A 72089-nucleotide genomic window follows, 5' to 3' on the forward strand; every position below is an offset into this window, starting at 1 on the left:
GGACTTAGGACCGGAGGGTCTCATTGTTAGACATGGACAGCTCTAGAGAGAGAAAGTAGAGAGAGAGGCTCTGGTCCAGAGGGAAGCTGATGACACATTTGGGAAACTTATCAAGCCAGGATCAATCTTCACAACTAGAGTTTCAAGAGATTCAACCTTTAAAGCCTTGAAAAGTGAGATTGAAGTTTGAATTGGGAATTTGAGGGTTTTGTTCAAATCTTGCATTTCTGAAATTTATGAGGTAAGGGTAGTACTTATAAGACTTAATCTAGTATGTATGGAGTTGAAACATCACATTGATTCCATGTTTTACACATGATTGAGGTTGGATCGAGCTGAAGAGGGTTTGGTTAGGGTTCTTCATCATTTCTTCATGATTTCCATGGAATAATGGTTAATATACTAGTACAAAAGAGGTATACTACGTCGGATATTTTGAGCTTTTTACGTCAGAAAACATACCGACGTAAAAGCGAGAGACGTAAATTTTACGTCGGACCTGTATCACCGACGTAAATTTACGTCAGACATTACAAAATTTGACGTAAAAAAGTAGTAAAAAAAACAAAAAAAAAACATAAAAATGCAAGCAGAACAGGCCGTTTTGCTTCGTAGAAGCACCCAAAATAAAACGCCAACTACCTTGTAACAAAGGAGAGGGAGAGGGAGAGGGTTTATAGAGAAAAAAACGAAAAGTGATGAAGAGTGAATACGCGCGGTGTGCCTCGCGCTCTCTTATTCAAATTTGCGTCCTTTTTTACGTCGGACCTAGTAGGGTCCGACGTAAAATGTCAAATCTACGTCGGACACAACTACCTCCGACGTAGATTTGACTTTTTACGTCAGACCCTACCAAGTCCGACGTAAAAAAGTTCGCGAAAATTACAAAAATGCCACCGCATTTTTTTTACGTCGGATTTTCGTATTTTCGACGTAAAAGGGGTGACGTAATATGCTGATTTTCCACTAGTGATACTTGATTTTATTGCTTAAAATGTTATTTTTGGATATTTTTTATGCTTTATAATGGTTCGAAATCATGTAATTTGGATTGGATTCATGATTGGAAGGAATTTTCAAGGTTTTTTGATGGTTTTTGGTTGTAAATGCGTCGGGCGCAGTTCTTGGCGCCGGACGTGAATTCATCAGAGACCATCATTGCCAAATCACGCCGGACGCGAGTTTAGTCACGTCGAGCGCAATTTGGTTACTGAATATTGCGCCGAACGAAGCATAATTGCGCCGGGCGCAATGACCTCTGTAGGTCTCTATTTGAGTTTTGCGCCGAGCGTGATATTATTGCGCCGGGCGTGAGTATGTTTGTCTTGAAGTCTTCATGAAAGTTGTAGCCTTGGATGTTAGCTTTCCACTGGCTTGGAATCACCCAAAAAGGAGGTCTAGAACTCCAAATATGACTATTTTAGTAAACAGGGGTCAAGCAGCCAGCATTGGTTATAGCTATTGCGGTTTTTAGAAATTTTAACAAAGTAGATGATGGTATTAGGACTTGATGTCTTCATAAGAGTTGTAGGAAATCTTCTTATCTTTCATATGAGATAAGTATGAGCATGATAGGAGTAGTATAACTCTTAATATGCTATTTTATGTGAAGATTGTCATTTCACAAAGGATAATTTGTAAAGTTGATAGTTGTTTTGGGTGTTTAATTATTTATGTTGTTATATTTAGTAATTTGGCATGGTTATGGAAAATTTTGTATGTAATTATGGAATATGTTATGTGTGTTTGGTTTGGAAAGCTAATAGGACTTAGAGGAGTAAGGTTATGGTATGGATTAGGAGATCTCTTGGTGAGATCAGGATATAATCTTTGGAAAAATATGGAATTTGGGAATCCCATGGTGAGGATTCCAATATGGAACTTTTCCAAAGATTATATAATAAACCACTTCAGATGTTAGGTAGATTCTGAAGTACTCCTCTAAGTATTCTATTTGCTACTGGTATGGGAGCAAGGCCGAGTCATACCGATGGATGAAGTGGCCGCGATCACCAGGGTTACGTGACGACGTAACCCAACTGTATATTTTCCATGAGAGGTTAGGTGTGTGACATGGGCAGGTGACGTGTTCACAAATTCAACACTTGGTTTGGATGTGTTGAGACCAACATTTGGTTTGGATGTGTTGGCTACTTCATGGGATTATACAGTGGTGTGACTTTCGTTTGGATGTGGAATATGTATGCATTTGGTATGGATTGTATACATTGGTTATGGATTCTTTATTATCATAGAATATGTTTGCATTGGCATGGATGTGTATACATTGGACTTTGGATTGGTTTATATTTGGCATGGAAATGACTTGTTATAATGTTGTCATTCCCTTGGTATGGATACATAATGTTGATGAATATCTAGTTTAATGATATTTCATTATGTTGTACTATGGTTGGTTTTATACGTTCTAACCCTTATATTTTCATGATGTGGACTGTGATGATCTCATTATGTGGGGGAGTAGATCAGGTGTGAGGCTTTGGGATAGCAAGGAGTCTTTTGGTAGCTGCTTTGAGAAGTGGCTAGGCTTAGAGCTTGACCAGCACCTAGGGTGTCTTATTTTGATGTCTTCATGACGTTGTATATTCATTATCTTTTTAGATTACTGTATAACCTTGCTGAGGATGACTCTTTTATAAAATTGTTTTAGATGATGAAAATAATTTATACGTTATTGTACATTTACACTCTAGCGTAGCTGGCCTTTACTCTATTTTTTTTATTATATATTATTTTATTTTAGTTGTCATATTGGTTATTAATGTGATGGCCTACGACGGGTCGTTACATATGCGGGTTGGTTCACCGACCCGCCAACTCATCTTTAGGCAGGGTAAGCCAGCATATCCAACCCATTTTTTATTGGTAGGTCAGCTCGACCCGGTCTATTTTTGGCAGGCTATTGACAGGTCAGGCCAAAATGGATTGAGATAGATAAATCGATTCTAAATTTAAATTTGAATGTACGATTATATTAAAAAAATAATAAAAATAACTATCATTTCATTATTATAAGCATTGCTTATGATATTTCAAATTTTCTATGAAAAATTATTTGTATTTAATTGATGTAATTTAATTTATTAAATATTAATAAATTTATTTTACAATTAATAGAAAATATTTGAATTTAAAAAAAAATAAATCCAAACTATATAACTCGTAGCGGAGAAAAATTTAAGAAGAGTATTCTATGATATATAGATATAAATACCTCCAACTGTTTTTGGCTTTCTATTTAAATGTTAGTTTTGGGTTTAAATGCTTCGAAAGGACCTTTACTTGTATCACCTTAGTTTCAGTTGTATTCATAAATTGGGTCGAACGTGTTTTTGAAACACATCAAGATACACGTGTGTCCCTCACCGCGGGAAAATTAATGTACTACGTTTAGATTTGATAATTTTAAGATTATATTTTTTTTATCTTCTCTCTTTCTAAAATTGTCCCTAATTGTCTATCCTTCTCCGTCACCATTCGTGCCACATGAACCATCCCTAGTTGTCCATACTTTTTTTTTTTAAATCGCATATTCTCATTCACGTTGCAATCACATGAACCTTCTTTCTTCAAATATATTGGGAAAAATTCAAGTTTCACACCGACTAGAGATTAAGCAAATAAATAATATATAAGTAAAAAGCAACTCTTACCTTACAAGTCGATTTTGTAGAGTTGAGTTAGGCTTAATCCACTATTCTAAGATGATATCAGAGTTATTTAAACCCACTTTAAATGAGTCACCCACCATTGATACATATGCTATGGGCATGAGGACCATTTAGATCCACTTTAAATGGGCCACCCACCATTGATGCATATACCATGGGCATGAGGGGGTGTATTGAGAAAAACTCAAATCATGTCAATCCTAGATCATTAAAAAGGGTCACCTATCATTTATCCACGTACCAAACCCCCTACATCGACTAGAGATTAGGTAATTAAATAGTATATAAGTAGAAAACAACCCTTACCTTACAAGCCGGTTTCGTAAGATTGAGTTAGGCTTAATTCACTATTCCAAGAATATTTTTCTTTCCATCTCAACTATGATGTTAGGCATTTCTTCCCATCGTCGCAATTTCAATGTTTTTGACCGAAAGCTCTTGCCAAACAAAATACAAATCAAATCTCATCCGATGTTGTTGCTCCCCTTTATCTCCATTGCTGCTTCCACGCCAGAAAACCATTGCGGCGAAACATTGACATTTCTCAAGAGGTCCCAAGTGAGAAATCTCAACCATTTCAAGAGTTCCAAACTCGAACAAGAAAGAAAAATTTGCTTCCATTGTTGATATAGAGAACGAGACAGTGAAGGAGGAGAAGGTTGGTTGAGATTCGAGGAGTTCAAAGTGAGGATCTCCGAGGAGAATAATAAGACAGACATGGTGCTAGGAATGAAAACATAAAAATACTAAGACAGTATTTGCTATAGATTTTAAATAAATAATTAAATAAATACTGAGAGAATGCGGATTATAAAATATTCATACTTATGAGTATACGTAAATTAGAAATATTAAAAATATTTTTAATTATATATAAAATAATTTATTTTATTTTTATAATAAATATATGTATCATAATTATTTATTTTAATATAATATGTTATAAGATTATTTTTTAATATAAAATATGTTTTAAAATTATTTAATTTTAATTTTATTCTATTTCTTATTTTTTATTTAAAATTTTATATTTCCTCAAATATCTATAAATACTTATAGATATTTGAGAATATATAAAAATTTTATGAATACTCACTTAATAGATATTCATACTAAATAAGATAGGTGACACGAAGTTATTACCTATCCCTACCTCGTTGTCATCCCTACATGGGACATGTGAATTAAAAATGAAAAATGAAAAAATCAAGAAAGTAAGTAATGAGGGTAAATTGGGGAATGAGAAGAAAAAGTATACATAATAAAATGTAGTTACTGCTAATTGTTTATTTTCTCATGTGATTAATGGTGATTGTTTAATTCATTTATTACACTATTAATGACAATTGGATAAAGAAATGTATGGTTTTAACTTTACAAAGCATCAATGCATCATATATTGAAACATATTATCCAAATTAGTGTAATTGATGTAATGCTCTTCGAATTCGATGTCTCAATGGTTGTATTTCATGACATTTCATATCGTAACACTTTACTCAACTCTTTATTGGTTGTAACCTTTTGCTAGTTAGGGTTCAAAGTGAGCCAACTTGACTCACCACAGGTTGGTGCTTTAAACGGGTTAGCCTATCTCAACTCACTTTTTAGTGAGCTAGGAAAATCCCAACTTGGTTCAACCCATTACAAGTTGGCGGGTTAGGAAAACAAAAAAAAATTACATGTTCCTATTTTTAATAAGTATTACAACTTTTTCTATTAAATTTATCATTGATTCAAACGTAAATATAAAATAAAATATCAATTAAAATTTTAAATGGCAACTATATAAAACATAAACATAATTTTTTTTATTTTTTTAATTATAGTGAGTTAAACGGACTAATCCAACTCACTTAGACTTAAACTTTTTGCTTCACAGGTTAAGTGAGTTAGGTTAGAATTTAGCCAAAAATGATACATTTGTTTCCTAATATGGCCTGAACCCAACCTGTGGTGAGTCGGGTTGAATCATCAGGTTAGAGTTAATTTGACACCTCTAATCAAATTCCTTTGAGGGTAGTCTTTTTCAAGATGTCTTGCCACTTTTAGGATCATCGAACCAATACAATAATTTTCAATATGCTTTATCCCATTCACACATTCTATTTTCCAAAAAGTCACTCATCCTTAAATTGCTACAAGTTAAGCACACTTAACTGTGGAGTTTTTAAGTGATGAACTACTGGAGAATAAATGCATCTTTTTGATACGTGTTAATTAATTTATTTTAAGTCATCTATAACTACATAGTCTCACATATACAATCTCCAGATCTCTTTCATTATGATACGTCCAGGATGTTCAACATTATTTTGAATTTAACATGCGTTTTCCAGACCTATATTTAGATTTGTAAATGTATATAATGTTTTCTCATTGTATTCACACAAAAAAAAAGCTTTTTTAAAATTAAAAATGACTAAATGCCAAAGGAAATATCTTAATTTTTCATGTCATCACAATTCACATGTTTTGATCTTAGTCCTCTACGAAAATGAAGATGGATTTACCATGTGAAATCACTTTTCAAAATTTCAACATAACAATATAGTTCTTACTTGTTTATTCAAGATGAACCATGGCTCAAAGACAACAAGATATCCATATTACTTCTTAAAATAAAAGAATTTAATTCTATAAGCCTTAACACCATTTATGGAAAATATTACATTACTTTTGGTGATAGCTTATGATAGAAGAATAATCACCCATTTTACTCCCTCACATTACAAGTATAAGTGTCTTATATAACCTTTACTTCAATCCTTGACTTTACAAGAGCAATTACCAACCACACCTATGGAGTTGTACCTAAATTTTGTCCATACAACATTTCATAAAGAAGAGGAAATCCAAAAACATCAATACAAGTAAGGAATAATGCCTTTCCTCTCCTTCGAATAATCCTCTCCAAACTTCTCCAATTACCACCTCCTATTCGTACAAGCCCAGGGCCCAAAATTCACAAAAGTGTAGATGCAAAAGCCTAGCCCAAGCCATGACCAAGTCAGGACAATCCACCCAAGCCACTCCATAATATCTCCCCCAAAATAATTGGGACACACGACAAGCTCGAATAAGCTTCCCTTGCGCACCACATAGTGTAACACTCTACATTTTTGCAATAAAATTAATTATATATGTTTTATTATAAAATTTAAGGGGTTGGTTATATAGAACATTTTGATGATTAAATTTAAATGATTTGATATTTATTTAATTAATAATGTGATGATCAAAATATAATATAATATAATAATAATAATATTGTTTTTGTTTTTGTTGTTGTTGTTGTTGTTATTATGAGTATTTTGAGAGAAGGGAAAGTGTAACTTGAGTTGGTGTGAGTAACATTTGGTTAGGTTAAAGGGACATTGATTCAATTTTTAAAATTAAAAGGATACGTTAGTTTTCTTCTTACACTCTCATTTTTTCTTTTTACACTCTGAAGAATTAAGAAGAGAGGAGATATGAGGAAATCATCTCAGAGATCCACGTTCTTCTCCTTTTCTTGATCAATGTAGGGGGGAAGTGAGAATTTTCGCTCTAGGGTGTAAGATAATCGCTGGATAATGAGATTCGCTTCCAACCTCTATGTGTTTATGAAGGGGAAAACCCCAATTTTTTCTATTCTTGTTTGTTGTCTTCCTCGTGATTTTTATGCCCTTGAATTGTTATGAATTATGATTATCTATAGTTAATTTCATGCATTGATCCATTTTTGGTCTGAATTGGATTGCCTGTGGGTTTTTGTAGGAACCCCAAGAGTATGTGTGAGTAATTAATGAAAATGTGTTATTGCTTCTAATTCATATGTTATTCATGCTTATTAAGAGTATTTTGTAGGGTTTATCATTTGAAATAATGAATACATGTTTTGGGTTTGTTGCTCAGAAATCGTGATTTTGTAAGTTTTGAGTTTCTGAAATGGCACCAAGTGCCATGTGTGTCTCATCAAGCACTATGGTGTTTGAGAGTAGAATTCACTCTCTATTATGTTGTTGGGCATGAGATATGTCTCATCGAACGATTTTAAGGCCACAAGTCTCTGTGCCACTCACATTGGGCGTAGGTCGAGGCTCCTTGAGCATGGGAGCTCTAAGGGAGTCCTTATTGTTATCTCTTCAGGTGTGATAGGGGTCACACTGGGCGTGAACCATTCCGAGAGCTATGAGTGCTCTTTGGATGAGCGGTATTGGACATGGATTGACTTTTGTTGGGCACCACTTTGTGTAGTAGACTTGATCTTTTACCCGAACAGAAATGGATCATTGAGTGATTCTAATGTTTGATGAGTGTGAAATAAACATGAATGTTATTGATGTATGTGTGACAAATCATTAAGTATGTGTGTCAAATCATTGAGTATGTGTAGTGATTCATGGTATGATAGAGTTTGTGTGACATGCATCATATGCATGCAAATCGACAAATTGTTTAATATGCAATATGCATATCTTGTTATTGGTACCGCATGCATGTAAATCAAGTGTTCATGTTGATTGCATTTCATATTCGTATGTGACTAAATTATATCTAGAAATTTATGATTTAGTGTGTTGTGAATGAGTCATTGTTTCTAATAGTACTAATTATACGTTTAATACTAATTTTATTGTTATAAATAATGTATTGAGTGTGTTTGGCTATTCATCTCTTATTTAATACCATGAGCTAAAGTGAGAAATTTTTTCACTCCCCTTGTTCCATGTTGTAGGTGGGGTTCATCAAGATAATAATGATGTTGGCGACGAGACTTAAACCTTGTCTTGAGAGTGCTCTAATAGGACATATGAAATTTGAGATTAGACTAGGGATGGTCTTTATTAATTCTTATAATAGGATTTATGCTTAGCTTTATATTTTCGCTTAGTTTGGAGTTTGTTTAAGGGTTTGTTATGTGAGACTCTTTACCACATGTAGAAACTTCACTTTGATTAATTGTGCATGTATTTAGAGTTTTTTTATATCCCTTGTTATTGATTTTAAATCTATATACGCATACGGAGTAAAGGGTGTCAGACATAGCCCTTTCCGTCACTCTTAAGTTGCAATAGAGTTTTATCAGTCCAAATGTTGATACCCATTTCGTAAAAGAACACAAAAAGTCCAACGAAGAAACAAGGCCAAAAAAGGCCCACGATGTAGTTGATGTAGTGTGAGACAAATCGAGCTTGGAGGTAGGAGTTGAGGGAAATGACGAGAGGGAAATGGTGAGGTTTTTGGAAGGAAGGGTGAAGAGGAGTTAGAGAGGGTAGAAAATAGTGCAGTGGAGGTAGTGGAGAAGAAAGGGGGCGATGAGGGCTTTCAGGTCGGAGGCATGGAAGCCCAAAGGGAAGAGGATCAAGGTGAGCCAAAGGGTTGGCTCTCCATGAGGAACTAGGCTAAGGGAGGAGGGAGGATGGGCTCCCACCTAGGCTAGTGGTGCTTGTTATAGGGGGTCTGGAGGAAGGCAAGGGAGATGAAAGTGAGGGACACAATTAGGAAAAGGGTGATGAGAGAATAGTGGAGGAAAGATGAGTCATTGTCAATCATCATGGTTGTTGGCTTGGAATTAGATTAATTTCAAAGATAGAGAATAAGAGACCAAGTAAAGAAGAACAAGTAAATTAGGCTTTTTTTTTTACAGAAAACATAAATAATATGCATTTAACACTCTTCGTGATATTTTATTATTAGTTGAAAATTATAAATTTTGGCATATTAATAAAACATGGTTGAAATTTATAAATTTTGGTTATGAAAAAGTTGTGGATGAAAATTATAAATTTTGGTGTATAGAAAAAAACGTGGTTAGGAGGAGAGATGCTTCTAAAGATAACTAGATTCTCCAATAATAGTTATTCATGGATAAAATTAGTAAATACTTCGTATTAATAATTTCATTAAAAAATCATAATTTTTGATAAGTCCTACCATTAAATTAAGAGAGAGACTTGTTAAATAAAATACGAAATTTACAAGATTTGTTGATCAATAATTAAGAGAGAGCATTAACAAGTCAATGTTTAAGAAAATCCCACCACTCTTTGTAAAACATATTTTTTGATAAGAGATAAAATAGGCTAGACTTTGTCATGACTTACTAGATTTGTTCAAGCATTTAATAATTTAATTTAATGCTAATTTTTTTTGTATAAAAGTGTTAGAAGAATTTTGTTTTCGTTAAGATGTATTTTTAAGGTTAAATTATATTATTATTTATTTAATTTACTTTGGTTTCGGTATCTTTGAAATATTTAGTTTAGTCTCTTAATGTTTAAATATAATGTAGTATTCTTCTTTCTATCTAATTTACACTACATATGATAATTTATCATGCATGACTTAATAAAAACATGATGCATGGTTGTCATATGTATAAGAAAGTAATATCGTTAGTTTAAATTAGATAAAAGAGTATCATATATTTTTAAGAATAAAGGGAGAAAAATAAAGATTTAATAATAAATAGATTAAATTAAATATCTACCAAAAAAGATTAAATTAAATCAATTGAAAAAACTAAAAGAGAAATTTAATCTATTTTTTAATAAGTGTTCACTGTATTTTGAGCGGTAAAAATTAGAAATAAGATTAATATATATATATATATATAGATAGATAGATAAAAAATAAATGTTAAAAAGTGATATGATAATAAAAAGAATGAGTAAAAATGAAATAGCAAAAGAAAAATGCGTATGTATATAATTTGTGTTGCCTATTAATCATAAATCATATTTGCTGTTTTTTTTATAGCTGCTATTATACAATTTAACAAATTTATCATATATAATACATAGTAATTGAATGATAATTAATAATGTAAATAACTTTTTCGTGTATTATTAATTATTCTCCATTTATCTATTTATAATATAAGTCATATATAATATAATTATAAATGATATATAATTATAAATGAATGATCAGAATTTAATGTTATGTGACCATTTACAAGGTTGCGTATTTTTATAAAAGTCTCACATGACTTTCTATTTTTTTGAACATTCATAATAAGATCTGATGGTCAATATTTATTTTTCTCGGTCTAAATAGAAAAACTCTCATTACATATATATATTACTTTTGTCTTTATTTTTTTTTCGTCCTTGAAGTATCCACTTTTGATATGTTGGAGGTACCTCAAAGGGTGGGATAGCTAGTCCCAAGATTTAAGGCGGCTGCATACACAAAGCAGGATTCGAATCCCTGACCTTGCTTAAGCGTGGATCAATCCCTACCGCTAAACTTTTGTCTTTATTTATATATTTATTAATTTTTTTGTCCACTTTTATAAGACTCTTTTCAAAATTTTAATTATATTGATTATTTTTTCCAAAAATATCTTTATTTCATTAATAATTATTTTAGATAAAAAATAATAAATATTTGAAATTAATTGGATAAAATTTCTCTCTCTTAATATGATTGGAGAAAATCAAGAGATTATTTGGTTCAAAAAGGGGGAGGAAAGTATTTAAATGAAGGGAATGAGAGATAATAAAAATAAAGAGATGACAGAAATTTTAAAAACCTATTTACTTTTGTACCTTATAATTTTGAATTTAAAAGCACAAATAAGAGTATTTTAGATATTCTACAAAAAAAAATGTTTTAAAGACCCTCCTCTCGAAATTTCCCAATATTGGAAGAGAGTCCAAATTATATAAGAATGGATTTTACTAAAAGTTCAAAAGTGTCTTTATTAGAGGTGGAAAAGAAATTCACATACCTATCATTCATTCAATCTATTTACAAGTAAATTCATCTAATTAGTCTTTTAAAACAAATAGGAAAAGACTTTTGTTAAATACACATCCATTAATTAAAATACACTTTTGTTACCATTTTTCTTTATTTATTCTCTAAATATATTTTTTGGATGGGGATTTTAATTGAGTAATTCAATTTTTTGTTGTTGAAGAATTTCAAATGTTTTGTTTAGATGAAGAATTTACAAAGAATTTAAAATGCAAATATTTGTGTAGAATTTAAAATTTTTCTTAAAAAGTAAGAATTTGAAAATTTTCTTCCTTTTTTTTCTCTTATCTCCTTTCCATCTCTATCAAATTCGACATAAAAAATATTAATAATTTTTTAACTATTGAATATTGAAAATTATTAAATATTCTTATAATAATTTTGAAAGTTATTAGTTTCGTAAAATTAATATTTATAAAAATTTGCTAATATTTAGCTTTATAAAATTTAATCTTTAGAATTTAGTTTTATTAAATTAAACTATCCAAACTAAGAATTTAAATTTTAAAAAAATTGAATTGGCTTGTTCAAACAAAGTATTTAAAGAATGATAGAAATTGATATCAAAGTAATTCAAATTCTAAGAATCTCAAATCTCTTGAATTTCTAAAATTTTTCATCCAAAAAATAAGGAAAAAAATATATTCCTAGAAAAAACTTTTTGGAAGCCAAAAAAATATACTTTTGGAAAATATTTTTCAAAAAAGAAGTAAAATAACTATTTGTTAGAGCAACTCCGATGGGAGTTGCTTGTCCCATGAAGCAACTCAAGTCTCGGTTTCTTGCCATCGGAGGACTCTAACGTGGCAACATGAGTTGCTTAAAGAAGAGAGAGTTGTTTCCTGAAGCAACCGTTTCTTATCAGATCTTATTGAACATTTTTGGGAACGTTTTGAAAATAATAATGATGAAAATTAATTTCGTATAATGTTTATGTATTTACTATTACTTTATTTTATTTTTAATATCTGCTTATTGTGTATTTTTTCTAAAAGTTGAATTTCTTAAAGTTTCTTACCATTGGAGTAAATTTGTGTTTGAGTTGCTTAATGCTAACATGACACACTAGGGACCACTTTTTTCATTTTTCAATGCATGAAACAACTAAAATGAGTTGCTTCCATTGGAGATTCCTTAAAGTATTTTCCAGAAGTATATTTTTTGAAAGAGAAAAAATATACTGGCCAAAAGAACATTCCAAAAGGCAAAAATATACTTTTAGAAAGAAAAAAAAAACTTTCAATAAGGGAAATACTTTGACTCTTATGGGAAGTACTTTCTAGAAGTATAATTTTACTATTTCAAAAAGTATTTTCTAGAAGTATATTTTTACTCTTCCAGGAAGTACTTTTGAGAAGTATATTTTAAGAGTCAAAAAATACAATTTTATAAAAAAATATTATTTCTAATCAATAATTCATCATAAAATCAACTAGTCATAACTTTGTGTTAATTCTACTATTTTTTCGATTATATAAAAAAAAGTTTCCTTTAAGAGTATTTCAACTAAGTATGTGGGTTCACAGCTATAGCTGTGACAACTCCTTCAATCTTAAGAAACTTCCAACGCTCAAGCGGTGAAGCCACAGCTATGGCTGTGAGTCTCTGGAGCTTTTATTGGGTCCTGGGTGCTTCTACGGCTTTAGCTGTGAATCCACAGCTTTAGCTTCAACTCTCTGGAGCTTCAAAGTACATTTCAGATTTCCACAGCTATAGCTGCAGATCCACAGCTATAGCTCCAACTTTCTGAACCTTTATATTCTTCCCAGACTTCCACAGCTCGAGCTCCAGATCCACAGCTATGGCTGTGGATCTCTGCCTTCCTAAAAAAACTGCAAAAATTGAGAAAATTCCTTAAGATTTTGCTACTACTCCTCTACTCTTTTAGTATAACTTGATTCTTTAAATAAAGGGGGTAAAATAACATATATAATATCTATAATTACCAAAAAGAGTACCAAAAGTTGAGTGTAAATCATACATAAAAGACACTCAACAACTACCCCAACTTAATCTCTTGTTGGTCCCCAACAAGATACCAATCAAAACCAAAAAGGGTACTCCCTACCATAAGATTTCTTCTATATCAACAATAGGTAAACACTCAATCAATTCACCATCAAAAACCAATTTCTACTCACTGAGGTGCCCACAACAACAACCATGCCCAAACACAAAAATTGCAAGGCAAATCATAGCATGAACATTACAAACCAATATCTGAACATACTCTCTCAACAATGGCTCTCTAGGGTGAATGTTTCTCTCAAGTCCATTCATCATTTCTATGAACATAAGCATTGATATCATCTCTTCAGTACTACTCTTTGAGAGAAATTAAGGATCACAAGGACTTTTTTTTTTTTTTTTTTTTTTTGGAAAGTTGAGGGTTGACTGAAGCTTGGTTAACAAAGGAATGTGGTTTTTCAGATTAACAGGGTTTAAACTCAAGAGAGTAAAATGAACATGAACCAAACACTCCACTTTGCTCACTCTAAATATTCAACTCCAACCAGATCTCTCAGCCCAAAATCTTCCTCTAATTACACACCCTCTTTCCTTAAGGTTCTTTGCCTAGATTTCAAGAGGTCTCTCTCTCTTTTAAGACTTTTTGTACAGGTGCTTGCTTATTTTGCTTTTGATTTGATTTGATTTTATTTTATTTTTTATTTTTTATTTTTTTTTATTTTATTATTATTTTTTTTTTGATTTTTTGATTTTTTGATTTTTTTTTTTTGATTTTTTTTTTTGATTTTTTTTTTTTGATTTCAAAATAATGACAGAATGAAAATAACAAGCACACTTGAATGTGAACAGAGAAAAATGATGGAGGGGTGACTCTTCCCTTCAACTTGCATTGGCTTACTTTCCCCATTTTCTTTCCACTTGGCAATTCTTACCAACTACCCCAACTTAATCCCCAATTCATTTTCATTTACTCTCAAGAATTTGGTCAGAGTGATGAGTTGGTATTTGGGAAAGGTTTAAGGTGATTTGAAGGTTAAGGCTCAAACAGGTTTTGAAGAATAGATTCAATTCTGGCTGGCTGTTTGGTTCTAGGCTTAAAAAGATTTCAGTTATTTACAATGGAATGCCTTGATCCTGTCCAAAACTTCTCACAAGAGCAATCATTCAAGATTCAACCAATGCAAACACATATACCATGATGATGGCTCTCAAAAGTGGAAATATATATGACATATGCATTGTTTGGTCTCTCTCACTCACCAGCTTGGCTAAATGTTCATTTATTGATCTTTCATGCCATGCTAATCAAATAACTCACAATTTCATGATCAAACAAAGTTGGATGAGTGCAACCTCAAAACAAGTCTCAAAACAAACCATTTTAAGGTGAATCAAAAGATGTGTTTTCACTATTTGTTGATCTAAAAGTCATCTCATTTACTACCTTTCAAGAATGATTTTCAATTTTTCCCAAAACATTTTTTTTTTTTTTGAGTAAGTATATAAACTACCACATAGTTCAAACAATTAACAAAACAGAACCTAAAACAACTAGAATTTAAAATGACTGGAATTTAAAATGGCATAAAATTAAAGTGGAACTTCTCTTCCTCAAAACGAGGGTGACAGCGACCCTCCATCCTCTCCTTTTCATCAGCTCATGCTTTTGCTCCCCACCATGAAGTTGTTCACCTTGATCTCCTTGATCTCCACCCCCTCCAGAAAATATAGGACTGTCCCCAGGCCACTTCAGATGGTGGTGGTGAGGTTGGTGCATCTGGGATTTTATGAGTGGCGTTAGAGCTTCCGCTTGAACCGCCACCTCTTGAACAACTATCTGAAAATTTTACAACCAATTCTTGCAACCAAGTTAGTCTACAAGTTGATCAAACAAAACACAATTCTTCATGGGGCATAAGGAATGATCAATAAACATTCTAACATGTGAAACACTAAAGTTATTTCAAAGCCACCAATGAACAAGCAAATATTTCCTACTAGGAACCAATGATCAATCAAGCACAATGATTTTACACTTTAAATAAGAACACGTAGTCACTCAAGCATTTAACCAAACACGTGGTGGACATGAGAAAGAAAAGCCAAATGCTTGTCATGCAAGGTTCAAAATTCTTCACAAACTGGAACATTTCATTGATTACCTCTTTCAAAACTTGGATTGTGCTCAAATCACAAACTTTTCTCATTCAGGAAATTCTTCAAACACAAAATAGGCAGAAAATGAGAAGGATCATGCATGTGCAATATTGAAGAATCAAACATCCAAATTCAAGCATTGCATTCCACAAGTGAACTACATCACAACTGATGCCATCATCATGCTTTAAAGAACTCAAAAAGATAACAAAATCATGCTTAAGGTTCCAAAAAGTTGAAGTGAGCAAGCAAAGGTTTCATGCATTACACACGGAAGTTAGAAAGATGAAGATTGTACCTTGTAATGCTAATAAAAATGTATCCTTTCGTGTTTATGTGCAAAATGGATGATGAAGAACAAAGGATTTATGGAGATTATGAAGAGAAGAGATGAAACGTGAGGAGGTTAATGAGTTTCGTGAGTGGGAGAGGAAGAGAAACAAAGGAGTGGATAGAGGGGTTCAGTTTTAAAACTGACCCAAATTGTGGAGTTCCCTGGTCTTAAATTGGCGCCAGAAAATTGGCGCTAAGGCTGTGGTTTTAGCGCTTGAGCTGTGCAGTTTCAAAATCAAAGGGGAGCTCCAGAGACTTGGCGCTATGGCTGTGAAGCCTGGCGCTGGAGCGCTGAGTATTATGGCACTTACAGAGAGATGGCGCTATGGCCATGGATCTGGCGCTACAGCGCTGGGATTTTGAACAACCAAAGTAAACTCCAGAAAGTTGGCGCTAAGGCCATGAATCCAGCGCTGGAGCGGTGATAATTTGAAGTTCTAAAGAAATGGGCAGAGAGTTGACGCTATGGCTACAACTCTTGGCGCTACAGCGGTGAGATTTAGCATGTAAAACTGGACCAAACAGAAATTTGACGCCTTAGCTGTGACCTTGGGCGCTTCAGCTGTGAGGGTTCGTGAGTTCAAGAAGGAACTCCAGAGACTTAGCGCTATGGCTGTGAAGCCAGCGCTGGAGCGGTGGAACTTAAGTATGTCATTTGTGCCAAGACAGCGAGTTGGCGCTATGGCTGTGAGCCTGGCGCTCTAGCTGTGGAATTTGGCGCTTCTATATGACAGCATTTGGTCATGTGGTCTTCATGAAAGTTGTAGCTGTGGATGTTAGCTTTGCATTCGTTTTGGAATCACCCAAAAAGGAGGTCTATAACTCCATATATGACTGTTTTAGTGAACATGGGTCAGGCTGCCAGCGTGAGTTAAAACTGTTGCGGTTTTTAGAACATTTAACATGGTAGATGAAGGAATTTGAAAATGGCGTCTTCATAAAAGTTATAGTATTTTATCTTATCTTTCTATTGACATAAATTTTGTATCATTTGGATAACCACAGAAAGAGTTATGCCCCAAAAACCAAGGATTGCCAGTCAGCCCAATCTCAAAGCATCACAAAATTCCATACTAGATATTAAGTTTAACATGTACTTAGCCAAAACCCATTATAACACCACAATAAACATTGAACCAAACCTCTCTATGCACAAAGATCTTTCACTCCACACTTCAAATCATTAAACTACTTACAAACCCCACATAAACAAAGATGTGTAAAACATATAAACACACAACACATTAAACACATAAACAAAATGACATTCAAAATCTTAACACAACACATAAACAAAACTTAAACTAAACCAGAAATGTTAAACATATTCCACAACATGTAAATCATCAAGCACAATTATCCTAAAATTAAGTAACTTAATGAAATTAAAACAAAAACATGCTAATTTAATGTCTTTAGCTTGACAATCCTGTTTGTTCATGGCTCCTTCAAATATGTGCTGGTAGTGGATCTCTCCACCTCACCACCCAAATAATGCTTGAGCCTCTTACCATTAACTAGCCAATTCCTTCCAGAGGCAGGATCTTCAAGTTCAATGGCTCCATAGGATTTGACAGATTTAATTGAGAAAAGACCTGACCACTTAGATTTGATCTTCTCAGGAAAGAGTTTCAACCTGGAATTGAACAATAATACCTGCTGGCCAGGTTGGAAGTTCCTATTCAGAATCTTCTTGTCATGATATATCTTGGCTTTGTGCTTGTAGGACTTAAAAGACTCATAAGCTTTCAATCTCCTTTCTTCCCATTCATGCAATTGAAGCTTTCTTTTCTCCCCTGCTGCCTTCAAATCATAATTTAAGGCCTTCAAAGCCCAAAATGCTTTATGTTCCAATCCCACTGGAAGATGACAAGCTTTACCAATGATCTTTTCCAATTCTTTGTTAGAGATAGGCAAAGTCTTCTCTAGTGGCGATGAGCTCTTGAAATCATTTTGAGTTTCCAAGTACGCATCAGCTAATGCATCAATTCTAAAACATTCTTTGTTGCCTTTTGGAAACTTCGTTGTTTCAAATACATTGAAACTCACTTCCTCATCTTGGACTCTCACCTTCAGCTTTCCATCATCCATGTCTATGATAACTCTAGCTGTCTTCATGAAGGGTCTGCCCAGAATTAGTGGGACTTCCGAATCTTCTTCCATGTCCATGATCACAAAATCAACTGGAAACATGAACTTGTCGACCTTTACTATCATATCTTCCACTATGCCATATGGAAGCTTAATAGATCTGTCTGCCAACTGTAAGGTCATTCTTGTAGGTCTCACTTCTACTTCTCCTATCTTCTTCAGCATGGATAAAGGCATCAAATTAATACTGGCTCCAAGGTCTAAAAGTGCCTTACCCACTGATAGATTACCAATTGATACAGGGAGAGTGAAACTGCCTGGGTCTCTAGATTTTTGAGGTAGAGACTTTTGTATAATAGCACTACAACCTGCCTCAAGCTCCACAGTCTCTTCTTCAAGAATTCTTTTCTTCTTAGTTAACAATCCCTTCATGAACCTGGCATATGTAGGCATTTGTTCCATGGCTTCAGTGAAAGGAATATTAATTTGTAGCTTCTTGATGATGTCCAGAAACCTTGCAAATTGTCTTTCCTTCTCTTTCTTAGATGGGGCATGAGGGTAAGGTAAGTCTTTAATAGGAACAGTAGAACTAACTTCCTTGCCCTTCTTTTTATTCTTCTCCTTCTCAACTTCATTTTTCTCTCTTATTTTCTCATTATTTACACTCTCACTCTTATTTTTTTCTTCCTCATTCTTCTCACTTTCTTCATCAACCTCCCTCAATTCAACATTTTCTTTCTTTTCATTTTTCTCACTTTCATTTTTTTCACTCACTCCAATATCTGCACCAACTACCTTCCCACTTCTTGTTGTTATGGATTTACAATGCTCCTTGGGGTTGGTCATGGTGTTGGCTGAAAATGGGCCTTTAGACATATCAGCTAATTGTTTAGCTAGTTGACCCACCTGCACCTCCAAGTTCTTGATGGATGCCTCTGTATTCTTCTGGTTGTTCATAGACACCTGCATGAACTGGTTCAGAGTATCCTCCAATTTGCTGGTTCTTTCATGCACAGAAGGATAAACAGGCTGGTGTTGTTGTTGTTGTTGTGGTGGTGGCCTATTGGATGGTCCAGCTTCATTCCTCCATCCATAACCTTGGTTGTTATTGTTGCTTCTCCAACCTTGATTTCCCTGCATATAATTGTTAGTGTTATAATTACGGGAATTAAAATTACCTCCTTGTTGTTGGTTCCCCACATAGTTGACCTCTTCTTCATTTGGAATTTCTGAACAGTGACCATTGGGATGATCTCCTCCACAAAAATCACATTTTAAGGAAGGATTTTGTTGGGTTGAAGAAGAAGCAATAGCATGAAGCTGTTGTGGAATCTTGGCCATCTGTTTAGTTAATGCTTCGATCTGTTGGGACAGCAATTTATTCTGAGCAAGGATTGCATCATTAGTGCTAAGATCAAGAACTCCTCTTTTATGAGATTGGTGTCTCCCATGCTCTGCTTGGTGATCAGAAGATGCCAGAGATTCTATGATTTGAGTGGCTTCCTCTGGACTCACAGTCATCATAGTGCCACCAGCTGCAGCATCCAATAACATCTTCACCTCAGGCTTGATTCCATTCACAAAGAAATTGAGTTGAGCTATATCTTCAAACCCGTGGTTAGGACATTTCCTAAGCAATGACTTAAATCTTTCCCAGGCTTCACAAAATGGTTCATCCGCACCTTGCCTGAAAGTAGTAATTTCTGACTTGGCCTTAATATACTTGGATGATGGATAGAATCTGTTCACAAACTTGTTTTCCACATCACCCCAGCTTGTCAAACTCTGATTTGGGTGAGATTGTAACCAAACTTTAGCTTTTCCTGTTAAAGAGAAGGGAAACAACCTCAAATATACAGCTTCCTCATCGCCTTCAGGAATTCCCATAGTTCCACATAACTCATAGAAATTTGAAAGGTGTGAGTATGGGTCTTCATGATCAAGGCCAGCAAATTGTTGTGAGCTAACCAAGGTAAGGAAGGCAGGCTTCATCTCCATTGCCCTAGAAGTATTTGGAGCTGCAATACTAGAAAAATGCCTAGGACCGTGTTGTTGTGCATAATCACCTAGGGTTCTTCTTGGCTGCCTACCTGGTCCACCTGTTCCCTCTTCAGCCATTTCTGTTTCGAAGTGTGGTTGATTTGATGAAGTAGAAGAACTCAGAAGATCTTGCTGTTGTTTTTGGATTCTCTCTAACTGTCTCAGTCTTCTTGTTCTACTGTTGTTCCTCCTTGCCGTTCTTTCAATTTCGGGATCAAAATGCAATTCTTCGGCTGGAGTTTTTCCTCGCATACACTTTTAAAGAAGTCTGCACAGCAAGGTAAGTCCACAAAACACAACAAGACAAATATCTATATATTATAAATATTCACAAAATGAATTATCTACACAATTACAAAATCACAAGATTAAGAATTACTAAATAGCACCAAATCCCCGGCAACGGCGCCAGAAACTTGATGAAGATTTTCGCAAACCTATCACTTGGCAAGTGAACCAAGTTTCGAAGTAGTATTTAAAGATCGTCCTCAGGGATTTGCGTGTTTAGTAACTCTTGCTCAAATGATTTAAAAGAGAATGAGTTTAAAAATTCAATTGAGTGAAAACAGATTCAAACAACACAATAAGGCAAATGTAGTAAAGACAATGATTAAGAAACAAGGATTGGCTCAGATGCACTTGCTAACTCATAGATCTTCTTAGCATAAATGCAATTTCTAATTTCATTATTTCCACGTTCATTAAATAATCCAACAAGATTCCTCAAGATTGAATCCTAAAGTCATTAAGCTCAAAACATGATTCCTCAATGTTTTGAGTCTAACACTTCGCATTAAGAACAATAACTTGAACAATGTGACTAACCAAATCAAGTCTATTCCTAGAACAAGAGGTGATTAGGTGCAAGATTCAGTTCGGGTTTTCGAAAGCGTTTTCCAACTGGATTCAAAAGCCAAAAATCATACAACGGTTGATCAAGCCGATATAAGCGTTAAGCGAAGAATCATTACACAAATAACGAGATCAAAATGCATATATTTAAGAAGAAGAGGAGTTAGTAGTTACATCTAACCAATCCTTAAGAAGTTTAGCCACCCATGGCCATTACAAGATCAAAGAGTGAAAGGAAGAAATTACAAAGCAAAGGATGAAGAAATGGAGTTGATCTTCGTTCCCAAAGGATCCAGCTTCCAAGTCTCTGTTCTTCCTTCGTTCTTCCTTCTTCCCAAGCTTTTCCCCTGTTTTTCTCTGTTAAAATTCGTCGATGCCCTTTTGGTTCCCCATGTTCCCCTTTTATATCAGCTTTAAAACAAGGCCAAAAAGTAACTTTTATTTCCACGGCTACAGCTGCAGATCCACGGCTATAGCTGTGGAGAGTCCTTCAGGGTGAAGAAACCTCCAAGGCTGCAGCTGTGGGTTCACAGCTATAGCTGTGGAGAGTCCTTCAGGGTGAAGAAACCTCCAAGGCTGCAGCTGTGGGTTCACAGCTATAGCTGTGAAGAGTCCTTCAGGGTGAAGAAACCTCCAAGGCTGCAGCTGTGGGTTCACAGCTATAGCTGTGACAACTCCTTCAATCTTAAGAAACTTCCAACGCTCAAGCGGTGAAGCCACAGCTATGGCTGTGAGTCTCTGGAGCTTTTATTGGGTCCTGGGTGCTTCTACGGCTTTAGCTGTGAATCCACAGCTTTAGCTTCAACTCTCTGGAGCTTCAAAGTACATTTCAGATTTCCACAGCTATAGCTGCAGATCCACAGCTATAGCTCCAACTTTCTGAACCTTTATATTCTTCCCAGACTTCCACAGCTCGAGCTCCAGATCCACAGCTATGGCTGTGGATCTCTGCCTTCCTAAAAAAACTGCAAAAATTGAGAAAATTCCTTAAGATTTTGCTACTACTCCTCTACTCTTTTAGTATAACTTGATTCTTTAAATAAAGGGGGTAAAATAACATATATAATATCTATAATTACCAAAAAGAGTACCAAAAGTTGAGTGTAAATCATACATAAAAGACACTCAACAGTATCAGAATATTATCTTTCGACCAATCTTACTATGACAGGGCTATGATGGAAAATTCAAAGATTTAGAAAATTAAGACTATAGGCATCATCAATGATAAAGATCAAAGATAAAAGCTATCAACGGTTAAAATTGTTGGTAGTTATTAGCGGATATGAGTGGTTAAAAATTGTACTCTATAAATGCTAGTAAAATCACCTAACAAGTATTGAAACTTGTAAACATCTTCAATATCCTAAGTCTTAGCAACGTTCACGGATCAACGAGTTACTATATTATTCTTAACTACCATTTTAATTCAAGTATTTTACATTTGTTTGCAATCTCTTTTTCCTTATTTTTTCTTCTCCAAACTTAATCTTTTCACTTTTTAATCTCAATTGTTTTTCAAAACTCTTACTGTGTTATATTTCTACAAAATCTCTCTCTTGCTACTTTTTCTTCTCAAAACCCAAACTCTTTATTTGTTTTCACATTTCTTAAAAGTCTTGATCACATATAAATTGTGATTTTAATTTTTTCATACCCTCAAGTTGAAAGTTCGAATAAAAAAAATACACAATTTTAGAAGATTTCAAGTCCTACTAAAAAAATATTTGTATTTGATTCTCAAAATCAATTTCCACCAAAAACACTATGGAAACGAAGTCTTTAGAAAATTTACAACCTTGTATCCAATGCAATAATGAAGATAGCATAAAAATTAAGGTTTAAAAAATATTGAAGTTAAGAGTGCAAAAAACAAGGTTTAAAAAAATAATAAAGATGAGCCAATGAGTGTCTTCATTGTTAGAGAGAGAAAATCAAGATATAAAAAGTATTAAAAAAGAAGAAGAAGAAGAAGAAGAAGAAGAAGGGTGGTGTAGGATGAGTGGTTAGAAAAAGATATAGTAGTAGAAAAAAAAGATTGGAGGAAGATGACAAGAATGAAGAAACTAGTTTCTAAAAATAAATTTTATTTTAAAAAGATAATAAATTAAAAAGACATTTAAGAATTTTTTAAAAGGAAAAAGAGAAGAGAGCATATATCTATTAAAAAAAGGGAAGTGCATATAACATAATTAACATTTGCCTAAGGAAAATATATTGGATTAAAATTTTAAAAGATTATTTTAACATAATTTTTTTTTGAAGATTTCAACGTAGCAATGTTGACAATGGTGAACATGCATATCGACGATTGCCTCGTGCAAATGATGAGGAAGGAGTGACAACGAATGAATTTGTCAAAATTGAAGTTGCTAAATAAGTTTTCTATTGCAATATTTTCAACCTAAAAGAGGACATAAAGGAGAACTTGTTTTCGAAGATCTCAATTTTTTTGAAGCTCTTGTTGTTTGATATTGGTGAGTTTTTAATTTAGATGATGAAATTCCAATGGCTTGAGGCGCTATATCCAATAGATTTTCCTTTAAATCAACGAAATTTGTTGGAGGAAACTTGAATTCTCTAGTAGAGGAGTAGAAACTATAGATGTTTGTCCTATTTGTAGGGTTTTCAATGTCGCTACAATGACAATGGCAAACCCACACATTAATGATTACCTCGTGGAGGCTTTGAAGAACGCTTTGTGGCAAAGACTGACTTTGAAGCCAAAAGCGCCAAAGAAATGCTCTAAGTTGAAAACCTAAAAATAATTTATTTGAAATGTTATTTTATTTTAAAAATATTGTCACATCATTAAGTTTATCTATGCCATGTATGTCATTCAACACTTTGTTAGTATTTTGACAAGTAATTGACAAAAGGACACAAATTGTTAAAGTCTCAAAGTTTGGAGGCATAAATTGTGAGAGAAAAAAATTAGGAGTAAAATTTGTCAAAAGGTGAAACTTTTATAATTAAGATTTGATAGTTTAAATTTTACTGAATTTTATATCGTAAGAATTTATAAGATTTGAAAAGACTTTATGAATTTATAAGATTTGAAGAACTTCATAATTTTTTTTAGCAAACATTCAAAGTAACAAGTGAATAAAAAAGAAAAAAAAAACCATCCTAAACCTAATATAATTTTTTAATAACTTGTTAAATGAATATGAAATCTCACTTTCATTAAAGGATGAACAACTACCACAAAAAAAAACATGTCAAATTTGCTACAATCATAAATTGTGTGAGGAATATAATCACAAAGTTTGTTAAATTTAAGAATGTGAGTTTTTGTATATGACATCCAAAATATTCACATAAGAATGTGAGTTTTTGTATATGACATCCAAAATATTCACATAAAGTTGTATGAAATATTTTAATATTAGTCTATTTAATTGTATATGTAACGACTCGACATGTCATTCCACTTAACACAGTACACAATTATATAGTGGAAAATGTAAATGATTCAACTATACTAGAGTTATCATGCAACAATACATGTACATCCATGTAACAAATATATGTATAGGGTGAAAAAAAATATAAAATAGTTCTTGCCAATTTTGACTTAAAAACATAAAGTCCCTTATGAAGTTACAATAAAATCATGTACATATATATAAAAATATACATCTAGTATAAAATATTGATAACATAAAGACCATAGCGCAAGGTTATCAATAAGGTTATACGGCGGATGGCGGCAACGACCTTTAAGTGCCATATTGCCATGGCGGATGCCATGGCGGTCTATGGCAGACAAAAAAAAAAAAGAAATATATATATATATATATATATATAATATGATGCAAAAGCAGAAAAATAACAAACACAGCCACATTAAGAAACATAAACATAAACAAAAACAGCCATCAAAACAAAGCAACAATGTTAAAAAATAGCAAAACACAATTGTCATTCCTAAAACTATTTTGTTTAATCCCCTTCACTCTTCATCCTCATCAATGTCTGCATAATTAATTTCTACATGATGATGTTTTTCATTCAAAAATCGTTCAGCTTCTTCTCCATCTGAATGTATGAGATTAGCATTTGGTTCCTCCTCCTCACTGCTAGAGCTAGAATCCTCTGATGTCTCAACTTCTTCAACCCTTTTCCCCTTATTCTTTGAAGCTAATCCTTTGGCTCTTTTAGAAGGATTAGTAGATGTTCATACTTGCTCCTCCCCACTTGCTCCTCTCCTTTTGTGACGCCTAGTGTATTGTCTAGGCTCATCAAGTCCTGAAGCTTGATAAACTTGTCTCCAAGTAAGGTCATCATCTCCTTCATGAACCCTCTCATCTTCACCTTCTTCCTCATCCATCTCTCCAATTAGCCACTCATTGCAATCATCAATCCCATTGAGACTAATGGGATCGATTTCATCCTTAAGGTTATACCTTTGATGGAGTGCTTGATAATACTTGACAAATACCAAGTCATGTAGTCTTTTATGCTCGAGTCTATTCCTTCTCTTGGTATGAACCTAAAACAATTAAATAAATACTTATTACTTAAGGAATAATAAGCAAAACATTGATTATTAATTTTAAATTGGAATTAAGAAATTAATTACTTGCTCAAAGACGCTCCAATTACGTTCACAACCCGAAGCACTACATGTCAAGCTAAGGATCCTTATTGCAAGTTGTTGCAAATATGGAGTATCTGAACCATACATCCGCCACCATTGAGCTACAAATGCAAACAAAATATGTTAACACAAACACTTGAGCAAATGACTTTATGACTTAGAGAATAATAGTTCAAAAGTTGCAATGTTTTGTCTCTTACCCGGTGCAACTTCACCCCTCATTGCTATGGCAGTTGTGCACCCAAACATACCACTCGCAGCTTTATAGTGAGCCAACTCCTTATGAACAGTCTTTTCCATCTCCAAATCTCCCAGCAATTTATTGATACAATCATACAAACCCCTAATAATCTCACCATTAAACTCCATCTGTGGGTTGGCATAAAAGAACTCTGGGTTCAAAAAGTGACCAGCAGCATGTAAAGGGCGATGAAGCTGAATATCCCATCTTTTATCAATGATTTCAAACACATCCTTGTATTTGCTTTCATCTTTAAAAGATTTCATAATGGTTTCCTTTGCCTTGTCCATTGCCTCATATATGTAGCCCATGGCTGGTTTTTCTCACTATCCACCAGCCTAAGCACTTTTACAAGAGGAGCCATCACTTTCAGAATGAAAACTACATTCTTCCAGAAACTAGGCATCAAGACAGTTTTTGTGGCTTCCTTTCCCTTGGCCTCCTTTGCTAGCTTGTTTTGATTCCACTCTTCTGACACAAACATCTTTCGGAGATTAGTTTTCTCTTGATGAATCCTCTCCAAGGAAAGATAAGATGTGGCAAATCGAGTGATTGCATGCCTGACTAATTCCCTCCCCCCAGTAAAGAACCTCAACATGCTCAAAGTGCTTGAATGGCTATAAATGAAGCCAACAAGAGAGATAGCTCGCTGAATGGTCTTCTTTATATGGGGCAGCTTGCCAATGTCCTCTAACATCAAATCTATACAATGTGCAGCACAAGGAGTCCAATAATTTTTTTTTCTTTTCTCCTCTAGCAACCTACCAGCAAGAACATAATTACTTCCGTTGTCCGTTATAACTTGGACAACCTTTTCCTCTCCAATCTCCTCCACAATAGAATCCAGCAACTCAAATATCTTTTCACCGGTCTTTACATAATCAGATGCATCAACTGACTTTAAAAACATTGTCCCAGAAGAGGAGTTCACCAAAAAGTTGATTATGCTTCTTTGTTTCCTATCGGTCCAAGCATCTGACATTAAAGAACACCCAAAACTTGCCCATTGATCCTTTAATGGCTTCATTAATTCATTAGTGAACTCCACTTCTTTTTGAAGGAGTGGTACTCTAATGTCATGATAAGAAGGAGCTTTCAAATGCTTCCCAAAATGCCCAATTTCACGAATCATATCTTGAAAACTTTCCAACTTTATCAAGTTGAAAGATATGCCAGCTTGGTACCAAAAGCGTGCTATATATTGGTAAACCCTTTCTATAGCTTTTTTATCACAAAGCTCTCTTATGCCCGCTTGCACCACCTTGTCTTTCCTATTTTTTGCAGCTGTAGATTGAGGTTGAGTGTAAAGGTCCATAGGTCCTTTCCTAGTATCCTTCAATCTAAAATCACCAATTGGAGGTAATCGAGAATCAGAACCTCCAAATTCCATAAATCCTTCTTCACATTGTACCTCAATCTCTTGCATTGTCTTCTTGAATGCTTCATTTTGCCTCTGCTTCTTACCATCCATAGCTGCCCTTATCTCAACTTTGACAGCTTCAGGAGCCATCAAACAAGCTGTAACATTGCCCGCCTTTCCAACCAAATGTTGTTTCACCCTTGTGATACCTCCTTTCATGACCTTCTGGCAATAATTACATGTCAACTCATTTGTATCATTCTCTCTGACCGGTGTACAATGCTTCCAAGCAACGTCACTCCTCTTAGAATTAATGGAACTAGAAGATGACATTGTCGGTGGCTGGGAGTTTGAATCTGTCTCCCTTGACATTGTCGAATTGTCGGATGCGGTGGCAGTTGTGATGGCAAAACTCAAAGGAGGAGGAAGAAAATCTTTTCGGAGGTCACGGTGGTGCTGTTGGAGGTCACGGTGCCGTGCAGAGGTGACGGCGGAGGTGATGGTGGCTCGCGGGGAGGCTAGGGTGGCGTGCAGAGGTGATGGCGGAGGTGGTGGTGCCTCGCGGGAAGGCTAGGGTGGCGTGCGTCGGAGGCTGCGACGGTGGCAGCTGCGAGAAGAGACTTCTTAGTTCTTACGTGATGGTCGCGGCTGCGTCGGAGGCTGCGGTGGCGGTTGCGTCGTCGGCGTCGGTGGCGGCTGCGTCGTCGGCGACGGTGGCAGATGCGGCGTCGAAGTCAGAGCAGTTGCGCGGGGTGGGGGGGGGAGGTCTGCACGAAAGGGATTTAGGGCTTCTAATACCCTATTTCAGCTGTAAAGTGCCCAACCCGGAAAACAAACCCGGGTCCAAACCCAAAAAAAAAAAAAAAAAAAAGACCCAAAACGAAAAACAAAAAAAAAATGGCCCAATAACGGCGCTATGTCCGCCATCTCCGCCACGGACCGCCACGCCAAACCCGCCGTAACGGCCGCCATGTCCAAAATGGCGGAACCCCGCCATTTTAGCCCCAAACCGCCATAACGGATTGCGGACGCCGCCGCCACGCCGTTATGGCCCCGTTATGGTGCCACCATATCCGCCATTTGATAACACTGCCATAGCGTCGATCAAACGTATCTAAATACAACTATTGTATAAGAAAAACTCAACAAAATGAGGTCATCTCTAGCATGGTCATCCACTAAACATGCCCTCTACCTAATCTTGCTCTGCTTCCATAATAAGTATGATCATTGTAGCTTAATAACATGGAAAAGTAAGAGTAAGCTTGTGAAAGAAACAATCATAACATCAAATATAAAAGATAAACATCTTATAACAACATACACAACCTTAGCAATAAGTTAGCTTTTCAACTTAAAAGCATAACAACAATAGGAACAACATTCAAATAATCAATTGAAAACAACTAAGCAACTTCAAACATAATTGATTAACTACAAACACAGTTGAGCAATTGTAAACACAATTGAGCAATTGCAAACACAATTGAGCAATTGCAAACACAACTAAGAAACTTAAACAACTAATGTATCATCACACATAACAACTTATGGAGATGTCCTACAATTGGGGAAGCAATCTAAGTGGATTAATTCTACCAAACCACAACAACTGGTATAAAACTAGAAACAACGACTAGCATCGTGACCAAGAACAATGGCTACTATAAAACTAGAAACAATGGTTGACTTGGTGACCAAAATTATTTTTCAGGTTTCGTCATTTAAATTAGGAAAGTTCAGTATCATTGTAAAGGATAGAACAACTTAACCTACCACAACCTTAATATGCATAACTAAGCCTATATGAAATTAGCTTGTGAACTACCTTCCAAATACTACACACCTTTCCAGTACTTAATTAGAGATTTTGACCCTTAACCTTGTACCTTACTCAATGATCACTTATGAAAACTATGGTTCAGCCTACCCCATATTGTTTCAACTAAAAAACCTAAAAAAGAAAACTTAAACAACTTCTCAATCAGGAGGCAACTTACTCATTAAAGAGTTTTCAACTTTTGGCCTCTTGAGGCACTACAACGGATATACACACATTGAGATATTAAATTTTCAAGAATAAATTTTCTCTCCTCTAGTTTTTATGCAACTTCAACTTTAAAACATGCACACATGTCTATCATGACTTATTTTTATTTTTTCTCTTTAACAAATTTCAAGAGCTTCAACGTTTCTTTCTTGTTTGATCTTTAAGGAATAATACATTTAATGAAATTAAATGTTAGTCTCATTTGGAACCATTCATTTAATGCATAGAGAGAGACTGTATGTTTCATCTGATTTCCTTCATCTTACAGAAGATGTACATTTTTCACATTTTGTCTGATATAGCGTTTCTTGTAGATATTTGACTTTGTTTCAAAAGAAGATATTTTGTTTGTTAACATTAAAACTTAAGGGATCCAAGATTTTCTTTTAACTTAACACAAGATCGTCTTTTTGACTTAATAAAAACTTATTCTAAGCAAACACAATTCACTCTAAGCACTCAACTAAGCGCACAAACGAGCCAAGTCAGAGACCACCCCTGAAATGGTCGCATCATTTTGCTTGAGCAAATGAGTTCTCACTCTAAGTGATAAAATTAGCTTAGAGCGACTAAGTAAACGTTCCAAGTGACTCAAGTCATAGGCCACCTCTGAAAGGGATGCACCAACTCACTTGAGCATGCTGCATGGTGCTTTGAGCAAACAAGCCCAACAATCATGCATGATCCAAGAACAAGTTCATCAAACTCAACTGAAAAACCTAACAATTGAAAATCCTCTCATCCAATATTATAATTCATGCATGAAACTTGGAATCCACCATTTATTAGCATCATAGAACTCATAAATTAAAAGAAATGCAACATGCATCAACAACGTAATACAAGATCATTCATTTTTCTACATTCACCAAGAAACCTCACACTACAAGAAATTTTGAAATTACAGACGACCAAAATCCGTGGGTAATCCAAAAAATCCATGGGTAACACTTCATTTTCGACGAATTACAGATGGACAATAATCCGTTGAAAAATTGCTCATCTAAAACATTTACCGATGGATTATAATCCGTGGGTAACTTTCTGACAGAATTACCCACGGATTTTATCCGTGAGTATTGTTGATAATATTTTTAAAAAAATATTTTGAAATTATATTAAATAACATCCTTATATAGTGCAACCATCCCTCGTATCTGACATTTCAACAGCTTCACTCCATGACACTTCACGCAACTCCTTGTTGGTCAGAACCCTTCACCAATCAGAGCTCTCCATGGGTAACCCTTTTTGAGATATTCGTATGCTTTTAGGATCAAAGATTGATCCCACAAACCTCACAAATTAACACAAGACTTTTCAGTGTGTCTTGTCGTCACTTGCACATTTTTCTGGAAAACTTCCCAAAAGGTCACCCATCCCTAAAATACCCCATGTTAAACACGTTTAACTGTGAAGTTTTTAAGGAATAAGCTACCAAAAAGTAGATGCATCTCATTGGTATAAATAGTACAAATTAATTCCTTTAAGTTATCTTCAACTATACAATCTCATACTTATACAATCTTTGAATCTCTCTCATTCCAGTATATTTTACAAATTACAATATAATATAATACTATAATTTTTTATCTAAATTAAAAAATATTAATATTTTAGTTTGTGTATTTCACAAGTTACATTTTTGTTTATTATAATTAAAATTTATAATAAATTATATATAAAAATAAATATTATAGTTAAATCAATAAATCATATTTAAAATTTGTATAAATATATATTAAATGAAAATTAGTAACTAATCAAAGAATAATTAACTTCTATATATAAAGCACAAATGTCTTTCTTGTATCATAGCATTTTTAGACACTTTTATTTAACTATAAGAATTATATATATATATATATATATATATATATATATATATAATTTAGTTTTATTTATCATTATTACTTATAAATCAATTTTATTATTTTTAACATAAATTATTAATAAAAAATAATTACTCACAGATATATCCATGGGTAATTATCTAATTTAATTTTTATTTATCATAATTACTTATAAATTAATTTTATTATTTTAACATAAATTATTAATAAAAAATAATTAAAATCCGTGGGTAATTACCGACAAATAAATTTGTAGATAATTATCTAATTTAATTTTTATTTATCATAATTACTTATAAATTAATTTTATTATTTTTAAAATAAATTATTAATAAAAAATAAATCCGTGGGTAATTACCCACGAATTTATCTGTCGGTAATTATCTAATTTAAGTTTTATTTATCATAATTACTTATGAATTAATTTTATTATTTTTAAAATAAATTATTAATAAAAAATAATTACCCACGAGTACGTCCATCGATAATAACATCGATAATTTCGTGGGTATTGATAATATTTTAAAAAAATCATTTTAAAATTATATTAAATAATACTCTTGTTTTATTAAAAATAATATAGTTCTAAATTGGTAAAATTATTATAAATGTTAAGAAATTATCTTTTAATTTTAGACTATCATGCGTCAATATCATTTCACTAATTATATATTTCTCAATTTAAATAAAATTAACTATATAATATTAAAATATATTGATAGTTAATTATTATTTTATACTATCATTTAATTATAAATTTTATATATATAATAGTTGGTATGGTGAATTAATTAGCATGAGAAAATTAGTTAAGTATTTAAGAATTTAATTTGTTAATTTTATCATTAAATTTTTTAAAGTTATTGACAATTTTTTTTTCATTTTATATGAACAATGTTTTAGACAGATAATCTGTGGGAAGTATCTGTCTGAAACATCATAATTTTCTCACAAAAAAATTCGTAGGTAATATCCGTCGGAATCAATTATGTTTCAAATGGACACATATCTGTCAGAAAAATCCGTCGGTAATATTATTTTTCAGACAGATATTTATCTATGGAAAAAAGTCCGTCGATAATAAGTATTTTTTTTTGTAGTGTCATGAACAAGAATACTAAGGTCCCACTTTCAATTTCAACTTAAATATTTTCCAAAGCATAAATGAACATAATAAAAGCAACAAATACAATGTAGAAGATTAAATAACAAGCTTCCCTTATGTCGAATAGCTCAAAAACAAGAAAGGAAAGGAAAAAAGTCAAAAAATGAAGGCTCCCTAAGAGTTCGTCATAGGACAACCTTGACTTTTGATTCATAGTTTCCTAGCTTTTAATCTCCAATCAAAACCACAACTTTGCTACAAGGAAGGAATGTGACGCTTTCATGGAGTCATAAGAAGAAAAAAACTCTTCTGACCCCGAAGTCTATCTCTCTAAAACTTATTTATAGATTTTTTAGTATATGAACTTATGAAGTTTAAGCCTTAAGAAAGCCTTAATTATCTTCTCCCAAATTTGGTCAAGTTTAATTCTAACTTAAAACAACTCAAAACAACTTAACTTTCAATGATCATTTGACCCTTAAAGTTCTTAACCAATAACAATTAAAACATAACCACATTTAAAATAACACATAACATATATTTAAATAATAAAGCAATAAAAGCATGTAGTGTTACATTATATTTATGAAACTAGTATTTTAACTTGTTCAAGATACTTACTTGTTTATTACATATAACTAAGTTTTATAATATATATAAATAAATATTATGTTCGAATATATAAATTATATTATAGATTTATGATAAATAATATATATTGAAATAAGAAATTTATTTTTATTTATTGATAATTTATTTTAAAATATTAAAATAATTTATAAATAATTATGATAAATAAAAATCAAATTAAATAAAGTATTTAAAAAAATCCTTACAAACTCTCTCATTGAAAAAATCTCCTATAAATACTTTCACACAAAATAAATATTTGTGTTTAATATATAACATTTAATTAATGACGGTGGTATTATCACAATTATTTTATATATATATATATATATATATATATATATATATATATATATATTATGTGGAACTTAGAGAGTGAAACTTCTACTCTCTATACTCTTTTAATCAAACATTCTTTTTACTCCTTTTTGAAATACATTTCACATACTAATTTTGTTTATAATCTAAAGAGATGAAAGAGAGAGTAAAGAGAAATAAAACATTTTAAAAATATTTAAAAAAAAACATTAATTTAATGAATAAATAGGATATTTATCCATAATAAAAAATATTCATGAATGAATTAAATAATATTTTTCTATAAATGAAATGGATGAATTGAAATTTAATGGATTCAAATTGATTCATGAATTATTTTTATCACATGCATAATTTGTCTAAAATATCATAGATTCATCTATTTTTCACCCTTAGTCTCTATAAGAAAAAAAACCCGTGGATAATTATTATTTTTAAAGAGAATAAATATTTTTTTATTCACATTTTTTTTTTATTTCATTTAAAAAGATATATTAATGGAAAAAAAATTAGAATACAACAACATAGGGATTTAAGCGTCTTTCAAAAAGATATACGAGTTTCTTTAATAAAATAATAATTATTTTCCTTAATTTATCTATATATAAATTATTTAATCATTATAATTAAAAATAATATATTGATTAAAAAAGAATTATTTTAGCAATATTATATTAAAAAATTGTGTCTAAATATCTCAAGTTGCAGCTATTATGTGATAGAAAATGTATACATAAATACTAATAAAATAGAATATTTGTAATTAAACATTTTCATAACTTAGGTGGTAGTTATGATGTACTGATCCCCTATATGAAATAATATAATATAAAATTTTCTTTCTAACTGACAAATTTCGAATTGCTTTTTATTTCTTCGTCCACTCCTGGCTTCGTCTGTCTCTCTCTTTCTCTGCGGCAACAAACAAAGCTAACACCTTATTTTCTCTCACTACTCCAACGAACAAACAAACACCTCTTTCTCTCTCTCTCTCTCTCTGCTTACGCTTCTCTCTCTAGGGTTTGGAGCTTCCACGCCAACACTCCCTCACGAGAGAGAAGCGTCTTACGCAGAATTTCAGTAGGGTTTTTGCTCCTCCTTCATGCGAATTCCATTCAAACTCCCACTCATTGTGATCGAGCGAGTTTCGCTTTTCACCGTCGCACGAAGAAGGGCCTGCTACCTCGAGCTCGGAATTTCGTTTCGCGAAGGGAATTCGTCGTCGATTTCGCTTGCTTGCTGAGGTGCGTTTGCTGCTGTTCCACTCTCTTGTTCAATTTTGTTTGTGAATTCTTGAGCTTCGGTTGAGAATGTTGAGCTGAATTCTTCTAGCTTTGGTGTGTGAACTTTGAACCTGTGTTGCTCCTTGGAGTTGGGATGATATGAGCGAGTGAGAGTGAGGGTGTTTGTGGGAGAGAGAGAAGCAGAGTATTTAGTTATTTATTAAAAAAAAAATTAGGTGTATGGTTAACTGAGTTGGAGGGAAAAGAAAATGAAAATTCACCTGGGTATCTTTTTGTTGGGTTTGGAGAATTAGATGATTATGATGTTTGACAAGGTTTTTATAAAGGTTTTACGAACGTAAAGGATTTTGGAGTGGTAAGTGATACCCGAACAAATTGTGTCTGCATGGCGGCATTTGTCTACAATTTCTCACAACATCATGGGTACTTTGACTGCTACCGTAATTTAGACCTTGGTGTTTTAACAATACGCTAGTAGAGATTTCCTTTTATTTGCTTTTAAGAAATCTTGCTGAGGCATGTTGGCTTAATACTATGATTGCTGCTGTTTCAATGGTGCAGGTAGAAGAATTATAGGCACTGATATATGTAGATAGTAGTGGCTTATTTGAATTATACTGTGGCAAGCCTGGTGGCCGAATGTTGCTTGGTGCTGCTCAATGATAGTTGCTATGGATTTGAATGCCTCGCCTGTGCCGGAGGAAGATGAAGATGCTTTTGAGAGCCAGGTCGAAGAGTACCATGCGCCAGAAGAGCGCATGGAAACTTCAGTTGATATTGCTCGCCGGGTATCCTTTCCTCTATTGTTATGCTTTTTCCTCCACTTGATGATGTCATGGTGGTCTAAGTTGGCTTTGATTTATGGTACCGTGGACTGCTGTGATGGTAGTTTCACATTTATTGTAGTTTCACATTTATTGTTATATTACATATATAAGTTATTTTCATGTAGATTTTTGTCGAGTTTGGTTGAGACCCTTACTTTCATTTTAATGGGTCATTTTAGTGTTAAATTGACTTGACTATACTATATGGCTGTATGAACAATTATGCATATAATCTTTGTGAATCTGGATGCTAAATTTTAATATTGCTGATGTTGGATAGAAGTTGTAAATTTGGATGCTACCATCCCCTGGCATGGAACAAGATCAATTTATATAATTTATAATTTTTGTAAAGTGCTGTTGGAAACTTGGAAGTAATTAAATCATATATCCTGCAATCATAGTAGTCAATAGCATTCTATAGAGGGATAGTAGAGCAGCCTTGGGCGATTTTGGGGTTCAAAATAGCTGATATTCACATGTTATGGCGGTACTACAATTATATGGTCTTCAAAAACCCATTTTTATTAGAATCAAGTAAGCTGATTCTAGTAGATGTCCCTGTAGTTATTAGAATTTGATGATTCACAATTCGAATTCTACAATTTGAATTTTGATACAATTTGGATACATATTGATTCATATCATAAGATAAGTCTCAAATGACTTTGTATCTTACATAAAAGAATCTATGCAATTTCGTATCATCAATATGATTTTCACATGATTCAACAATTCGTTATTTATTCTTTTCTTGTTTACTTTCACCCATTCTCATTAAAGAAAATGAAAACTGATAGGAGACCTGTGGTTAAACAGGTCTACGTTAGGAGGGAAAAGGGGGACAGTTAGTTAATTTTGTAACTAACTGATGACAGTCTGGTAGGGACTGTTAAATTGTATAAATAGGAGGGAATAAGGGAGAAGAAGGGGAGGAGAAGTATTGTATTTTGGGAGAGATAGGCACTCTCGAATTGCCTGATTCATTGTATTCTTTCTTTCTGTTGTGTTGACAGCAAGAACTCAAGAACAATAATACTACAATCTTTCGTTATTCTCAAATTCTCTCTTAATTTCCAGTTGAGACCTATCAACTGGTATCAAAGCAGGTACGAAACAGAGGCGATCAAAGATGGAAAAGAAAATGGATTTTAGGTTGGAACAGGTGGAAAAGGGATTGCAAGACATACAGAAGCGCGCGGTGGAGGAAAGTGAATGGCGGCGTAACATCGAGGGGGCTATGCGCGAAATGTTGGAGCAGTTGAAGGAGATGAGAGTAACCATGGGAAGCAACGGCCGCGAAGGGGACGAAATTCATGGGGACCCAAGAGCGGAAAAGAAAGGGTGGATGTGGCGAAACCTGGAATTGCCGCTGTTCCAGGGGGAGGACGTGTTAGGATGGGTTGGGCAGATGGAGAGATATTTCCGATTGAAGGGGGTATTGGAGGACGAAAAAGTGGAGGTTGCGATGGTGGCGATGCAGGGGAAGGCGTTGACGTGGTTTCAATGGTGGGAAGGCAGAAATCCAAATTCTGCGTGGGTGGGTCTCAAAGGGGCCTTGTTGAGACGGTTTCAGCCAGAGATGGTACAAAACCCGTATGAGGTATTGTTGGGCCTTAAGCAAGAAGGGAGTGTGGCTGATTACAGGGAAAAATTTGAGGCAAATTCTGGGCCTCTCCGGATCGGGGATACCAATTATTTGAAGGGGATTTTCTTGAATGGTCTCAAGGAGGAGATTAAAGGGGAATTGAGGTTGCATCAACTCAATTCATTAGAAGAAATTATGGATTTGGCCCTGTTGATAGAGTCCCGAAATTCTATTCTCAGGAAAGAAGGGGGTGGATCGTCTGCTACTAATAACAGAGGGGGATGGAGCAAGAACATTTATGGCAGCCGGAGGGAGGAAGAGAAGAGGAAGCAAGAGGAACCTACGGTGACGAAGGAAGAAGGAAGAACAAATTGGCGGCGCATGACAGATGCGGAGTACCAAGACAGGAGGAGAAGAGGGATTTGCTTCCGATGTGAAGAGAAGTATGCACCGGGACATGTGTGCAAAAACAAGCAAATTCGAATAATGCTGTTAGAAGAAGGCGTGGTAGTGGAAGATGAAGAGGAGGAAATCCAATGGAGTGGTAAACCATCCACCACAACATTAGATTTTCGGAGCATGGTGGGAATGACTTCAAAACATTCTTTTAAATGCTGGGGGGAGATAGGTGATAATTCAGTTTTGGTTTTGGTGGATTGTGGGGCTTCCCACAACTTTATTGCTGATTCAGTGGTAAGGAAATTGGGGCTGGAGGTGGAGAGAACTGAACCGTATTGGGTGAAGGTAGGGGATGGGCATAGTGTGAAGGCGCAGGGCATGTGCTCAGGGTTGGAAATGGAGTTACAAGGGGTTCCGTTGAGGCAGAATTTCTATCTGTTCGCTTTGGATGGGGTTGACGTGATTTTAGGAATGGAATGGTTGAGGGGGCTGGGAGAAATTAAGGCTAATTTTGATAAATTAACCTTAAAGGTTAGAGTGGGAGGAGGGGTCTATCTAATCAAGGGGGACTCTTCTTTGAGTGTGTTGGAAGCACCCTTGAAAGGCACCCTCAAGCAACTGAAGGAGGAGGACGAAATCTATTGGGTGGAATGTTGTGTGGCAGAAACGGAGTCAGGGGAGAAGATGAGAGCCATTCCGGACAGTATTCAGAAACTCTTGGAGGAGTTTGAGGAGGTTTTCAGGGAACCCCAGGGACTACCCCCGTCAAGAAGGCAAGACCATGCGATCAATTTGAAGGAGGGAGCGGAGATCCCTAACCTCAGACCATATAGATATCCATATTATCAAAAAAATGAGATTGAAAAATTGGTGCAGGATATGCTGAGAACCGGAATTATCCGACCTAGCATCAGCCCTTATGCTAGTCCTATAATTTTGGTTAAAAAGAAGGATGGGAGTTGGAGGTTTTGTGTAGATTACAGGGTGCTAAATAAGGTAACCGTTCCAGATAAATTTCCAATTCCAGTTATTGATGAGTTGTTGGATGAACTAACTGGGGCCACTATATTTTCCAAATTGGATTTGAAATCGGGATATCACCAAATTCGGATGAGAGAGGAGGATATTCACAAGACGGCTTTTAGAACGCATGAAGGGCACTATGAATACTTGGTAATGCCTTTCGGCCTTACTAATGCACCCTCAACGTTCCAAGGGCTGATGAACGAAGTATTGAGGCCATTTTTGAGAAAGTTTGTTTTAGTATTTTTCGATGATATATTGGTGTATAGCAGGAATTTGGAAGAGCATCAATACCACTTAAGGCAGGTGCTGAATTTGTTAAAGGAAAATGTGTTGATGGTTAATGGAAAGAAGTGTGAGTTTGCAAGGCCTCAAATGGAGTATTTGGGTCATGTTATTTCGGTCAAGGGGGTGGCAGCTGACCCTTCCAAAGTAGAAGCCATGCTTAAGTGGCCTCAACCTACGAGTCTTAAAGGTTTGAGGGGGTTTCTGGGTCTGACCGGGTATTATAGGCGATTTGTTCGTGGCTATGGGGTGATTTCTCGACCGCTGACTGAATTGTTAAAAAAGGAAGCATTCGTTTGGAGTGGGGAAGCCACCAAGGCTTTCGATGCACTAAAGCAGGCCATGGTCGAATTACCAATTCTGGCCATACCAAATTTTTCCAAACAGTTTGTGGTAGAGTCAGATGCGTCCAGCAAAGGGATTGGGGCAGTGCTGCTTCAAGAGGGCAGACCTTTAGCCTTCATGAGCAAGGCACTTTCTGAAAAGGCCCAGAGCAAGTCAGTTTATGAAAGGGAACTGATGGCGATTGTGGTGGCAGTTCAGAAATGGAGGCATTATTTGATGGGAAGGAAGTTCACTATAAAGACTGATCAGAGGAGCCTTAAGTTTCTTACAGAGCAGAGGTTATTGGGAGAAGAGCATCACAAGTGGACGACCAAGTTATTGGGATTTGATTTCGAAATCCAATACAAACCAGGTTATGAGAATAAGGCGGCTGATGGGCTCTCAAGGCAGATGATGTATGCTGCCATATCAAGAGTGGAAATGGAGGAGTGGCGGAAATGGGAAGAGGAGTTCTTGGGGGATGCTGAAATGCAAGCATTAATACAGAAATTGGTCACAGACCCGGATACGAAAAAAGGGTATGAATTGAAGGAGGGAAAATTATTCTTTAAAGGCAAATTGGTTTTACCCCGACATTCGAGCAGGATTCCTCTTATCATCCAGGAGTTCCATGCTTCAGCAATGGGGGGGCATGCTGGAGTCTTCAGGACTTTCAAGAGAGTATCGGCTGCATTTTTCTGGAGGGGAATGAAGAAGGATATTGCCAAATTCGTAACTGAATGCCACGTTTGCCAAATTAATAAGTATCAGACGTTAGCGCCAGGGGGATTGCTGCAACCATTACCGATTCCGACACAAATATGGACTGACATATCCATGGATTTCATTGGTGGACTCCCAAGAGCTTTAGGCAAGGATACCATTTTGGTGGTAGTAGACAGATTGTCCAAGTACGCTCATTTTTTACCCCTATCACACCCTTTTTCGGCACAAGAGGTGGCTCAAGTGTTCATTCAGGAAGTGGTGAGACTACATGGATTTCCGGAATCCATTGTAACGGACAGGGACAGATTGTTTTTGAGTCAGTTTTGGTCGGAGTTGTTTAAATCAGCAGGTACGAAATTGAAATATTCTTCTGCATATCACCCCCAGTCGGATGGACAGACAGAAGTGGTGAATAGGTGTTTGGAGGATTACTTGAGGTGTTTTGTAGGGGATAAACCCAGGCAATGGCCTAGATGGTTAGCTTGGGCAGAATTTTGTTTTAACACTCATTATAATCAGTCTTCGGGTATGACCCCATTCAAGGCTGTGTATGGAAGGGATCCTCCTACGATTTTCAAAGCTCAAACTTTTCCTTCCAAGGTGGAAACTGTGAATGTAATGGCAGAAGAGAGAGACGGAATTTTGGAAGAGTTGAAAGCTAACATTGGAAAGGCGCAGCATAGGATGAAACAACAAGCAGATAAGAAAAGAAGAGATGTGAAATTTGAGGTGGGGAACTGGGTTTATCTGAAGGGCCAACCGTATAGGCTCAAATCGCTGGCGAAGAGGAGAAATGAGAAATTGAGTCCTAGATACTATGGTCCTTTTCAGGTAGTGGCTAAGGTGGGTGAGGTGGCTTACAAGTTGCAGTTACCAGAAAACAGCAGAATTCACTCAGTCTTTCATGTCAGCAAATTGAAGAAGGCAGTTCCACCAGAAAAACAAGTGCAGTCCCTTCCGGAAGACATTTCTGCAGACTGGGAATTGCAGCCACAGCCGGCGGAACTTTTGTCTTACAGGTACAACAGAACAGGAGAGTTAGAGGTGCTTATCCAATGGCACAACCTTCCGGATTGTGAAAACTCGTGGGAGACAGCAACCAAGATGCAGATTGCATTTCCACAATTCCACCTTGAGGACAAGGTGATTGCTAGAGGGGGGAGTATTGATAGGAGACCTGTGGTTAAACAGGTCTACGTTAGGAGGGAAAAGGGGGACAGTTAGTTAATTTTGTAACTAACTGATGACAGTCTGGTAGGGACTGTTAAATTGTATAAATAGGAGGGAATAAGGGAGAAGAAGGGGAGGAGAAGTATTGTATTTTGGGAGAGATAGGCACTCTCGAATTGCCTGATTCATTGTATTCTTTCTTTCTGTTGTGTTGACAGCAAGAACTCAAGAACAATAATACTACAATCTTTCGTTATTCTCAAATTCTCTCTTAATTTCCAGTTGAGACCTATCAAAAACTTAAATTGTTAAATGAAAAGGAATTGAAGGAACACTTCTAAATTTATCAGATTTGATTATTCCACTATGTTATTTGTCACCCACTCATTCAATGCATGTACTTTATTTGTCTATTTCATTACTTCGTTTCAATTATTCTAAAATAGAGGCTTTACAAACTTAGATATAACTAATAATTTTGTTTTATAAGACTTATGGTCAAATTGTTTCATCTACTTCTATTTAAAGTTATTACATTGAATTGAACACTATATACCATCTACATGATATAGTTGAAGTTATTCTTTATTGTCTCTAAATCTTATGATTTAATACTAATTATGATTCACGATTCAAAAATTAGCTTGGCTATTCATTATTTGAATCTGAATTTGATAACCTTTCTAATAAACTGCCTTTTTTTGCCTGAAAGTTAGTATTCCCATTCAAATCCATGCACTTGCTCATATGCAGCAGCCTATTTTGATTCTGCCTTGAGACTGTACAGCATAAGCTTGTATTTGGCTTTATTGGAATGGTGGATAATGGAAATTACTTTAAATAATTTTTAACTGTCTTGTCATATAAAAGAAATTTCTGGGAGCTGAATTCATTTCAATAAAATTATATGTACTATCTTTTAAGGAAATTATGAGTTGAGACTTTTGGAGATGCTTAGATACTGTGTTTGAATTTGAATTTTCGAAGATTTTGCAGAAGTTCATCCAAAGTTTTGAGTTCTAAGAATCTTTTCTCTTTATCTTTCTCCCCTCCCTCTCCCTTTTCTTCCACTTCCTTATACAAAGATATATATAAAAAAGAATTAAAATAAAGAGAAAATTTTTCAATTATGAAATTGGGTCTTTGTCAGCTTAAATTTTTAATCAACATTGGTCGGAGTCCCTGACAAGATTTCTATTTAGTCTTCCAATCATATCTATGCCATATTTTCCTCTGATTCTTTGGGTTCCATAAACAAAATCAAATTTATTTTTACCTTTAATGTCTCTTCTTTAGCACAATTACTGAGTTCCTGCTTCTTTTTAGGAACGTGAAGAAAGAAAGAGAAGGTTGAAAAGAGAACGTTCGGATGACAAACCTGTGCAAGTATCACATTCACCTGGACCTGATCAGCTATTTCATACTAAAATCCTTAAAACATATGATAGAAGTAAGCTTCCCCCAGGTAAGGATATCTTTCCCCGGTCAACTTGCTATCTAGCCAGCAGTAATTAGTAATGCCATTTCATTCATATTTTGTTTCAACAATTTAATATTTTTTAATAATGCTACTGTTGACTCTGTAGAATTGGAAAATTCAGATAACTCTTAATGCTATTCCATTTCTATGCTTATGTTGGACTATTCTGTAGGATATTTATTATGTCACATATGCTTTTTTGCTTAATTTACTCTAAAATTTGTTTCGTGGTAAAAAAACAATAGCATGTTATTTTGTTAGTTCCTAGTATGGGTGTAAGCGGATTGGGTTAGGTTGGATTTGGATGAATCTGTTACTCAACTCGATCAAAATTTAAAGAGTTGGATTGGGTTGGATATGTGCAATTTTTTTAAAAACTCAACCCAATTCAACTTGATCACAAATAGATTGGGTTGAGTTGGTCAATCGGGTCAACATAATTAAATTCATTTATTTTTGTAAAAATTTAAATATTTCAAAATAGATGTAAATCATTTGATACATTGTTGCAAATACAATATTATCAACCTATAAAGCAAACAATCATACAAACTAAATTCCAAAACAAATTTGTTAATTTGTTACATTATTATCAATTCAAAAAATCAACATTAATTAATACAAAATAAAATTTAAAATAAATATTATATTGTTACAATGCTATCAACCTAAAAATAAAATCTGTTACTGAGTACAAGTGATAGTGAGTATTATCCTGAACAAATGATCATACAAATAATAATAATAATAATAATAATAATAATAATAATATATGACCTTGTCGGACTGGATTGGGTCACAGGTTGAAAAAACAAAACCTGTTACTCAATTTGCACAGAGACGGGTTTTGATCGGTTTGGATTGGTGGGTTATCTGTATACGCTTACACCCTTAGTTACTAGCAGCTTTTGTTCTTTTGGTGCCGAGTGAAGGTTCTGTGATATAACAAAATGACAAATACATGGTATTGGAGCATTTTATATTTATGAAATGCTGTTGGGTTGCTTTTTCCTCATTCGTTTGATATACTCAATATACTTTGTGATAGATTAAGACACTTGTAAATGTAAGTAGAAGATAAAGATATTGAATTACTATTTACTATTATCATTTTATTATTTACATGCAGGTTGGTTGGATTGCCCTTCATTTGGCCAGGAAATTTTTTGCATGATACCTTCCAAGGTTCCACTTGGTGAATCATTCAATGACTACATCATTCCTGGTAAAAGATACTCATTTAAACAAGTGATACATCAACAGAGAGTTTTAGGGAGAAAAGTAAGTAGACTTTATTCAAAAATTTTAATGTTTCATAATACTTTATTCTGTTTCCTCTGCCTTCTAATTTAATTTTAAGTGCAAGAGATCTAAATGAAAGGGATTTCTAGATTCTTAGAAACAAAATAAAAGAGATTGATGCAATCTCGTTATGTTTTTTTAATTAAATTACTATCTTTACTTCTTCTCAGAAGCACCATATATTTTGTATCCATGATTTGCTTCATTTTTCACTTTCTCTTTTAAAGTGTATTACTCTATTGTGTTGCCTTGCAGCTTGGTCTGGTAATTGATTTGACAAATACTTCCCGATACTATCCAGTAGCAGATCTTAAAAAGGAGGGTATCAAGCATGTTAAGGTTTGTAATGGTTGACCTTTGCTTACCAACTATTTTTTTTAATCATGTCTTTAAAACTGTCACTCCTCTTTCTTTTCCTTACATTTGAGGATCATTACTGTGATTTAGATTCAATGCAAGGGCCGCAATTCTGTACCTGATAATGTATCTGTTAATCATTTTGTCTATGAGGTATGTTTCTTTCTTTCTCATGTTGTAATCTTCCTGAGTTATTTTGAGGAATGTAGCATCTATTTCCTTTTCTTGGGTAGGCTAGCTTGTTGTTCTTTACATGATTAAGCATATACATCACCTCATCAACATATTCAAGAAGTGAGGACTCCTAATACTTTCAAAACTATTTCATGTATTGATTTCATATTTTCTTTTATGACTTCTTTAACATTTTCTGCAGAATATTAGATGCTTGCAAAATTCATTGTTATACCATCTGCCCTTTTTTTTTCCCCTTCTAAAATATTATTTTTTTATTTAATAATTAAATGGTTTTATATCTAATAACCTAAATATTATTATTTATCTTATTAAATTTTACCATTATTTTATATTTCTATGCAGACATGTGATGCAATTTTTGGCTGCTTATATTGTCTGTGTTTTGAAATTACAGAAAAAAAAAATGGAATGCTTTGTTCTTTTTGGAGAGTAAAAAAATAGATGCTTTCTTTTAGAGCAACATCATTTTGGTCACAAGTTTTTAACCATATGGTTTTTTTCAACTCTAGGTTACGCAATTTATATCACGTCAAAAACACTCGAGAAAGTATATACTTGTTCATTGTACACATGGTCATAATCGTACAGGATACATGATCATCCATTATCTGATGCGCACAATGTCAATGTCTGTTACTCAGGTTAGTGTTGGAATTACCATATGATTTTATATCCCTGCTAAAGATGCGATTTTAAGTTAAGTATTTATACTTTTAGATTTGATTATTCTGCAGGCAATAAAAATATTTTCGGATGCACGCCCTCCAGGAATCTATAAACCTGAGTACATTGATGCATTATATGCATTTTATCATGAAAAAAAGCCTGAAATGATAGTTTGTCCCCCTACCCCCGAGTGGAAGAGAGCTCCTGAACTTGTTGATCTCAATGGTGAAGCAGTGCCAGATGATGACGATGATGATGGAGTACCAGGCTCTCCTTTGCATGTATGGATAATATTGAAAGTGAATTCTGTTATTTTGGCCTTTATTGATATCTCATACTATATGAATAGGTTGTTGATCTTCCATTGTGTTGATCATGTTAGTCTTGTTTCCTGTTTCTTACTCCTAATAAGGATAGGTTTCTTCTTGAGAAGCTCATTTAGAAATGTGAAACTCCTTTGAGATCAAGTCCTTTGCCTGGGTGGTTTAGCAATTCTGAAGTCTTGATTCAAATTGGGTGGAGCTTGGGATTTTTCCTTGTGGGGCAACCAAAGAAAGAAAAGAAGAAGCAATTCCAGGGACAAACTTAAAGATTTTCTATTGAAAAAAATATGAAAGTATAACTTTTCAAAAACATTTTTTCTGAGGTGGGTGGGGGGCTATCTGCTGCACTACAGCGGTTTGATTGTTTATGCATTGTAGAGTGGTGAAGTTCCTTTGCAATAAGTTATTTAATGTGTTGGAGGCCTGTTGGTTGTCCCCTTGCCTTCACTTTGAACAGATTATGTTAGTTTGTTTTAAAAATTTTGGAAGATCAAGTGCTAACATTTGGTGGTGGTGCTAGTTTTGTTGTTCTTTGATGTACTTGATTTGAGTAGAACGAAACCAAGCTTCTACCCTACTTTGCATTTGCAGCATCTCATTCTTGCTGGTGTTTTGCTCATGGCAATTATGAGGGATTTTCCTGTTCCATTGCAAAGAGAATGGGCAGCCTTGTCACATTCTTGACTTTTTTATTTTCCTCCCTTTTCTCTTCTTTGTTTTGGGGATTTAACTCCCTCTTAGTTGTAGTACTTCCTTTTTTTCTGTCTAATAAATTCCTTTTCAAAAAAAATGGGCTGTGGAAGAATTGTGGGATTTCTGAAGAAGTCATTTGTCTCTGTTTTTCCACCATTTCATCTTTTCTTTATGTCCATTTACACTCCTGTCAAATGCATTATCACTGTTGAAGGTTCATGTGTCATAGAAGACAATGCTGCATTTTTTTTTCTTGTCAGTAAGATTTTTACCGACTTTTTTTTTATTTTTAAAAATGGGTCAGTCTAAGATAACATTGACTTTATCTCGTTACATTCTTGAACCCAGTCGTCAATTAGTTGTGTACTTTAGATGCTTTTGTCTGAAGCTGATTCTCAATATCTTTCCTATTCTCTCAGGAGAATCATGAGACTGACACAATAATGACAAATGACGATGTTTTGGGAGATGAGATACCTAATGATCAGCAAGATGCATTTCGCCAGTTCTGCTTTCAAACGCTCAGACTAGGTGTTGGGGTAAGCCTTTTAAATAGTTGTCTTCCATGTGCAAGTTTATCACTTGGATTCCCATTGTGTTGACAACTCAGTAATGTAATTAGGATGTATTTTATAGCTTCACTGAATCTTTTATTGTTTGTTCAATTACATTGCTATGAAAAAATTGGTGGGCATTCGTTTTGCTTGTTGCTCTATTCTTTGGTACTGTGCCTGAGTTTGTCACATTCTTGGGCTATTGTTTTGTTATTTGTGCTTAGACATGTCCAAGATTGTCAAATCATGATGCTACATGGAATCAGAAGGGGTAAAAAGCATTTAAATTGTGGATCGTAACATGGATTGTAAGATCTTGCTAAAATGCAAAATTATACTTAAAACATACATACATATCTGTGTGTGTTTATAATAACAAAGATAAGAAAATTAACCATTAAATCACAACCAACACTTGAATAAACTGGAATTGTGCATAAGATTGTCAAGTAAAACTTCAAACACAAAAGATAACAAACTGAAACAGCAAGTGAATATGGACCAAGTAGCACAACAGCCTGAAGCCATTTTTCAGACAGCAAATCAAACAACCCTCCTACAGAAAATGAGAGGAGAACACAAAGTTGCACATAGATAATAGGGGACCAAGTTGCACAACAGAGAAGACCCAAGTTGCACCATGAAGCCAACTAGTCAAGAACCAAGTACAGTGAACAGAGCAGAAGAGAATCGCACAACCTAGGCTCAGGAAAAGAACTACACAGATGTGACCGTGTGGGAAAAGAATCACAACAGAGAAGCACAAGTGCACAAAACCCATAATGCAGTTTGGTAGAAGAGAGGCCTGGTCAGAGTTGGGTGAGAGGGAAATTGAGAATCAAGTGAAGAAAGGAGGGTTTTTAGGCAAAATAACTTCAAAAAAATTGTTTTTTCCCCCGAACTGGATCATGTGATCTGACCTACCAAACAGCATCAACCCAGTTCGGAGAAGATCTATGGTCCTGCCTTTCAGCAAGTAAAATCATTATTCCTACTCCAGTCCTGCAGAGATTTAAGCATGTTGCAGCCCCAAAACTCAGGATCATATGATGATAGTATGAATGAAAGCACAATGCTGACAACCTTGGACATGCCATTATTATATGTTTGCAAAATGTTATGTTATTCTATAAGTATCTTTCACTGTAGAAGTTTTGCTACTTTTGTTGAAAAATGTTATTTTGAGCCAGAATGTCATGATTCCTGGTTGGCTTGGAGCCTCTTTCCACAATGCTGTGAAATCAATAAGACCTTTTTAGTTAGAAAGGTTGGTTTATATTTTTCAAGGCACTTGGCCAAAAATGCTTTTAGGTGAGACAACAGATGCAAAACATCCAGTTATGCTTTCATATATGTTTATCTAAGCTGCTGTTAACATCCACTTTTACATTTTATGGTTTGCCTTTCCCTGCTTAATGTACATCTGATGTTTTTATTATATATTGCCATCTTACTGTTTCTTATGGTGCAGGCCAGAGGGCACATGCAATTTCCTGGATCACACCCAGTTTCTTTAAACAGGTCCAACTTATCTGTGCCATTAATGCACTATATTGTGATATGTTATAATAACCAACCAGTAAACCTCAGGCTGCTAGTTCTTTAGCTACTATACTTTTCATATACCATGCTTTTAAACCTTAACCAATCATATGATTATGTTGGTTGTTAGCATTGGGTTTCTTAAAATGAGTCATGCTTCTTGTTCCCTCAGGAGGCCCAATTAAGACGTCCCTCAGGCTTATTTGGGCCTCGCCCCTTTTGGTTGGATTCTATTCATCTTTCTCGGTTGGGTGAGCCTGGCCCATTCTGTCTTGATTGTTTTATGCTTCCCAATCGAACAGTTCAACTCACCTATTGTATGGATTGGGGCTTGTCATTGTTAGTGACACCACAGAGGCAAGATGTGACCCTCAACGATAGTGGTGGGTTTACTCGAACCTAACAATGCCCCCAACGCACATGATCAGGCCAGTATGTTGAAGAGTTTACATGATTCTGCAACTAATATAAGCAGAAGCCTAGATGGTATGAAGGATATAAAACTTGGAAGATCAAGAGACAGACCGACTATGATCTCTTTGGATCAAGGTTGAATCTGCAGTCTCTTGAGACTTGCAACTAAGGATACTACTTAAATTAATTTTATATCCCTAGATTTACCCAGAATTGAATTTTCATAAGTGAGATATCCTTTTTTATAAATATGAAGAAGTTTTTTAACATGAAGCGAAAGGAGGATTAGAAATCCTCCTAAACAAGGGAATGGAACAGAAAACCAATAAACCAGAGAAACTCAATGGAACAAATATTCCCAATCCCTTAACACATTTTTTTAATGAAACCCCATTAAAATAAATGACCATGCTCTTAATGCCGAAAAGATACCAAATGCCTAGTCTTATCCTAAATCAAATGCTGTGCCAAAGAAACTCCCTTAAAATTACAAGTTTCACTCCTAACAAATTTAACATATTGTAGGATAGATTGTCTTTGCTACAAAATTTTAGCCTCTACTTCTACCAAAACCATGAAAATTAATAATCAGAATTGGTCCAGGGACCTGTTACATGCCCAACATTCAGCAAAAATGCCAAATAAGGAAAAGTAAGCTAACCTTTAATTTGTAATTCCTAACTAGTTTTACATCCTACATCTTAATTGCACAAGAGAGTGGTTGCCTATATATCGCCAGGCAGTCCATATTAATTTTTTTATTCTTATATGACCTCTTCTGTATCATTTGCACATGTTTCTTCATAGCTAGAGTTACAAACCATTGCTCCAGTGCCAGATCTGTCAAGGAGAAATCAGATTTTAATGCTCTGTACTTTTAATATGTAGTCATTTAAGAATATACTAATTGCTACTTTATTGTTTTATGGTTAAAATATTTTTTTAGTCCATATAGTTTCACTTTACCTTTTAATCCTTATAGTTTAAAATAGATCTTTTTAATACTTATATTTATCTTTTTCGATCCTTTTTAGTCCATACAGTTTAGTATAGACCTTTTTAATCCCTATACTTGCAGTTTTTTTAATATTTTTAGTCCTTGTCGTTAATTTTCTTTTTGTGGCATTGTTTTGTATTGATGTGATAGAGGTTTTCAATTGTGAGGGTAAAAAAATTGTGTTTTAACAATGGGTATTGCAAGCAAGGGTACACAAAATACACTAAACATCAAGAGACTTAATTTAGAATAGTTTTAGCAAAATAAATTTGCCATCAGACATACAAAGTTGAATTAATACCCCTATTATATCAATACAAAAAAAAAGTTACAAAAAAGAAGTTAATGACAGGGATTAAAAAGATTAAAGAACTACAAGTATAAGGATTAAAAAAATATATCTTAAACTATAGGGATTAAAAAAGATTCAAAAAGATAAGCATAGGGACTAAAAAAGTCTATTTTAAATTATAGGGATTAAAAGGTAAAGTAAGTAATACTATAGGGACTAAAAAAATATTTTAACCTTATTTTATGTTTTTCTTTTTTTGGGATTGGGGGGAAGTCGTCATTTATATAGTTATATAAATAAACCTTTAAAATATAAATGAATCAAATGATGCTAATGAGGGAATTTGGAGAGTCTATACATATATCGACGTAGCAACAAACTCTTGTTTCTTTGTTTGAATTATACCAATTAGTGACTTTTTCCCATAGTTTTTCAAAACATAAAGGCTTCCTAAGTTAGATCATTTATTTATAAACTTTGTATTTTTGTGAATATAGAAATTATCTTTATTGATTGCAGGAGTTATTTTCAAGACAAAGTTCCTGTTGATTTGTCATTTTATCTGTATATGTTAAATTTGATTGCTTGGTATGCAGGGAGAATTTACAACTGTTACGACAACGTTATTATTATGCGACATGGAAAGCTGATGGAACAAGATATATGATGCTAATCACTATGGATGGATGTTACTTGATTGATAGAAGCTTCAATTTTCGAAGGGTCCAAATGAGGTTTCCTTGCAGGATTACGAATGATGTATGTGTGCTACTTCATAGTGGATGATTCTGATAGTGTTTGTTAAGCAGTTTTAAATTAAAGGTGCACAAACTGATATGTATATATCCTTGGCTTCCAAGGGCATGGCTGAGAAGACACACCACTTCACATTACTTGATGGGGAGATGATTATTGATAGATTGCCAGATTCAAAAAAGCAGGAACGGAGATACCTCATATATGACCTGATGGCAGTCAATGGAGTATCAGTAATAGAGGTTTGATATATTTGTAGTGCACAACATAATGCTGGATGCTTTACTTTGGTTTTGACTAAAATTGTTTCATTCTTTGCGGACTTTGGGAGCAGGAAATCACTCATGCTTGCCTTTAGTTGTTAACTTGTTATTTATTTACATGGTTGAAAATTACTTAAAATTATAATTCCACCCAACTTTCAAGTTCTTGTTAACTCAGCAAACACTATCCTACTTTTTTCCGAGAGCATTCTCGCACTTTTCTTTAGGGTCATAATATAGCAGTTGTTTCTTTTTATTTAGTTTAGTTTCTATGAAGGGAAAAATGGCAACAGTTACTATATTGACTTCAAGATTGATATATTTTTTATTTTCTCTCACCATGTGTTTAATTTCTGGTTGGAGTAAGGGTTAGAAAGTACATCCCTTTTACATCATATAAAAAAGGCTGACTTAAAAATGTTTTATTCTTGCTTTTCCTTTTGATTGCATGATTTTTTGTTAATCGCTTAACTTTCTTGTTTAATGTATCTGGTTGGTAATCTTGTTGGCTATTTTAATAAATGCATGGTTTTGTAAAATCTTGTCCCATCTCTTGACCATTGGATTTGAGGTTTTTTTTTTTTGTTGCAGTTTGACATTGAACTATTTTGGTTTTGAAGATGGATTTAAGTCTTCATAAACAAAAAACCTGTCATTAGGTGTTACTGTCAGGAATTTAGCTTTACAAGTGGGATTAAAACAGGAACTATTAGTTGAAAACCTCCTAAAACAGAAAACCATCTTCATATTCTGTTATCGAAGCAATTATATTGGTTTTGGTAAATATTATCCATGGGGAAATTTTTAATAATATGTCTAGTTCATTTAGGGTTTATCAGGTCAGATCCTAAGTCCTAACCATCATTTGAAATTTCTATGTGGATCAATAAAAGTCTGATACATGTATTTGGAATCAAATTAGGCTGTTAGAGATGTAATAAAGGCATTCATGAGTCTTCACATAACAGCTTAAACTTAAAGGAGAATTGGTCCTTAGCAAGAAATTAGAGCCTCTGGCCAATTGTCTGAGAACTAAAGTAGGCCTGTCCATTCACCAAAATTTTCCAGTTCAAATGATTCTTTTGTGAAGAATATGAATATTACAGATGCAAATCATGTAATAAGGTCATTTGTGAAACTTCACCTAACAACTTAAGCTTTTAGGAGAGTTGTCTCTTGATATAATTAGCGGGTGAAACTGGCATAGAGCGCCCCCCCTTCAAAAATGCTCTAACAGCATAGCAGATATCAAAGTGGCTGCTATTGTGAAGAAGTCTGATGAAGGATCTCTGAAGTGTGTTTAGAAATTTTGAAATAAAATGGAGACTATCCATAATAAGTATGCACAAGAGATGTAACTGTTATAATATATGAAAATATCTTAGGACTAATTTCCCTATTTCCTATTATCTCTTAGGACTGATTACCATATATCCTTATCACGTGATTTCTTTCCCTAATTAGTTACAATTATGATTAGTCCAAACTTTGATACAGCACTTTGTCAATTCTTTGATACAAAGTGAAATAAATGCATGATTTAGTCCAAACTTGGTGCAGCGGCCATTTTATGAACGGTGGAAGATGCTTGAGAAAGAAGTGATTGAACCCAGGAATCATGAACGCTTTCAGAGCAGAAATCCTTACTACAGATATGACATGGAACCATTCAGGGTACGCATATCTAACCCTAAAAATGGGTGCATTTTAAGCTCCATTTTCCTCTGCTAGCTTGGCTATTTATACATTTAAAATTATCAGGTAAGGAGGAAAGATTTTTGGTTGCTCTCTACTGTCACGAAGCTTTTAAACGAATTCATTCCAAAACTCTCACATGATGCAGATGGTCTCATATTTCAGGTGGGTTTAATCTCTTTCATTGTATTAAACATGATGATGAGATTAACTCTTCTGATATGTTGAATAATGAATAACGTATTCATGGCTCAATGCCATGCCAACAAGTCACCTATTTTCAGTCATGTGGTTTGTAGCCTTTTAAGAATTTTCCTTCCCCCATTGGTTCTCTCTCATACCAGGGTCTACATACAACTCGCAACTTATTCAGCATGAGAATGAATATCCTTCTGGTTTCTGTAGTGATCTTAAAATGATGTCTGCTAAAAGAGACAATATACCTAGACTAGCTCATGGAAGATCGCTGTTACCTAGACTAGCTCATGGTTCAGATACATTGATCCATTCATTTTATTTTCTTTCAAATCCTCCTTACTACATAAACAGGGTGTTTCCTTTTTCTTTTTCTTTTGTTATTGAAGTGCAAGGAGGTTGTTACTGACAATATTTATAACCAGGGTTGGGACGATCCCTACATACCACGCACTCATGAAGGCCTCTTAAAGTGGAAATATGCTGATCTGAATTCAGTTGATTTTCTCTTTGAGGTATCAACAACTTATTGCATAACTTGTTGGATAATACTCTTGGCTGTCTCTCACCTATTATCTTTGATCACTTCTAGTTTGTTTCAGATGCTCCCAACTAATTTCTATCTGCTTGTGTTGACAGATTGATAATGATTGTCAGCTACTTTTTCTCTATGAACGAGGAAAAAAGAAACTCATGGAAGGGTACAGGGTTGTATTCGAAGGTCAGTAAGTCATTTATTATTTCATTATACCTGTCCTACTCATTCAGTTCTGATGTTATAGTTAGAATATCAAAATAGTGTATGAGAAAATATGAGTATCTGAAAAGATCTTAGAAAATTAGTGTAAAGTGTAAACAATTCTTTAGTACTTCACCTAAATTGTTTTATAGATAGGATAATTGGTTTTGGTTCAGTATTTTGTAATACATTATAGCATTAGCATATCAATATAATAGAATATTATTTGAGGTCTTTATTCTCTTTTCCTCCCTTTTCCTCACCTAAAATCTATAATTTCAACAATGAGATTTTAGGCATCACTGTAGAATAGGAAATTCTATTAAAATCAAGTCATGGTCATGGATTTATTTGTTTCTCATTTCTCAGTAAGGTACATGTTCGTATGCCAATATGGTGTCTTGATTGGTTGGTGATTTTCTCATCACTATAACCAAATTCTGGGCTTTAGCACCCACCAGAACAGTGTATATCAGAAGCAGTGTCTCAGTTTTGCAGGATAATTATGCATTGTAAATACTGTTTTGCATGCAAGATATAGTTGTCTGTTTATAAGTCTGTAACTTGTTTGACGATTCTTAGTTTCCATTCATTGCAAATGCTTGATGGAATTTTGAATCTGCAGAAGGTTCGGATCCCTTGCATTTTTCTGGAAAGATCATTGAATGTTCTTGGGATTCTGATAGACTGGAATGGATATACAAACGAGTCAGAACAGATAAATCAACTCCAAATGACTTTAATACTTATAGAAAGGTTTTATACCAACTACTTTTTCTTTTTAGTTTCCCTCTTGTCTATCATTCTGTACTTAATTTGGGTCAATATTGATATTATTTTACATTACAGGTGATGCGAAGTATAAGAGACAATATCACAGAGGATATCCTGCTGAATGAAATAAATGAGATAATTCGCCTTCCCATGTATGCCGACAGGATAAGAATCGATAGCAAAGCCCATCACCACACCAATATGGCACGGCGAAGGTAATCAATCAGAAATTCTGGGCATGTAAATTTTTCACTGGTGGGAGAATCGTCGAATGTTGTAAGTGTATTACATCAGGTGTAAACAAAATCAAATGTATCCACTGTTGTCTGTCCGTGGCCATCATCCAAAGGTTCCTCATATTATGTAATTAGTTAGTCTTACAACTCCTTAGTTGATCCTTCAGATAGTACAGCCCAAATTCTGGCCTAAGCCATTTCCTATGGTTATCCATTTGTAAAGTTAGGTTTAGGATCGCAGTGTATAATGTCTTATAATTTTTCTTTCTAGTAGTGATTATAACTTGTTCAAAGGGTAGTTGTTTCTTAGAGTTAAAAGTTCCATTACATTGGTTAGAAAATTCCCTGTATGTGAATATTAGCTTGGGAAATACTAACTAGCTTTACAATTTCTCCAATTTGGATGGTATTCTGTATTTTGCCTTCTCAGTGTAAATTACGTTAGCTAAGCCGAAACACACTACAGCTTATTCTTCTCTAGTAGCCCTGTAAAACTACCAAATGATATTAGAATGCTGGAAGAATGAAGGTGAAGATAGAAATGACATATCAGGTCAGTCTAGCTTGTTTAGCCTCGGCCTACTATCAGGCTGCCAAAAATGGACCTATTATGAGTTTGCCAAAAATGGACTAGGCTGACCTATCAAACAAAAGTGGGTTAAACACCTTGGTCTACTGTGCCCAAGGGTGGGTTGGCAGACTAGTAAATGAGTTTGCCAAAAAATTAAAAAGGCAAAAAAAAGGTTGTATATTTATTTTGAATACTATTTGACATATATTCTTTTTAATATGTCAAAAATTCACATAAATTAATGTACTTAAATAATAAAATAAAACTCAATTTACAACAAATTATATTTGATTTGTTGCAAAACAAATCTCTAATTACATATAATAATATAAAAGCTTAAATATAATTTTTGGCTTCTATAATTGATCGTTTTTCACTTTTAGTCTCTGTAATTTTTTTGTTACTATTCATCTCTAACATTTATAATATTTCAAAAATAATGTCGTGAACTCCCTCGTTTAAAATTTTTTTACGTGATTAACAAAATTCATATTATATTTGTTATATTTTCACTTTACTATTGTGATATAAGTAAATTAATTTTAATTTCTTTTTGAACAAAATTTTAAAATGCATTTATCCATACTCTTCATGCACACCTTCTCTTAGTCGAGGAAAATCATGTCTTGGTTGTCGTCAGTGGTGAAGTTGAACCACTAGCCTCCCCGATAAGGTGTTTCACTCGTTGTCGTGACAACAGTCAAGATAGGTGGCATAAGTCTTGATATCCTTTGTCGACTAGCACAATTCTTCTTGGCCTTGGAGAAGGAGACAACATTAATAAAGTGGTGGATGCTCTGGTGGTGCATGAGCTCCTGCACAATGGGAGAGTAATGAGTGTAAGGTCGAATTCCTCCATGCTAAAGTAATGGTCAATGACAACCTCGTAAAGGTAGTGATCATTGAGAAAGAACTTGGCATCATTATCGTGAGAAGCTACTCTTTGTCAAGAGAATTAGGGTTGGGATTGGGTGGTTTAGGATTTACAAAATTTGGATTTGGATCAAAGAAAGGAAGCGAGATCACGAAGGTGAAAACGTAGTGAAATGCATTTTGAAATTTTGTTTAAAAATAATTAAAATCAATTTACTTACGTCACAATGATGAAGTGAAATATAATAAATATAATATATATTTTTTATTTTTTATGTAATTTTTTTAACGAGAGTTAACAGTAAGGATTATTTTTGAAACATTATAAAAGATTAAAGATGAAATGATAATAACAAAATTTACGGAGATTAAAAGAGAGAAAGCAATAAATTATAAGGATGAAAATTATTTTTTAACTTAAAATAAATCAAATGCATAATAAATCATAATAATACATTTGACTTAATCAAATTTAATATTAAAAATAATAAATAAATATTTGACGGGTTGGCAAATTAACCATGCACACATTTAATCTGATATAGAAAGTTTAATCCAATCCGCTAATTTTTTTTGTAGGCATCTCATTTTGTCATTTCTACGTGAAAATGTGAATGTGATTAAGAAAAAGAGAAGTGAGAATTATTACATCGAAAATAATTTCAGATTTTCACAGACTGACATTAACCATAAAAGTTGAGCATGAAATACCTTCCATGTCTGGAACAAGTACATGTTTGGAAGCTTTTAAAATATTTTTATAAAAAAATATATCTTTTATTCTTCAATTTTTTATTAAATAAATAAAAAATAAATTATTTCCTTAAAATATAAGTTGAATTAAATTTGCACTAATTTCGTTTGTAACGGAGAATAAATTGCAAATTTCTTAAAAATTAAGAAAGTGGTATATCTTTGGTCTGAAAAGTGGTGTATTTAAGTAACTAGAAAGTGATCCATGAGCTTTGGTTAATTTATACATTTTTGTTTTTACTTTAGATAGAACACCCTACTCACGTAAATAGGGTCGAAATATGGATGGCAATTGCGGCCTCATGGGGCGGGTAATAGTAAACCCACTTCTATTCTGCTAGATGAAAATTAGCCTCATATTCACCTTATATCCACGCAGGTATCCATTAAACAGGTATCCATGAATTTTTTGAATACCCACAAATATTCATGGATATCCATGAATATTTATAAATTTTTTAAGAAATTAAAAAAATTAATTATAAATAATTTTAAATTTATATTTAATGTCATTGAAATGTTAAAAATAAAAATTTAATGTTAATTTTGAACTTCTATTTAACATTAATTTTGTTGAAATAATAATAAAAATTCAAGATAATCAATAACTTAAAATACATCAATCTCACACAAGTAAGTGAAAGTCTCATATCAATTTCATAATTCCAAACGAAAGTAAACAACTTAAAATACATAAATCTTATTGGTACAATCAAAGCTAGAAAATTAATCAAATTACATCCAACATAATTCTATGGAAAGAAAATAATATGAGTTTAGTTTTAGGGTTATATGGTACAAAGATAATTAGGATATTTAAGAAATATTATTAAATGGATACTCGCAGGTATGGATATCATCATACCCGTCCCCGCCCCGTTTATAAACGGGTAAACAATTATCCGTCTTCATTATTCGCGGATATCCAATTAACATATTTATTTATTATCCGTAGCGAATTTTACCCGTAAATACCTACAGGTGCGAGTATTTTTGTCATCCCTAGGTCGAAATTTGCAAAGTCTAACTATTAATTGAAAAAAAGAAAGAAAAAAACTAAGTTAATATAAGAAATTAGTTTTTAAAATTACAAGCATCGGTCAATTTAGGGTCAGTTTATATAAAATTAAAAATTTTAAAAGTGTATTAAAAAATAATTCTTTAAGTAGATAAAATTGATTCTTGAAGAAATAATTTTAAAAATAGATACAAAAAGTATAAAAAAAAACATTTATTTTACTAAAAAAAATAATTTTATGAGAGAAAAGAATAAATAAACAGGTCATAAACAACTCATTATACTTTTTAAACTATTTTAAATGCTTTCTTGTCATTCCACTTCCACTAATTCGGATATTTGGTATCCTTTTTTGTGCTTGCCATCATTTCAAAGAACAATGAAAAATTGTTTTAATATCTTTTGTCTCATTCTCTTAGAGTATTCACAATTATTGTATTTTTAAAGATGTCTTATTTTGCTTGATTGAAGATTACATTCTCACATCACATTTATACGATTCATAAACAATTCATTACATTTTTTAAACTATTTTAAACACTTTCTTGTCCTTCGGGTCTTTTGGATATTTGTCATTTTTTTCTGCTTACCATCATTTCAAGGAACAATGAATAATTGCTTTAATTTCCTCTGCTGCATTCTATTGCTTAAAGCATCCACAATGGTTATATGTTAAAAATATATCTTATTTTACTTTATTAGATCTTACATTCACATCACATTTAATGTGTGTTTGGATAAAGATTTTTACAAATTTAAGGAATTTTAAATTATTGGTATTTGAATTACTTTGATTTCAATTTCTATCATTCTTAAAATATTTTGTTTGGATAAGTTAATTCAAATTTCTCAAATTTTAAATTATTGGGTTGAATATGATAATTTGTTTTCACCATGGTAAAATTAATTTTAAAAATATATTTATATGTTAATATTTTTAAATTAAATTTTTTAAAAATAAATATTAACTAATTTTTAAATATTTAATAATTTTAAAAATTAATATTAGATAATATTTAATAATTTTAAAAATATTTTTGAATATTCAATAATTAAAAACATGAAGAGATAAGAGATAAGATAAAATATATAAGTGAAATAAGAAAAAAAAATATGAAGAATTTCAAATTCTTACTTTTTTGGGAGAATTTGAAATTATACTATTTCAAGGAATTTCACAAATGCTTGAATTTCAAATTCTTTATAAATTCTTCATCCAAACAAGGTATTTCACCTCAAAAAATTTAAAATTTTTCAAATAAGTAAATTATTTCATTTAAATTCCCCATCCAAACACACTATACAATTCATAAATTTCTCGCTACACTTTTTAAACTGTTTTAAAAACTTTCTTGTCCTTCCACCGCAATGAATATTTGGCATTCTTTTTTTTTTTTTTTTTTGCTTTCCGTCATTTTAAGGAATCAAGAAAATTGTTTTAATCTCCTGTGATGCATTCTACTGCTTAGAGCATCCCCCAATAATTGGATATTAAATATTTATCTTATTTTACTTTATTACATTTCACATCGCATGACGATACATTTAAACATCTTATAAACAATTCAATGCATTTTTATTCCAATGCTAAAACAACTCATAAGATACTCACAATTTAATAATCTTTTTATTTGTATTTAATTTTCAAAAGATGAGTCTAATTGTGCTTAAAATTAAGCAACTCAGAATGTCACCTAAGTTCTCCCTGGTGGGAAAAAAAAAATTAAGATACAGTTGCTTAAGTTTAAGATACTCTGAAAATATAACCATTATGGATCCTCTTATTTTCATTTAATTATTAGATATTAAACACATTTTGGTATCCTTCCTTGCTTATTTATCTAGCTCCTATGAAATTGCCAACAAAAAAGTTTGCTGTGAAACTCCAGACTTTTGGTAGGCTTTATTGAATTGAGGTGTAATAATTGCTAGCAAGTAGCAACAAATGTTTCAACTTTCAATATGTACACATAGACAATGCAAATACCAAGATATATCATAAGATTAAATGTTGTATCCTAGATCAGTGAAGTCTTCCTGATTGGTGTCATGCACACCCCATATCATACTACTGATTTTGAACATAACACAGCCTTCTCAAAGATTGGCAAGCCAATCACAATGCACCATCATTCTCACTGATGAACTTGAACAAATGCATCTGCACTTGAATATTTCCTGCACCAGTATTGGTCACAAACACTTCAAATTTCAAAAAATGGAGTGATTACTCAACAAATACTTATAACCTTCATAAAAGAATGTAGTCTTATGGATGATCTAAACACTGAATCAGAGCATTTAAAAGCTCATAATTTTAGGTAGAAAATTTGTAACTTTAAAGAAGTTACTTTTCCTAAACATAGTTGGAAACAGAAGAACAGATAAAATCTATAACCATTAATCACAGAAGTATATCTCAATCATGAAAATGAGCAATTGATTGCACATAACTAATTTGAAAGATTCATTGAATGAACACTGACAGTAAAGAATCACATCTACTGTATTGTTTCAGCAAAAGATCCAACAGTTATAGCTTTTTTTTTTTTAAAAAAAAATTCTATAGAAAAAAAAATTTATTAGAGAAGAAAAATTAAGAAAGAAGAAATGGAGAATAAATAAATAAAGGTTATCAGTGCAAAGTATCTCTTCAATCTCTCTGCATACAAGTGAGGGCAATTCAAAGAAAATCATGGGAAAGAACACCAAAGATAGGCCTTAAAACAATCCTAACCCAAAAATTAGTTAAAGGCAATAAATCTATTTTACAGATGATCAAATGGCAATTAAGTAGCTTTAATGGTTGTTTTGTTCCATTAGATATAGAAGTTCTAAATATGAAGTGTATAAGACAAATTGTTTGTCTTCTTCGAAGCGATTCAAAATGAGGTTTCTTTCAAATCTTGCAAGGTCATTATAAAACTATATCAGAAAGATGATTCTTCAGGTTTCAGGTTTCTTTAATAGCAGAAAAGCATACTTAAGCAGAAGAAAATGCACCAAGGGACTTATGCATTTATCCAAACCTTCATAGAAAGAGATTTATAGCTCAAAATTACAAAAATTTTGAACCTCTTGTGGAAAGAAACTTCATAGGATAACACCATTTGTAATGTAGAAGCTAAACTAAGTAAGATCCTATCACATTGTTATTGTGCAGTCTTTTCAACGTTATGATGGTCGCCACTATCCAATGAAATTAGCTTCTAAAATCTTACGGAACTAGCCCAGAGTGAATTCTTTTATCAAATCATGTCACACTGTTGGCCAATGGATTTCTTAAATTTCTCAACTGAAATATGTAGATTGTAAATACCCACTAACACTGCTTTTATGTTTTTAAACTGCGTTGTTCCTACTTAGGAAATGTTACTGCCACTAATCAATGCAAGCATTATCAACACAATTTCAACATCCATCTATCTAAACCTATATCATAAATTAGTCAAACCAAATTCCACCACTATATTTTTCTTCAATTCATGTCTTTGTCCAGCTATGACGATTTTAGCAAAGCCATTCAATCCATCAACTTGCAGCATCACACTCAGACATAGGTGACAGGTGAGGTTCATCCGGTTAATGAAATTATCCATATATGTCAGTAAATTCAGCAAAGTCATCCATAGCCAATAAAGTCAATGAAGAAAAAAACAATGCTACTTACTATATACAGAAGGGAAAAGGGGGAGAGAAAAAAGTAAATAGAGATGGTGTAAAGAAAATTTACTCTATCATCTATTCATCTGATCAGAAACCGCCATGAATGCTAAGTTTATTTACTTTAACTATAATTATCAAGTCATACCAACGATGATTTTTGATTTATTGATAGGAAAAATTTTCTATAATAAAAATACAAACTACAAAGAAATTAAACTAAAAATAAAAATTGAAGCACAAAATTATTAAACACAAACATACTCAAGATTCATATGCAAACTCACCTGAAACAAAAGGGACGAATCCAGACATGGAAATCAGAACACTTGCAGCACAGGTCTTTTCCCAAGCCTCTTGATCTCTCTATCCATTTTCCCGGTAAGCATCAGCCCAAACATCTTGAAATCACACAAGAGTGACCAAAAGGGGTGTCCAAAAGTGGCTGGAACATTCCCTTCCACAAAGAAGTGACTGTACCAGGCACACCCATACCCAGAAAAAGGCACAAAGAACAACAACCACCAGCTGAAGAAAACCGAACAGAGCAAGAAAAAAATACTGAAGAGAGTGCCCACAAAGTGCCACCTTCTCGTGGATGGCTTCGAGTGCTGACTCACATAAAAGGCCCAGAATTCCTCCAAGCTCCTGAAATTCATGGCTTTCGGAAACGCATAAAAAAAATCAGATTTTGATGAGAACCCAATTGGGGAAAGAGGTGAAAATAAGTGGGGGTGTGAGTTAATTGAGTTTGAAGGGATTGAGGTGAAGAGGGTGCTCCTGAAAGTTAGGATTCGGAAGCAAAGTTTGATGGGGTGTTGTGGATAGTGGGGGCCATAGAAGGGAGGGTCGGAGATTTTGTTGTGTTGTGAATTCTGATGTTATTGAGAACAAGAAGGATTGGTTTTGCTGTTGGACTTGATTGCTATGATGGAGGAGGAATGATTCGGTGCAGTGCATGTCACACGTGTTCATGCAGTCAATGCCTTGTAGTCGTTGGATGAAGGTGGAAAAGTTCAGATCTTAATTGTGCTTTATATTCATTCTTAATCTAACGGTTAAGATTCAATAACAGCCTAAACGCAGAGTCGGTTACTTCAACGTCAAGTTTGTCGTCATCTTCTTCAGTTTACCGTTTCACCCTCTTTTGTTTCATTACATGTTTTTCTTTTGTTGGGCATGTTTTTGTTAGTTTTGAAAAAATTGCAGGAAAAAACCAAACAGCAGAATAAGAAACTTCACACGTTCTTATCTTCTTCTCCTTCTTATTTTTTTTAATTTTTTTATACACTTGATAGTTGATGTTTAAGTATGATGGTTTTATACTTGTTTATAAAATTTGTCCACCAATTTGAATTAAATTAATTCAATTAGATCCAGGTCAATTTGAATTATTAGATTAAATTAAAAATAAAGTATTGCTTTTGAGCTTTTTGTTTTCACATATGATTTTGATTATAAAATCTTGAATTTATTTTTAATAATTTTAAAAAGAATATTTTAATTTTTTTAAATATTTTATGCAATAGTTAAATTAATACTGAGCGATGATATTTTTATCTTTAATTTATTTATTTTTCTGTAAATATCATTTTACATATATATCATATTTTAGGGGAAATTTGATGAAGAACTTAAATAAATAGTAAACATAATAACATTATATAAAATTTTTAAAAAATGGGGAAAGTGTAAAATAAAAGAGTCTAAATGCTAAAATTAAATATTACTATTTAAATGTTAAAAAAGTTGTTGGAAAAAGTTATATTAAAAACAGAAGATAATTTTTTTATCAGAAAGATTTCGAATATATGATCATGGACATATTACTTCAAATTTTAGTAGCTCCAAGAGAAATTTATTAATGCGAAGCCTATCATACGTTACCATCAAAATTTCAGAGGGAAGGTTCAATAATAGAACTATAGAACTAGATAAAGTATCTCTTGCTCATTAAGTTTTCCTAAATAAGTTGAATTTCTTCAAAACATAATTTAATGTCACAATTGCTTGAAATGGTGGGGAATTAATTTGGTCAGACATAATGAAGTTCAAACAAATTTCCTACATTTTGTATAATTGATAGACTGTGACAGGAAGAAAAAGGATTTCTGGAAAACTATATGGTTTTGTAGCAATTTGGTCAGTATGGTTGGGGCGAAATTCTGAGATTTTCTCAACCGGTGTTTGGGATGAGGACAAAATAATTGATACAATTAGATACATTCTTGGCAGTGAAATAAGGTGAAAGGTGGGTTATGTTTCCCTTAGAATACGTGGTTGTATAGTTCTTAAGATTGTGCATGGGGTTAATTTGATGTTTTTATGCAAATTTTTGGAATATATTTAGCTATGGTTGGTTATAAAGGGCATAAAAATCATATATGCAGTTTTATCTTTGAATCTGGAATGATAAGTGGCATCCAGTAGCTGAAAATGTTGAATAGGTGCATTGTAATGTTGTTGATTGTCTCACTCAATGCAAGGTTAATCTATGTATCAATTGGAAGCATGAATTGCTCAAATATGAGGCCAAATGCATCAGTTTTGTTTCTTTCTGCAATTGGGTGGCTATTGTTTTTTTCTATGGTTTTGGTGCAAAATGGGATAAATTGTTAGGATGTATTATTGTATGGGAGGGATATTTCATGTTCAGTATGGAATAGTTGCTACTATTTTCTGCATCTACTTTTCGTTTTTGTGTGATTTTGGAAGGTGCCATTTGGTTCTTTTTTATTTAGATATTTTGTATTGGCATGTCTTATGCCTTTTATGAAATAAATCTATTTTTCTTAAAATAAATAAATACAATTATTTCTCCTTTCAATTTATTGATAAAAAAAATTCTACTATATATATTATTTGTAATAGTTATTGTCTACTTTTTATAATTTAAAGGAAGAGTTGTTATGGAGAAGATCGTATTGTAAAACACTTAAATGAAACTCTTACACCTTTTGATTAAGGTCTCTACAAAAATCAACAATATCTGATAAAAACTTACTATGTTGAATCCAATTTTAGATCCCTCTCTAATATGCATTAAACCCTCCGATGAAATAAAATGAGCCAAATGTAACCAACAATGTGTCTACCATTCTACACAAAATGATGGGAAGAAATATGAGGAAGAGGTTAGGATGGACACACGAAACTTATAAAAATCAATTGAAGATAGAATTAATTTTGTTTAATTTGAATATGAAGAAAAATGATTTATTTAATTAAATACATGATAATAAATGGGTAATCTGTTGAGAAGGGATTAGTAATAGAAGCTTGATAGTTTTGGTTATAAAAAATTATTAAATTAAAGTTTTATTATTTATATTTTTCTACACTTTTTTTTATTAGAAAACACACATCCTTCGAACTATCAAAACCAATATTTTTTAATAATTTAATTTCAAAATAATAAATATAAAAAGATGTGAAAAAAAATAATCTTTTGTGTGTAGATAAAAAATTTTTTATTTATTTAAAGGATTTGTGAAAAGTTTTTTTAAAGACCAGAGTCAGAATAGGTATCAGTGAGAAAAAGGAAGGAGAGAGAGAGAGAGAGAGAGAGAGAGAGAGAGAGAGGGGTTATTATTTTAATGAGTGTGGAGTAAAAAAAACAAGAGTGTGGAGTAAAAAAAACAAGAAATATCCTAATTTTCGTGTTGACATTTTTTAAAATTTTTTAAATCCTTTTTTTTACTTCATCCTTCAAATCCCTTACATCTATTTTCTTTCTTTTTTTTTTGTCAATATAGAAAATAATAAAAATTTATAAATGCTATCCCTTACAATTTACATTGAATACAAGATATGATTTAATGTATTATATTATTTTTTCATCATGATACTTTGGATTTATTTAAGTAATAAGACTTGATATATTTAGTGATTAGTCATTATTGATTGGGTGAAATTTTGTATCAAGAAATCAAAAAGGAATTTTGAATTCTTGAAAAGATAACTTCTCACAAAGATCTAACAAATATATTTTAATATGTGAGACTAGTAATTTCAATATTATGTGGGGTTTTTTTTTTTGTGAGCTAGCAACAAAGATTTCAACTTAGTAATATGTGTTTATAGATCAAAATATTTTTGGATAAGATATATAACATGTAAAATTCAAAAAGAGTAATAGAAAAAACATATTACTTATATATAAAACTAGATAAAAAATAATAATAAACTCATACAAGTATGAAAACCTTAACAATTACAACTTACTATAACATATTTTTATTTTTATTTTATTTTTTTGATAAAACAACACTTAACATATATGAACACATATGTTTACACTGATAACATATTATGATAACACAACATATACATTATATAGAACACATTTTTTGGGTTTTTTTTTTATCAAGACACAAACATATGCAGCATATAACACAAACAAGTTGATAAACACATACATAAACATTAATAGAAAGAGTCATCAAAGAGAAAGAGTCATAGAAAGACAACTAAGTCATGGATAAAAGAACAGATCATAGGAAAAGAAAGAGTCACATGCAAAGAATGAATCACAAATTGTAGAAAAAGAAGTTATCAAAAGACGAAAGAGTTATAGAAAGACAAATTGAATCATAGACAATGGAAGAAAGAATTATCAAAAAAAGTGGTGAATACATACAATATTTTTCAAGAACTTGAAACCATGTGCACAATGCAGTGTGAATGGTATGTTTGGAGTATAGTGTGAGATATAATTACAAAAGAAAATGAATGACTTAACTTCGTATTTATATATTTCATAGTATAACGATAAAAATTTGAGATTTTGACATGTGTACATATACCACCTAATCTATTACAAGGTTTTGACATGTGCCATGTACACCCCGAATTTTCTACTAATAGGCTACTAATTCTTATTTATTTTTATATTTATGAAGATTATTATTTTAGTTAATTAAAAGGGGCTTTATAGAATATTTTAAAAGTTTGTAATAATTTAAATTATTTATAAAAAATTAATTCTGATTTTTTTTAGGCCCAGAACGGCCTGTTCCGAAAATCGGAACGGGCTGTTCCTAGAAAGCGGAACGGGCGTTCCAAAAAGCGGAACGACCTGTTTCTAAAAGCGGAACGGGTCGTTCCAGATAAACAAAATGGCCTAAAATCCAAAGTTGAAAACGGGCTGTTCTCCTTATGGTCAACCTGTGTAAAAGTGAACTCTAGAATGGGTCGTTCTAATTTTAGAACGGGCCGTTCTGCTTTTTGGAAACGGGCCGTTCTGATTTCAGAACGGGCCGTTCCAGTTGAGAAATTTACGTATATTTGAAGGCTCCGAAACGGGCCGTTCCGAAATCAGTACGGACCTTTCCGGGTACGCCAGAATGCCTATAAATAGGAGGCTTGGGCTGTGAAAAATTTATAACTTAGTGAGAAGGTGAAAATCTTAGAGAGAGAAAAAAAGAGAGAGAAAGAGAGAGAGAAAGAGAGAGAAAGAGAAAGAAAGAGAGGGAAAGAAAAAGGGGATCCAGAGGGGGAGGTCCTGCCCAAGTTTTAGCTCCTACTTATCTAGGTAAGGGGGAGGAGAACTTTATCTCTTTAAAATTTTATCTACTACTATTTTTATTTATTTATTTATTTTATTTTTTATGTGTATTTATTTAGTGGGGTGTCCCTAACCTCATTTATTAGCTTAACCTATAATTATTGTTGTCCATATTAATTATTAAGGTGTTCATATTTTATATTGTTTAATTATTTTATAATTATTGTCATTTTTATTTATATCATTGGTACTTTTAATATTTTTTTTTACGTAAATATATTTATTGTAAATATATTTATAATCAACTATGATATAGTTGTGATATCTTGGACTCGTTTTGTTATTTCTTTACATATTTATGAAGATAAATATTGTTCTATGGTCATAGAAGATAAAGTTTGAATTATTTGTAGCTGGAGGTTTGACCTTGGGGATTTAAATGAGTAAGAAATGAAGATGAAATATCCTATTGTTGGTTAAGGTGAAATATCCTTTTATTGGTTGATATTATGATGATGCTCATTTATCCTAACTAGTCACTACAAGTATAATTCAAATTTTATTGTATCATGAAAATCTAATATATGATCTGTATATATATTTATATTTCTATATATATATATATATATATATATATATATGTGTGTGTGTGTGTGTGTGTTTAATATTGATTATAAATAATTATGTTTATTCTTTTGAATTATTGTATTTATTGGATATTGTTCTTACTCCTCCCTTTTCTTTGTTTTTAAAATTAAATATATTATAAAATAGATGGATCTACTTGGGATTCCAGAGCATTTTGCAGTGATTATAGCTGTTGTCTTTCTTGGAAGAAATTGGAATGTGGAGACTATGTGATGAATCTATTATAATTGTTATTGTAAATTTATTTCTATTATCAATGTAGAGTTTGTAATAGAAGTGAAAGAAAGAAATATTGTGTAAAATAATTGTTGAGATTTCCGTTGAAACACTTTTGTTAATATTTGTAAATTCGTTTAATTCTATCAACGGTCTCAAACACGGCAAGTATACCGGCCGTTCAAGTAGTAAAAATATCGTATCCACAGGGATTAGAAGGTAAAATAAGCATTTATTGACTATTCGTGACTAAAAAATAATTCCAATTTCATAATTTGTCATGTGAATTCAAGGTTAAGACTATTGGAATGAAAGCTGTAAATAAATATTGTTTTGTGAGTGGAAAAGGTAAGGAATGGTATTGTGGTATTGTGAGGTTGTGGGGGTCAGATTTCACCAAACGTAACACTAATGTATCCTTAATCTCTTGTTGAATTCATTGCTTAGTCAACCCAAGAGTTTACTCAAACCTAATCCCTTAGAGAAAGAGCCTAGGTGCGGATATTGAATATCAATCCCTTGAGTACCCAATATCTACACCCGCATTACGGGCTAGGGTTTAAGACTACTAATGGGTCAAGCTCTATCCCTAGATACAATCACCACTAGGCATATGTTTCAGAACTAGTTTCAAAGGTTATTTTCCAATACCCATGGAACCTTAAATCATGCAAAGGGTGATCAATCCAAAGCAAGCATTAAGAATAGAAACAAACACAACAAAGAATAAAACAACATGTATATATATCATTAAAACCGTAAAGATTACAATAGAGTACGTTGGTTACATCTAACCCCACAAAATGGGTGAAACCACTCAACAAAGAGGGCAAATACAAAATAGAGATGGAAGAGGAAGTGAAGAACCGAAGGAAAGATCCGCACACGGACGATCCCAAGCCCTGGGAATCCCTTCCGCAGCTCCTGGAGGCGCCCAATGTGAGAATGGGGGTTTCTCCCCCGAAAATGGCTTCAAATACGAGCTTGGGGAGTCAGATTAGGGTTTCGCGCCCGGCGCATAAGTCTTCGCGCCCGGCGCGGGGCCTTCCAGATACTCTCTGCCTTAGGACAAGCCCGGCGCAATTCACATTACGCCCGGCGCAATGGCTCCCAGAGGTGAGATACTCTGTTTTGCTCGCCTGGCGCGGATCACCTTGCGCCCGGCGCAGAACCTCTTCTCTGCTCCTTAGCTTCTTAGATTTCCAATCCTAAGAGTCTTCAACTTTCCACTCTTCCTCAATACCTGCACAAAAAATGAGGTGGATTAAGGTATTGTTAGATGAATTTGGGTTAGTTATATCTGCACACAAAATGAACCAAAAAGAGAACAATTATATTGCAATGGTTCAAAGGATGAGTGGAATTTGTTCAATAAGTCTCATCCAAAAAGAGGTAAAATTGAGACTTAACAACTCCCCCAAACTTAGAACCTTGCTTGTCCTCAAGCAAAAGGTAATTAATCTAGCAGATAACAAGCAATGCAAGTGAGTCAATTTCTACATCCTAGTTTACTTGTATCTTCTTTTCGCAAGCATGAACCTCAGATGAATTTCCAATCACAATTATTGCAATAGAACATGAAAAGGTGCAAACAAAGGTTTCAAAAGAGATCAAAGAGCTGAGAAGAGTAATGACTATCTGTGTATACATCCTCACTAGGAAAGTGTTTCTCTCTATGCACACTAGTGTATTAGGGTGAGTGTTTCTCTCATATCTACTACTCACGCCACATGATTCAACTTTGCTCTTCGTTTCCAAATGAGACCAGTGGTAAAACAAATGCAGGCACTTATCACAAGGTCTTTATTAGGGCAATTCTGGGTCAAGCAGGGTCAAGCATTAGCAGTTTTATGGTTTTTCAAGGATTGTAGGTGCTATGGCTTAAGAGAGCAAATAAGATTTTACAGTGATGTCCCTCTCCATACCCCATTACACATTTTTGGCACATGCCCTTTACCGGATCCAGCCATTAGCCTTTTTGTTTTTGTTTTGCTTTTTGTTTTTCTCTCTTTCTTTTTTATTTATTTATTATTATTATTATTTTTTTTTTATTTTTTTTATTTTTTTATTTAGTAATGGCTGACCACATACTTTCTTCTTCCCAAATTTCCTCATTCTTCAACTCCCCCAAACTTATTTGATGTCATTATTTTTGCTCTCTTAACCAAGACAAAGGTTATGGTTAATTTTTCTTGGTTTTGGACAAGTGGAAGGTATGGTGTTTAGGCTTAGGAAGGTATGGGTCAAATGGAAAGTGGATATGGCTTTTTGGCTTAGATGGTTAACAAAATATGGAAATGTGAATGCCTTGATCATATAAGTGCATAACATAAGCAAACCACCAGGGAAACTCAAGCAAAGTCTATCATGCAACCTAAGCGTAGTTCACTCATCAGTGTTTAGGCTCAAACCTCACCCGGCTATGCATCCACAAACTATCAAGCTCAGCTCAGTTCTATGATCAACATTGAAACCCGTATGCAACTAGTCATGAACTAAAGATCTAATGTGACTTGAAAATGTCTAGGGTACAAGCACTATAAACATCAAGCAAACTACAATCCAGAATCAACCACAAGCAAAGCAAGTATCAACAAGATTAAAAATCATGCTAAAGCAGAATATTCACAAAAAGAACCAACAAAGTAATCACAAAAAAAAACTATATATAAAAACAGTTAAATACTAAAAATAAAAGACAGAAGAATAAATTGCAATAGACAAAGGTAAACTAAGGTAGGCTCCATCTGCTTCCATTTATGGGGTCTGGTCATCATCATCTCCAAGAGCTGCTCCACCATCATCAACTCCATCAACCTCAGCAGCTCCACTCCCCCAAACTTAGGAGCCTGGTCCCCAGGCCAACCAGTATACGCCTGAAAGTCCTGGTAACCAGAAGTGATTGCAGAGTGTACTCATGAAAGAACATGGTGAGCACAAAAATTATACACAGTGATGACCAAGCAAATATAGCAAAAATGGAGAATATCCTTAGACCAAAATTAAGCACAACATGCATGCACACGGAAATGAACTATAACAATGCAACATAAAGCACACAAACATACAACATACAACAGAACATAAAGAAACATGATTGAAAACAGATAAATATGGGCTGTCAGGAATGTGGCGCGCCGGGCTTAACACAGATGCGCCGGGCTTAATATCAGTTAAAATCAACGAGGTTTCAAAATCTGATATCGCGCCGGGCGTGCGTTAAACGCGCCCGGCGTGGTGGTTCCAGAGACCAAAAATTGAGTATTAGGCCGGGCGCAAAAGAGTCACGCCCGGCGCGTAGTCACTTTAAAAGGTCAATTTTCCCAGGTTTTAAATTAGGATCAGGACTTATTTCCACCTAGACACAGAATTGCCTCATTCCTCACATTCCAAACAAAATGTACCCTATATTTACCCATTCAAACATGATTCTAACAACTAACACATAACACAAACAACATATACCACAAAACATATAACACAAAACACAACACATAATACAAAACAACACTTATAACACAGAACAACATGCAACAAAAATCTAAAACACAGTTCAGATCTCTGGGTTGCCTCCCAGGAAGCGCTTGTTTACTGTCCCGAGCCTGACGATGACCAACTTGAAGTGCTCTACTCTCCTTCTCCTCCTGTTGCTCTTGTTCCTCCTTGCTTTGTGCTCAATCTCATGATTGCTCAACAATTGCTCAGAGGGATTGGTCAATCTTGTTCATAGTACCTAGCATACAAGAGAAAGTAGAGGACTAGAGCGCCCAGGTCAGCTTCAACAATTCATTGCTACCATAAAATGAAAATAAAAGTAAAAGAATAAGTCACAAATAGCTATAAATACTAAATCGCCATTCTAATCCCCGGCAACGGCGCCAAAAACTTGTTGAGATTTCCGTTGAAACACTTTTGTTAATATTTGTAAATTCGTTTAATTCTATCAACGGTCTCAAACACGGCAAGTATACCGGCCGTTCAAGTAGTAAAAATATCGTATCCACAGGGATTAGAAGGTAAAATAAGCATTTATTGACTATTCGTGACTAAAAAATAATTCCAATTTCATAATTTGTCATGTGAATTCAAGGTTAAGACTATTGGAATGAAAGCTGTAAATAAATATTGTTTTGTGAGTGGAAAAGGTAAGGAATGGTATTGTGGTATTGTGAGGTTGTGGGGGTCAGATTTCACCAAACGTAACACTAATGTATCCTTAATCTCTTGTTGAATTCATTGCTTAGTCAACCCAAGAGTTTACTCAAACCTAATCCCTTAGAGAAAGAGCCTAGGTGCGGATATTGAATATCAATCCCTTGAGTACCCAATATCTACACCCGCATTACGGGCTAGGGTTTAAGACTACTAATGGGTCAAGCTCTATCCCTAGATACAATCACCACTAGGCATATGTTTCAGAACTAGTTTCAAAGGTTATTTTCCAATACCCATGGAACCTTAAATCATGCAAAGGGTGATCAATCCAAAGCAAGCATTAAGAATAGAAACAAACACAACAAAGAATAAAACAACATGTATATATATCATTAAAACCGTAAAGATTACAATAGAGTACGTTGGTTACATCTAACCCCACAAAATGGGTGAAACCACTCAACAAAGAGGGCAAATACAAAATAGAGATGGAAGAGGAAGTGAAGAACCGAAGGAAAGATCCGCACACGGACGATCCCAAGCCCTGGGAATCCCTTCCGCAGCTCCTGGAGGCGCCCAATG

The 72089-nt window shown here is 33.6% G+C and overlaps 5 protein-coding genes and 1 pseudogene across 6 annotated transcripts; 1 reads left to right on the forward strand and 5 right to left on the reverse strand.

Moving 5' to 3' along the window:
• Positions 1 to 4450: 4450 nt before the first annotated feature.
• Positions 4451 to 10479, reverse strand: LOC109815078 (steroid 5-alpha-reductase DET2-like; annotated as a pseudogene).
• Positions 10480 to 14185: 3706 nt separating this feature from the next.
• Positions 14186 to 20023, reverse strand: LOC145956908 (uncharacterized). The gene is made up of 2 exons (XM_083072779.1): positions 15865 to 20023; positions 14186 to 15246 (listed from the first exon to the last, which is right to left on the reverse strand). The coding sequence occupies exon 1, from the start codon at positions 19986 to 19988 to the stop codon at positions 17337 to 17339; it is 2652 nt and encodes an 883-aa protein (XP_082928905.1). The 5' UTR covers positions 19989 to 20023; the 3' UTR covers positions 14186 to 15246; positions 15865 to 17336.
• A 4814-nt stretch (positions 20024 to 24837) lies between these two features.
• Positions 24838 to 25992, reverse strand: LOC145949301 (uncharacterized). The gene is made up of 4 exons (XM_083073706.1): positions 25686 to 25992; positions 25468 to 25586; positions 25069 to 25377; positions 24838 to 25017 (listed from the first exon to the last, which is right to left on the reverse strand). The coding sequence occupies exons 1-4, from the start codon at positions 25990 to 25992 to the stop codon at positions 24838 to 24840; spliced, it is 915 nt and encodes a 304-aa protein (XP_082929832.1).
• LOC145957448 (uncharacterized) lies at positions 25989 to 27458 on the reverse strand. Its single transcript, XM_083073707.1, has one exon. It carries the CDS (start codon positions 27456 to 27458, stop codon positions 25989 to 25991), a length of 1470 nt encoding a protein of 489 aa, XP_082929833.1.
• Positions 27459 to 33912: 6454 nt separating this feature from the next.
• Positions 33913 to 54502, forward strand: LOC109815064 (uncharacterized). Of its 2 annotated transcripts, XM_083072780.1 has the most exons (18): positions 33914 to 34286; positions 34848 to 35074; positions 41955 to 42093; positions 43238 to 43389; positions 43666 to 43749; positions 43858 to 43920; positions 44475 to 44606; positions 44700 to 44912; positions 46067 to 46186; positions 47673 to 47722; positions 50043 to 50205; positions 50307 to 50444; positions 52026 to 52139; positions 52227 to 52325; positions 52781 to 52870; positions 52995 to 53076; positions 53720 to 53850; positions 53944 to 54502. In XM_083072780.1, the coding sequence occupies exons 2-18, from the start codon at positions 34946 to 34948 to the stop codon at positions 54085 to 54087; spliced, it is 2043 nt and encodes a 680-aa protein (XP_082928906.1). In that variant the 5' UTR covers positions 33914 to 34286; positions 34848 to 34945; the 3' UTR covers positions 54088 to 54502. The 2 variants fall into 2 exon arrangements, with proteins under 2 accessions (XP_082928907.1, XP_082928906.1); XM_083072781.1 differs by lacking the exon at positions 52227 to 52325 and having other exon boundaries at positions 33913 to 34286.
• Positions 54503 to 59190: 4688 nt separating this feature from the next.
• LOC109815069 (transmembrane protein (DUF962)) lies at positions 59191 to 61880 on the reverse strand. The gene is made up of 2 exons (XM_020379660.3): positions 61270 to 61880; positions 59191 to 59497 (listed from the first exon to the last, which is right to left on the reverse strand). The coding sequence occupies exon 1, from the start codon at positions 61639 to 61641 to the stop codon at positions 61303 to 61305; it is 339 nt and encodes a 112-aa protein (XP_020235249.1). The 5' UTR covers positions 61642 to 61880; the 3' UTR covers positions 59191 to 59497; positions 61270 to 61302.
• Positions 61881 to 72089: the final 10209 nt, after the last annotated feature.

The sequence above is a fragment of the Cajanus cajan genome, chromosome 4 (assembly GCF_000230855.2).
Source record: "Cajanus cajan strain Asha chromosome 4, NIPB_CcT2T_4, whole genome shotgun sequence".
Lineage (NCBI taxonomy): Eukaryota > Viridiplantae > Streptophyta > Magnoliopsida > Fabales > Fabaceae > Cajanus > Cajanus cajan.

Bases quoted from the DNA above. Each gene is read 5' to 3' on its own strand.
- LOC145956908 (XM_083072779.1), bottom strand. From the start codon at position 19,988: ATGGAGATGAAGCCTGCCTTCCTTACCTTGGTTAGCTCACAACAATTT.
- LOC145949301 (XM_083073706.1), bottom strand. From the start codon at position 25,992: ATGAAATCTTTTAAAGATGAAAGCAAATACAAGGATGTGTTTGAAATC. The intron at 25,378-25,467 runs GTAATTAATTTC...TAATTGTTTTAG, and splicing joins ATTGGAGCGTCTTTGAGCAA to GTTCATACCAAGAGAAGGAA. The intron at 25,018-25,068 runs GTATGAACATCT...TTAGCTTCAAAG, and splicing joins GAGCAAGTGGGGAGGAGCAA to AATAAGGGGAAAAGGGTTGA.
- LOC145957448 (XM_083073707.1), bottom strand. From the start codon at position 27,458: ATGTCAAGGGAGACAGATTCAAACTCCCAGCCACCGACAATGTCATCT.
- LOC109815064 (XM_083072780.1), top strand. From the start codon at position 34,946: ATGATAGTTGCTATGGATTTGAATGCCTCGCCTGTGCCGGAGGAAGAT. The intron at 43,750-43,857 runs GTTTGTAATGGT...ACTGTGATTTAG, and splicing joins AGGGTATCAAGCATGTTAAG to ATTCAATGCAAGGGCCGCAA. The intron at 44,913-46,066 runs GTATGGATAATA...CTATTCTCTCAG, and splicing joins TACCAGGCTCTCCTTTGCAT to GAGAATCATGAGACTGACAC.
- LOC109815069 (XM_020379660.3), bottom strand. From the start codon at position 61,641: ATGAATTTCAGGAGCTTGGAGGAATTCTGGGCCTTTTATGTGAGTCAG.